Source organism: Erpetoichthys calabaricus, chromosome 6, assembly GCF_900747795.2.
Source record: "Erpetoichthys calabaricus chromosome 6, fErpCal1.3, whole genome shotgun sequence".
In the NCBI taxonomy this organism is placed as follows: domain Eukaryota; kingdom Metazoa; phylum Chordata; class Cladistia; order Polypteriformes; family Polypteridae; genus Erpetoichthys; species Erpetoichthys calabaricus.
Window position 1 is genome coordinate 45889892 of NC_041399.2, and position 72089 is coordinate 45961980.

Below are 72089 nucleotides of genomic sequence, written 5' to 3' on the forward strand. Positions count from 1 at the left end.
ATGAATTTTGATAAATCAAAGAGCCTCCATGTCCGGTGGGTGTAAAGGTGGTACACTCCTACAAATACTTGGGGGTCGACATCACTGGTATCCAAACACAGAGAAACTATGTAAGAATGGGCAAATCAGGCTCTTCTTCCTTTGGAGACTGTGATCCTTTAATGTGAAAACTGACATTCTTCACACCTTTTACAACTCTGTGATGGCCAGTGCAGTTTTCTATGCTGTGTTGTGCTAGGCAGATAACATCTCTTCAAGACAGGCCCACCGAATTAACAAGCTAATTAAAATGGCCAGCTCAGTTACAGAATACATTCAGGACCCACTGGAGGTAGAAGCAAAGGAGAGAATTAAAACAAAATTGAGTGCCATTATGAACAATGCTGCATATCTTCTCTCTGACACACTAACACTGAGAACTTTCAGCCAATGAATTGTGTCAAGAAACGCTACTGATGGGTTCCTTTATACTGTACTAACAGCAATATATCTACATAATGCCTCAATGTGATTGTAACAGCCAGGTTAGACGTTTTCTTTCATTTTAAATTTTTCTTCCTTTTAAGTCATGTGTGTATGTTCAGACCATAGTGTGTATGTTGTAAGAAACAACACAAAAATCATAAATATTTGGGGATTGTGGCCCCATATACTGTAAAGTAAAAGGTTCAAGGTCAGTGATCCTTCAAATACAACAGACAAAATAATGATGGCCGGACAATTTATAAGGGAGGACTGGAAGTGAAGTAATGCGATGCTAGGAAAGTCGTGGTGATGGATGGGAAGATGACGTCATCATGAAGGGACAAGAGGGTAGAAAGGGACCCGGAAATGGTTGGTTTCCCTAGGCGTCCGGGTGAAGGTACAGCGGCGGTGCTTCGTTCTTTCTGCGGAAATAAAGAAAGAGAGGTTAGTACCCTGCCGTTGTCCCATGGCACGACTTGTCACGGTGTGCGTCGGGTCCTTAAGCTGCTTCCAATGCGCTCGTGCGTGACAGTGTGTATATGTATTTATTTTTTTATAGAGCTTCTGTAAAAAGCCAAATTTCCCATGGGAACAAATAAAATTATCTAACTGTCTAACTATAAAATGTACAAAGCACTTTTTGCACTAATCTTGCTTGGTTGTGTCCTCATTGCACTAGTTCATCTCAGTTTTATGAATAATGCTGTCCTGGGAAATGGGTAATGCCAAGGCTGTGGGCACCCAAGGGAGCATGGACATCCCTGAATCAAATTTACCAAGAAGTATGGAAGAAAATTTAGGTTATTATAAGTAGAAAGAAAGGAGTAGAGATATTGAAAAAAGGAGAGAAAATACTGGTTACAGAGGCTAAGTAGTCTTTTTTCCAAGGTGAAGCATCTGGCTAACACAAGATAAGGCACTTATACAAGACTCAGCTTATATTACCCTTGTAACAAATATCTGTGATAAGTTTCCAATTATAACCAGGAAAGAGTTGTAGAGAACAGGATCAGGGATCAGTAAGGACCACAAGCAGAGTTTCTTCAACACTGCCAGCTTGGTGGTATGCCTTATTAATCCAGCAGATATTCAAGAAGGAACCCAGGAAAGAAGTGCGAAAGAAGGGTCATGCTCCCTAAGGGTTGGTAGAGGAAGGGAAACCTGTCAGATTCAAAGAAAGCTTGAGGCTTTTTCCTTACAATAATAATAATTCATTACATTTATATAGCGCTTTTCTCAGTACTCAAAGCGCTATCCACACAGGGAGGAACCGGGAAGTGAACCCACAACCCTCCACAGTCTCCTTACTGCAAAGCAGCAGCACTACCACTGCGCCACCTGTGAGGACAAGGAAAAATGAGGCCACAGGGTACTGGAAGATCTGTTATTATTATTTGAAATTATTTGGAAACTTAAGACTTTAAATTTTATGAGGTTAGGGTTAAGGTTGTTTACATCTTGCCTGAAGAAGGGGCATGAGTTGCCTCAAAAGCTTGCATATTGTAATATTTTTAGTTAGCCAATAAAAGGTGTCATTTTGCTTAACTTTTCACTACATTCATAATGGCTAACATGGTACAACACCCTAGTACTACAGTTTTATGAGGTTTAAAGCATAACTGCGTCTAGAAATTGGAGGTAAACTGGGGCACTGTTACAAAACGTACAGGCCAGATAACAAAAGGAGAGAAGAGAGAAGTAGGAGGTAGCCATCTGTAGGGCTTTATGCTACTTTAGGGATAAGTGGATTAGGTATCCTACATGTTATGGTTCAAACCAGTATTGACATGCCTAGATAGGCTGCAGGTTTTGTGAATTTGCTCCATTCAATTGCTAATTTGATTTCTCCCTCTGTTAGTCATTAGACTCTCTACAATCTCAGAAATTTGCTTATTTATTTAAGTTGAGGAGTAACTAGATGTTATAGTACATTTTTAAACGTGTACAGTATAGTTCTTGCTTGCATGTCCCACCATCTTTCCCTCTATCCTAGCAACCCTTTGCCAACCTGAGACACCCTATTAATTCATTTTTTATATACAACAAAAATATGCAATAAAATGAATAATGACAATTCCACGAAAAGTTGTGAACATATTTAGTAAAACAACCATTAAACTAACATAGGAAGTGAAATCAATAAGATGAAATTTCACACTGAGGAATAAGGGAGGAACATTGTAAAGTCAATTTCATTCAGCTCAATATCAAAATGTCTCTCAAGTGGGCAATTGGATTTAAACATGAATAAGGGTTTAGAATCTTCAGTCCAATAACTCAGATGCCCACATTTAAACATAAATGTAATGTAAGAGCATGAAAAATAATTATCATTATTGAATAAAGTATCCACTGTCTGAATAAAGAGAGTAGCTCATCATTAATTCATAAATTAAGTATTTTCTTGTTGCTTTTTTCCCATTGTGGTGTTGTTAGATTTGTATTTTACCACTGTTGATGCTTATATACTTTTACATTTTTGCTAAATACACTTTCATAAATGTAATACAATTAACAACATGTAATGACAGTACATAGGTTATATAAAGAAATGACCTAACTTGACATTTACGGTATAAATATGTCTGGAGTTTATTTTTCTAAAATTCCTGGTTATTGGTCACATAGTTTATTGTCCATGTGAGGTTAAGTGATGTGGAAAATTGTGGAGTGTATCACTGTTTTTTCAAAACCTCTCAAGATATTTGTTCGAAATTGATCCCATCTGTTGATCAATATGTGTGAAACAAAATTTGATAGGGCAATAAAAAATGTGTCTGTTTTGGGAAATATGAAAATGGTTTCACTGTCTTCTCCTTTGATTTATTTGGTACAATCAATCTGTTATTTTTTGGCACCTACTGTATGTAGTATGTACCACTTCAGAAGGCTTCTTCCATGTTGGTTTCTTTATGTACTGAATAAGGTGGCCACTTTCTGTTTTGTATATAACTTACTATGCAGGTTTCCTTAATAACAGAATGAATCATAGCAACAGCATTGCATACAAGTACAAAACAGAACACTCACATAATCAGACAAAATAAACTAGACGTATTTTTTACATTGCATAGTACCATATTAAACATTTGTAAGTAATCATAACTTTTTAACCCAGCCACAGGGGATGCACAAACCAGTGTGTTTCTTTGTGCTGGTCCCAAGCCCGGATAAATGGGGAGGGTTACGTCAGGAAGGGCATCCGGTGTAAAATTTTGCCAAATCAATATGCGGACAGCAATACAAATTTCCATACCGGATCGGTCGAGCCCCGGGTTAACAATGACCGCCACCAGTACTGTTAGCCAACAGGGTGCTGGTGGAAATTGGGCTACTGTTGGCTGAAGAAGAAGAAGGAGAAGAAGAGGGAGGAGATGTGTCCGGAGGCAGGAGGAGAAGAGGAAAGTAAAGAGAGTGGAACTGAGGGCAGGAACTTTGAATATTGGCAGTATGACTGGTAAGGGGAGAGAGTTAGCAGATATGATGGTGAGAAGGAAGGTTGATATATTGTGCGTGCAAGAGACTAAATGGAAGGGGAGTAATGCCAGGTGGATCAGAGGTGGATTCAAATTGTTCTATCACAGTGTGGATGGGAGGAGAAATGGGGTAGGAGTTATTCTAAAGGAAAAATATGTCAAGAGTGTTTTGGAGGTGAAAAGAGTGTCAGGCAGAGTAATGTTTATGAAGCTGGAAATTGGAGATGTGATGATGAATGTTGTTAGTACATATGCACTGCAAGTTGGGTGTGCAATGGGTGAGAAACAAGATTTTTGGAGTGAGTTGGATGAAGTGTTGAACAGTGTACCCAAGGGACAGAAAGTGGTGATTGGAGTGGATTTAAATGGGCATGTTGGTGAAGGGAACAGTTGAGATAAGAGGTGATGGGTAGGTATGGTGTCAAGGAGAGGAATGAAGAAGTTCAGAGGATAGTGGATTTTGCCAAAAGGATGGACATGGCTGTGGTGAATACGTATTTTAAGAAGAGGTAGGAACATAGGGTTACGTACAAGAGTGGGGAAGATGCACACAGGTAGATTAAATTTTATGCAGAAGAGTTGATCTGAAGGAGATTGAAGACTGCAAAGTGATGGCAGGGGAAAGTGTAGTTAAACAGCATAGGATGGTGGTCTGTAGGAAGACGTTGGAGATCAAGATTAGGAAGAGAGTGAGGGCAGAGTCAAGGATCAAATAGTGGAAGTTGAAAAAGGAAGACTGCAAGGTTGAGTTTAGAGAGGAGGTGAGACAGGCACTGGGTGGTAGTGAAGATTTACCAGACAGCTGGGAAACTACAGGAGATGCAGCAAGAAGGGTGCTTGGCATGACATCTGGAAAGAGGAAGGAGGAAAAGGAAACCTGGTGGTGGAATGAGGAAATACAGGAGAGTATACAGAGGAAGAGGATGGAAAAGAAGAAGTGGGATAGTCAGAGAGATGCAGAAAGTAGACAAGAGTACAAGGAGATAAGGCGCAAGGTGAAGAGAGAGGTGGCGAAGGCTAAAGAAAAGGCGTATGATGAGTTGTATGAGAGGTTGGACACAAAGGAGGGAGAAAAGGACCTGTACCGATTGGCTAGACAGAGGGTCCAAGCTGGGAAAGATGTGCAGCAGGTGTTATATGAATGTTGTTACAATATTGAGATTAATTGTCACTTTATCTGTTTAAACTGTATAAATTCATTTCTTTTCTGTAAGCATGCAGAGCTGAGCCAGATTTAGCATTGAGTGTCAGTATTCAGAATTGGTGGGCCAAGCATTAGGATAAGACAAACAGGGACAGCTGGAGGACTGTCGTCAGCCTGAAGGAGAACTGTGTGTTATAAAAAATTACTGTCTGATGTCAGCTAAAAGTTTGTACCCTTGTTTGGAAATGGGCTCTGTGCCATCTGGGGGCTTGCACGTGGAGAAATACTATAAAGCATCTTGGAGGACTGCCAGCCATTGGGAGACTTGACGCCCAGACTACAGGAGACTATGTCGACTTGGTTCGAGAAATCCTTCCAAACGCTGTAACGATGACTGCAAACTCCATACGCAAGGTCCCCACCCTTGGACTGAGTACTGCGGTGTGTCTTCCCCGTTAATTGTGCAGCGTAAGCCGTTATTAAAGAGCTAGAATTATCCTAAACTTGTTGTGTAAGCTTGTAACCGCCATTGCATGCTGAGTGGGGTAATACCATTTTAATTTATAATAATTTATAATTCAGGTTAATTAAAACGCCGCAATATAAAAGAACACATTTCCAGAGAGCTAATACCTCTCTTCAGGAAACAGCAGGTTAGGGTGATAAAGGATAAAGATGGAAACGTACTCACAAGCGAGGAGAGTGTGTTGAGCAGATGGAAAGAGTGCTTTGAGAGGATGATGAATGAAGAGAACGAGAGAGAGAAAAGGTTGGATGTTGTGGAGATAGTGAATCAGGAATTGCAACGGATTAGCAAGGAGGAAGTAAGGACAGCTATGAAGAGGATGAAAAATGGAAAGGCCGTTGGTCCAGATGACATACCTCTGGAAGCATGGAGGTGTTTAGGAGAGATGGCAGTGAAGTTTTTAACCAGATTGTTTAATGGAATCTTGGAAAGTGAGAGGATGCCTGAGGAGTGGAGAAGAAGTGTACTGGTGCAGATATTCAAGAATAAGGGGGATGTGCAGGACTGCAGTAACTACAGGGGAATAAAATTGATGAGCCAGAGCATGAAGTTATGGGAAAGAGTACTGGAAGCTAGGTTAAGAAGTGAGGTGATTATTAGTGGGCAGCAGTATGGTTTCATGCCAAGAAAGAGCACGACAGATGCAATGTTTGCTCTGAGGATGTTGATGGAGAAGTTTAGAGAAGACCAGAAGGAGTTGCATTGCGTCTTTGTGGACCTGGAGAAAGCATATGACAGGGTGCCTCGAAAGGAGCTGTGGTATTGTATGAGGAAGTCTGGAGTGGCAGAAAAGTACGTAAGAGTTGTACAGGATATATATAAGGGAAGTGTGGCAGTGGTGAGGTCTGTGGTAGGAGTGACGGATGCATTCAAGTTGGAGGTGGGATTACATCAGGCATCAGGGATCGGCTCTGAGCCCTTTCTTATTTGCAGTGGTGATGGACAGGTTGACAGATGAGATTAGATAGGAGTCCCCGTGGACTATAATGTTTGCTGATGACATTGTGACCTGTAGTGATAGTAGGGAGCAGGTTGAGGAGACCCTGGAGATATGGAGATATGCTCTAGAGAGGAGAGGAATGAACGTCAGTAGGAACAAGACAGAATACATGTGTGTAAATGAGAGGGAGGTCAGTGGAATGGTGAGGATGCAAGGAGTAGAGTTGGCGAAGGTGGATGAGTTTAAATACTTGGGCTCAACAGTACAGAGAAATGGGGATTGTGGAAGAGAGGTGAAAAAGAGAGTGCAGGCAGGGTGGAATGGGTGGAGAAGAGTGTTAGGAGTAATTTGTGACAGACGGGTATCAGCAAGAGTGAAAGGGAAGGTCTACAGGACCAGCTCTGTTATATGGGTGAGTGAGTGAGACCAGCTATGTTATACGGGTTGGAGATGGTGGCACTGACCAGAAAGCAGGAAACAGAGCTGGAGGTAGCAGAGTTTAAGATGCTAAGATTTGCATTGGGTGTGACAAGGAGAGATAGGATTAGAAATGAGTACAGTAGAGGGTCAGCTCAAGTTGGACGGTTGGGAGACAAAGTCAGAGAGGTGAGATTGCGTTGGTTTGGACATGTGCAGAGGTATATTGGGAGAAGGATGCTAAGGATAGAGCTGCCAGGGAAGTGGAAAAGAGGAAGGCTTAAACAAAGGTTTATGGATGTGGTGAGAGAGGACATGCAGGTGATGGGTGTAACAGAACAAGATGCAGAGGACAGAAAGATATGGAAGAAGATGATCCGCTCTGGCAACTCCTAACGGGAGCAGCCAAAAGAAGAAGAAGTAAAAGTAATCATAACTTTTTCTTTGCAGTCAGTCACTTAACCAGAGCTGAGAGCTGCCAAGTGAGTGTCTTGAACTTAAGAGAGAATCTTGGCCAAAAAGAGTCCTAAAAATACCTCCAAATGCCCACTAGAGGGGGGAACCATCAAATCCCATCCAGTAAGGAAAGGGCATACACCGGGGGGTCTCAAGTATAACTTCATACGTTGAATTCACACTAAACATGGCATATGTATAAAAATGGAAATGTTGTTCATGCACAAAAAAATTCAGATGCATAAAACTGTGTGCAAGCAAAGTTCCATGCACTTCCCCTTTATAAATCCCAATTAAAGTGAAGTTTAATGCACACATATGCGCATACAGCCCCAGCCCAACTCCTCCCAGAATTACACTAATTTGAATATGTAAATCAATAGAAATAGCCCCTTCCATTCAGAATTTTGTTAAAAGACAATGGCAAAATCATGAGGAAAAAAAAAGAATTTCAGTAAATGTGAAGTGGAGGTCCTGCTCAGTGAAGTGGAGGCAAGGAGAAATGTACAATTTGGTGATATAAGAAGTGGTATAAACAACGAAAGGAAATTGATGTTGTAGTACAGCGTGGAGGAGGGACACAAAAGTTCAAGTTCAGAAAGGCACACAGTGCCGAAAATAAAAAAGAAGTGGTCACATATTATAGTCACCGTGAAAAAAAAAAATCCCACCATCTGAAAAAAAGGTCTATGTCAAGATTAAAGTTGAAATGTCAACTTCAATCTCGAAATTTCCACTTTAATTTCGTCATTTATTTTGTCATTAAAGTAGACAAAATATCATAGAATCGATGTTTAATTTATTAGAGTTTCTCAGATCCCATCGTAAACTAAAGTATCACGTTAAATTTTTTTCTAAGTGTTCTCCCAACTTGTTAATTGATATGTGCTTTTTAAATAGGCTTTCTCTTAAGCTGACAGGAGCACAAAGGCAGTGATTGCCACACAGAATACATTATATTCATGATATTAAAGCTCTCTGAACATTTTAGAATACTAGGATGTATACCTGATATCATTTTCATGATGAAATGCACTGAAGAATGTATTAAACACTTGGGGGCATGTGGCGCAGCAGTAGCAATGAGCTGGTGCCCCATCCAGGGATTGTTCCTGCTTCATACATGATGCTTGCTGGCACAAGTGTGACTCTGGATGGAATAATTTATTGCAACAGTAATGTGTCTGTCAAACATACCAACCCCCAATTTCCTGGCCTTCCATTTTCTTTCTCCATGTAACCAATTGGCACACAAGAACCGTCTATAATAAACGTAAAATCAGCTGTAGGCTTAGAATTCAGATTCTTTAAAAACTTTTAATTAAGGAACATTGAAAAATATTCATTATACATGTTAAATTATTCCATCCATCCATCCGGGGTCACGCCGTCCCAATAAGCATGGGGCACCAGTGCATTGCTAATTATTAACAGTATATATTATTTAAATGAAATTAACAATTTATCTGTAAAATGTAATGAATATACTTTATTGTATTTCATCATAGAAATGATATCAAGTATACATCCTAGTATTCTAACAGCACACAATTCCAAAAGGATAGCTCTTGGAAATCTAAATCGACTTAGAAGCCAGTCATCATCATCTATAAATAAGTACTCTGAACAAAACAGACAAAAATTAGGAATTTAAACCCTAGCTGGGGTGGAAGCATGGCTGAACGATAACAATGAGCTCAAAGGCTTTGTGAATTCTATGATCTTGTATCACACGTTTCCCCAATCATCTTGATTCAATCTATATTCTTAAACTCTGTGTATGAGAAATCATTTACCTTAAATGATCTTGTAAAGATATAGAGTATTATGATATATTGCATGTGCAGTATTTTAAACTTTGTACCTTTTTATTATTTTAGTATACTGATATATATTTATCAAACTATGTAAACATATATTAAATTGTTAATACTGCATAATTAAATATAGTTTTTTTAGGTAGAGTTTGGACCCAAAGGCCAACACTTCTGTCTTTTAAAGCAATATGACTTGCTCCTTTCATGGTAATAAAATGACAAGACTATTTTTTTTGGGGTGCAACTGTAGCTGTATTGTATTTAAAGTTGTTCTTCCGCAATTGTATCTTCCTGCCTGTGGGTAGAAAAAGGAAAGAGTTAAATACAGCAACAAGCAAATGATTTACTGTGAGTTTTCTGACACTACTCAGGATAGCAGTTTCTTTCAACAACTATTTTCTCTGCCAGACTATCATCGACAAACCATAAGCAGTCCGAATAATCCTGACTAACAGATAATTTTAGGTTGGGGTTACCTGTAAATGGGAAATGAGGAGGTGCAGCATTGTCAGTAGTAGTGTGAAGGTAACACCAAACACAAACATCACTGAAACTTGAGAGATCGAAATCTACTGAACAGAATTCAGTTTCACTGTCCATGTAGTTAGGATATAGCGGGTTGGATAATGGATGGATGGATGGATGAATGTCCATGTCAATGTCTAATGACCAATTTCACATTATCACTATTGCTTGAGTCGAGCAATGGTTCAGTTTCAGCTTTACCACTTTTAGTCTGCCATTGTGTTTTAGGTTGAGTGTTTTGGTTCCGTCCCACTCATGAATATTGATGAGTTACCATAGAGTCACCATACCAAACTGATAGAATGTATAGAAATATTCATGATTTTTTTAGAATGATGTTATTTCATCTACTAGATGGCAGAAGAACACTGTCCAAAGTGTTATTTGAACTAAATACTGTAAAATGGATCATTACCTGTCACCCAATATTTACATAGAATTGCAAGCCAGAGTCATAGAGGTTAATAAGTGCAGATGAAGTAAATTGTGTGAAATGTGAAAACTGTATCATTTCAGTATCTCCTCACAAGATTTTCACATTCAGTAACAAAAATTTACATTTCTTTCATAAACATACACTGTGGTGGAGTGGCATCTCGTCCATTTTTTTTTCTTCTGCTTGATGCTTATAACAAACTAAAACTGAACCATTATTTGAATCAAGTAATTCTGATGACAATGTGAATCGCTGATCAGACACTGCTATATAAATGCAAAGAATTATTATTATTATTATTGACAAGAACAGCAAAACTGATGCATACAGAACTGTATGACCGAACTGCTGTGATACGCCGGGGGCCTCATGTATAACGCCATAAGTAGAACTCACACTATAACATGGTGTAAGCACAAAAGCGGGAATGCGTGTACGCACAGAAAAATCCAGATGCAGGAATCTGTACGTACGCAAACTTCCACGTTCTTCCGCTACATAAATCCAGATCAGTGTGAAAAGTAACACACGTGCACGTGCCTTCTGTCCCGCCCCAACTCCTCACAGAATTATGCCTCTTTGAATATGCAAATCAATATAAATAGCCTTCTGTGAAAAGACAATGGGAAAAGCACGGAGGAAAATATAAGAATTTCAGCGAATACCAAGTGGAGGCAAAGGAAAAATGTACTATTTATTGGTTTAAACAGTGGTATAATCAACAAAAGGAAGTTGATCGAGTGACAGAGTGTCGGAGAAACTCGAAAGCTCAAGTTCACAAAGTCGCACAGTGCCCGAAATAAAAAAGAAGTCACATATCAAAGTCGCCATGAAAAGGCAAGTCGTAGCCCACCGTCTGAGTGTCATATGAAAGCTTATTAGGGTACAGAGAAAAAAAATAGGCACACAGTGGGAAAAAAGCATGAAATGTCAACTTTAATCTCGAAATTTCCACGTAGTTTATTTTGCCATTAAAGTAGAACATTATAAACTTCATCTTAAAATCGTTTAATTTACTAGTTTCTCAAATCCCATTGTAACTAATGTAGCACGTTAAATGCTTTGTTCTGTATTTGATCTTATATGTGCTCTGTGTGTGTGAATCACTACCTGCTTCTTAAACGGGCTTTCTCTTTCACCGACAGGGCATATAATCCATTACATTCGTGATATTACAGCTCTCTGAATAATTGAAATACTGAGATGTATACGTGATATCTTTTTCATGATGATAGGAATGAAAGCATGTTATTAAACATGGTAACATGGTGGCACAGTGCTTGTTCATGTCTCACACAAGAGGCTTGCTGCGCCATGCGCGACCTTCAATGAAATAATTTATTACAGAAGTACTGTCTCTTTCAAACGTACTAACCTCCAATTCCTGTCCTTACTTTTCTTTCTCCAAATACCCAATCGCCACACAATCAGCTCTGTAATAGACGTGAAGCCATTTGTAAGCTTAGAATGCCAATTCTTCAAAACTTTTAAGGAACATTGAAATATCTTCATAGTACATGTTTATAATTCTATCCGTCTATCTTTCCAGTGTCGCGTCAGCACCAGCAAGAATACAACGCAATGCAGGAACAATCCCTGAACTAGCTAGTGCTGCGGCACCGTGTCCTTACATGTTTAATTATTAACAATACAGATTATTTAAATGAAGTTAAAGTTTTATCTGTATACTATAATCAACATATTTTGCTGCATTTCATCTTAAAAATGATATCGTCATCATATGTAAATACGTGCTTTATAAAGTGGCGCAGGTTGTGCAATATTATAACTGTAGTGCAAGTTTACAGTGAGGTAATTGTACTTATAAGTACAAACAGTTCTACAAGGAGCACTTGATGGACTGATTGAGTGCGTTTATAGTTCGTGGGATGAAACTTTTTCTAAACTGCGAAGTCCATACAGGAAAGTCTCTGAAGAGTTTTGCTGTGGCTGAGGCAGCGTCTGCTTCATGCTGTATACCGATAATTCTCTTTCCAATCAGCTGCTGCTGTGATTCCCCACTCAGATACAGTGATATAAATACTCAGTGAGAGTGATATGGAAAAAGATGATCTGCTGTGGCAACCCTTAACGGGAGCAGCTGAAAGAAGAAGAAGATGCAGTGAGAGTAGCAACGCTAAAGCAGTTATGGTATTTGGAATACTATGGCTATTCCCTGGACCATTATATTGCTGCAGGTTAATTACAATCAGATGCATTACACTAATAAACAATATGCAGTTAGTTTCAGTGTATTTATAAAACCGCGTCAGGAATGTGGATCTAGGAAAGAAAGGGTGACCACACAGGAACAGTAGCACTGCTTTGACGCTGGGTGCCGCCAGTCTGCAAAACTGAGCAGAGAAATTGCGTACACCATGGTATGAGGTACCGTGGAAATGTGCGTGGCTTTACGCCAAGTTTAGGTTTTATACATCGCGATTTGAGCGTGGAAACGTTCGTACGCAACATTTCTGTATTATACAAGAGGCCCCTGGTGATCTGAGTCACCCTGGTGAAAATAAGTACGTGGCAAAAAGGAAAATGATTGAAATCAAGTGGAACGACAAGAAAGGTAGTAGTTGCATGAGCACTGTTCACAATGTAGCAACTATCAATGTTCATGTCAGGGAAAACGTGTAAAGCACTAAGCCTTGTGCTGTGGTAGCTTAAATAACTCAATGGGCATCTCAAATGTGAAGATCACACACACTGACATTCTCCCCTCTTATGACCAAGCAACAGAAAAATATTACAAAAAATCTTTCAACATTTGCTCAAACTGCGCCATTGTGCATTGATGACAGTTTCAAAATATACCATACAAGGGATATGTACTAAATCACAATCAGTACAGTTAATTTTCTTATGTATAAGACACCAAAGTAATGAAAACTGCTTGTCATTCTATGTTTACAAAAGGATTCACGTACTCAAACATGAAATAAAAGCCATCTAGCCACCTGTGGGTTACACCATATCCTCAGAACATTACAGTTAATCCATGACAGCCAGGATGTTATCCTTGTAACCACCTTCAACATGGTTTCATTAGCACAGAACTGTGATACAATATGGAAAATAGCTCATATAATGTAATGCAGGGAAAAAGGTTACTGGGGAAGAAAAGCATTTGAAGGTATGCACTAGAATCTGTGTAGCGTTGGAGTGGAAAATAAAATTACTTTAAAAGTAATAGGCTTAACCACAGTGAAATCCCTAATTTTTCCCACTGTCTTTTGTTACTTCCTCAGTTCCTCCACTATGTTTATACTAATGGCCCATGATTCATTTAAAATAAACATTTATTGTTCAGATAGCTTCAACATCAATGAGCAACTTCACTGACTACAACATTCATCTCATTTAAAATCTAAAATCCCTAGGCATAGAAAATGGAAATAGTTCTATACAACAATAGCATCCTCCTCAATGCTTACAAGAATGTAAAAAATAAAATTAAACAGGATCAGATTTGTTCTAAACACAAACACAAAACTTTTACTAAGGTCTCACAACTCCAGAAAGTGAATAGCTTAATTTCTTTTGGAACATTTCAGATATAGAAGCTGCCAATTTGGCTCTGTTTCATCGTTGAATCTGGCATGGCTTCAGATGATCAAATGTTCCCAGGATCCTTAAAACTTCCCATTCATAACCTTGTTTTGTGAGAATTCGAGTCTTCTGTAACAGTAGGTCGTTTGTTATTTTGTGGCAAACACACACACATAGACATACACACAAAGTTTCTGTAACTCTTCATTTACTTTGCTACCTTCTCACGTTTGTACATGAGACAGATCAATAATAATAAGATATATTTAATTTATCCATCTTTCCATTTTCTGAATTTTCAAATACAGTGCTATGGAGAACCAGATTGAATGCCAGCAGCACTGGACATAATACAGAATTAATCTTGGATGCTATGCCAGTTATTTTATTTCTACTATGAGTTATACTTAAATTTTGCACCTTACAGTAAGGTTACATTTTGTATTATATGTCTAATACATCTTATTTTTGCAATGTAAAGAACATAATGACAGATCATCTATTGGTGCTAGATCCAGAGTCCTGGCTTTAAATCCCACAACCTGTCGAGTTCTCTCTGGAGTTTGCACACTCTTCCTCATGCCTGTGTCAGTTTTTCTTCAAGTTCTCCAGTTTTCCTGTGCCGTCCAAAAGCCCTGCATGTTAGATTTATTAGGTATTAGTATGGGTATGTGCTTCAAGAGGCACTGTGATGGAATTTACCTGCTTTGTGTACAATGCTGCTTGAATAGGCAACACCAGATTGCATTAAGTGAGTGTGAAAATGTTATGTAAAAGTCACAGTATGTTTTTTAGTAAAGGTTATAAATCATTTTATGCTAACCGTATGACTATATCCATTTTCTAAATTAATTCATTTCAGATTTTTTGCTGAATCAAGCACAAAACAGTCTATTGTGGTTAAGAAGCAATATCTTTAACCAGTATACCACATAGGCCACATTTTAGAGTTTGCCAATCAACTAGAGTACCCAGAGATAAACACCCATGTACAAGTTAACCACTATAAGACCCTGCTGCTCAAATTATACAGTGAATTCAGAAAGTATTCAGTCCCCCTCACGTTCTGCACACTTTATTGTGTTGTGGATTTAATATTAAATGGATAAATGTGTCACTTTTGCCAATCAATCTCCACTCAATAACCAATTATGACAAAGTGAAAGCAAGTTTTCAGAAAGGTTTGCAAATTTATTAAAAACCAAAAATTGAAGTTTCTCATTTATGTAAGTATTCAGCCCCTTTGCTGTGGCATTCCAAATTGTGGTCAGGAGTATACTACTTATAATAATAATAATAATAATAATAATAATAAGTTTTATTTATGTAGCACCTTTCATACACTCAAGGACACTTTACAATTCAATACACACATTAACAAAACAGTAGATATTACATACACAAAAAAGAATAAATCTCATTGAAAAGATGTTTTTAACAGAAGTTTAAAATTAATAATAGATTCTTCCTCACGAATTCCAAATTTTAGGGGCTATCACTCTTAAAGCTCTGCTACCCATAGTTACTAACCTGTATTTAGGTACAATGTGTAACTTAGCGTCCGATGATCGTAATGCATGGGCAGGAGTGTAAAGAAGCAGCAGCTCTGACAGATAATGAGGGGCTAAACCATGAAGGGCTTTAAAGGTGAGCAGAATAATTTTAAATTTGATTCTTGAAGAAACTGGTAGCCAATGTAAATCATAGAAGACAGGAGTGATGTGAGCAGATTTTTTAGTGTGTGTAAGTAAATGAGCAGCAGAATTCTGAACATATTGTAATCTATTAATATATTTAGTCGGGAGGCCATAAAACAAAGCATTGCAATAGTCCAGACAGGTAGTGATGAAAGCGTGAATGAGTGTTTCAGTATCTTTCACACTTAGGAAAGAATGCAGATGAGCAATGTTGCGAAGATGAAAAAAGGCTGTCTGTACTATTGAGCTAATGTGTGATTGAAAAGTAAGAAGCTGATCAAAGATGACACCTAAATTACGGACTGATGCTGAGGGTTGAACCAGGATCCCATTAATGTCAATGTTTAGCCCACGAAGGGTAGAGAGGACAGATTTGGTACCAACTAATAAGATTTCTGTTTTATCAGTATTGAGTTGTGAAAAATGATCTGTCATTCAATGATTGATTTCCCGAATGCAGTCAGTCAGTGCAACAGGCGAAGATGTTGCATTTGCATTAACACTTATATAAAGTTGTGTGTCATCGGCATAGCAGTGGAAGCTCAGACCATACCGACGAAAATTCTCACCTAATGGGAGCATATAGATGTTGAAGAGGACTGGGCCGAGAACTGACCCTTGAGGGATACCTTGTGTTAATGAAGTACTGGCAGATTTGTATTCCCTAACGAAGACATAATACTGGCGATCACTGAGGTAAAATGTGAACCAAGAAAGAGCGACACCAGAGATACCAATAGCTGAAAGTCGGAACAGTAAAATGTTATGGTTAACTGTATCAAACGCTCAAGTCAAGAAGAACTAGAATAGCGGCCATCCCAGAATCTGCAGTTATAAGTAAGATCATTGGCTACCTTAAGTAAAGTAGTTTCAGTGCTATGTAGGGCTCTAAATCCAGATTGAAATGGCTCAAGCAGGTTATGCAAATTTAAATAATCATTGAGTTGAGCAGCAACAACCTTTTCTAAGATCTTAGTCATAAATGGAAGATTAGAAATTGGGTGATAAAATTTTAGCTGTAAGGGAACTGAGCCAGGTTTTTTTTAAAACAGGGGTTACAACAGCAGTTTTTAAATCATTTGGAACAACACAGGTGCGGAAACTACAGTTGATAAAGTGAGAAATGGGGGCAGAAAGTTTCTCAGTGCAAGCCTTAATCAATAATGTAGGGGCAGGATCTAGGTGGCTGGTAGATTGATTTAATTTAGATATTACTTCAGCAATATAAGTTGGTATAGTGGGGTTAAATTTAGATAAACAAACTGTAGATTTAGAAGTACAATCAATCGACAGACATGAGGAATGGTTAGTAGAGAAACTTTGATATATGGTCATAATTTTTGACTAAAAATAGTCCAAAAATAGATTACAGTGCTCAACAGAGAAATAAGGATTTTTTAACAGCAGGTTGACAAAGTCTGTTAACTGTATTAAAAAGAGATCTCGGGCGACAAGTACCAAAGTCAATAAGAGTGAAATAGTACTTTTAACGTGCCGCCGATAAGGCACATCTGTATTCCTTCAGATGTTCGGTGTAAGCCACGGCGTGAACAGCCAGACCAGTCTTCTTCCAGAGCCATTCTAAGCGGCGACCAGTTTGTTTCATGGAACGCAATTCTGCTGTAAACCATGGAGATGACCGGATAGTAGGAACAACCAAGGATTTAATAGGTGCATAATGACTCAAAATTTGTAACAATGTGGAATTATATAGAGATAAAATCTGCATAGGGCAAGACAACCAAGAAACATCATGGAGACAGGAATATACTTGTTTAAATTATCATTGAGATGTGTTTAGAACTTGGTCGGAGTCCACCTGTGGTAAACTGAATTGATTGGACCCCATTTAGAAAGGCATACACCTGAGTATAAGAGGTCCAACATTTCAATTTCGAGCCAAAAAGCCATGAAGTCCAAGGAACACTCTGTAGACTTCTGAGATCAAATTGTGAAAACGCTTAGATCAGTTCAAGGGTATAAAACCATTTCTATAGCTTTGAGTGTTGCCAGGGGCACAGTAACCCCAATAATTGTGAAAAGGATGACATTTGGAACCATCAGCAGTCTTCCTAGAGTTGTCCATCCAGCTAAACCGAGCAACCAGGCAAGAAAGACCTCGGTCAGGGGGGTGACCAAGAGCCCAGTGGTCACTCTGACAGAGCTTCAGAAGTCTTCTGCTGAGACAGGAAAACCTGTCAGTAGTACAATCTTCTCATCAGCCCTTGCATCAACCAGGCATTTATGATAGAGTGATTAGACAGAAGCCAATCTTCTCTAAAAGGAATATGACAGTTTAAAAGACTCTGAGAGCATAACAAAAAAGATTCTCTGGTGTAATGGGACAAAAATTTAACCCTTTGGACAGAACTCCAAGCATGATGTCTGCCAAAAACCTGGAACTGCTCATCACCTGCCTAATACCATCCCTAGGTTGAAGCATGGTAATGAGAGAAACCTGCTACGGGGGTGTTCTCAGCAGCAAGGACAGGGAGGCCAGTCAGAAGTGAGAGAAGGATGAATGCAAATTCAGAAAGGTCCTTGAAGAAAACCTGCTCCAGAGTGCATGTTATCTCAAACTGGGGTGACAGTTCACTTTTCACCATGGCAATAACGTGAAGTATACAGCCAAGTCAATGTCGGAGTGGCTTCAGGACAAGTCTCTGACCTTCCTTGAATGGCCCAGCCAGAGTTCACACTTAAAGGAAGGCATGTAAAAATAATGTTTTATTGATATGTTTCTTACCCCACGTAATTTGTAGTGATGGTGGAGAACATTTTTTAATATCATGTTTTAATGCAGAATGACAGAAAAAAGTTTATGATGTAATAGACTATAATGGTGACCTGTGCTTCACAATGGCAAACAATGTGAAAATGTTACTCGTGTCATATAATTTCCATGTCTGTTATTCAGTTGTATGCTCAAAATGTGCACAAAGCATGCATTTTTTGCTATAATATTATTATCAGTTACTTCCAGGAAAGGAAGCATTCATCGTAAACAGGAAAACACATTCCCATAATTCTTCACCTTTGAATTATAGACAGGACACTTGACCAATGTATGAGAGAGAGGACCTTACAAAAAGAGTGGTTACAGATGCAGAGGGGGAACCAACTCCATATTAATGCCAATGGTTTTGGAATGAGATGTCCAACACATCCTTACACAGTTGGTGTAATGGTCAGGTGTCCACATACTTTTGGCCATATAGTGTAAATGGAAACCCAGAATTATTTGTCTATTAATTGTTGAACTAGAGTTAACACTCCGTTGGGCCCTTGAGCAAGACCCTTAACCTGAAAATTGCTCCAGGAGTGCTGTATAATGGCTGACCCTGCACTATGACTTCCAAAGGTCATGCACAAAATCAGTTTCCCCACAGGGATTAATAAAGTTTATCAAATCAAAATCAAATCAAACTATGGCCAGTTGGCAAGGGAGGAGAGGAATACAAAAACACCATGGACTTTACCATGGACTAACTATGCTCTTATCAACAGTATTGTTTCCATACTGTATACATTTTAACCCCCACTGAATGTTTGTTACTAATTACTTCTGCTTCACAGGAAATTCATTAACAGTCTGTTATTAAAAATGCACATCACAGAACAATGCTATTTTGAGAGCAAATATATGGGCACTGCATAATAGAACATTCCACGGCACTGCAGAAAGAAGCAGGACATTTCAAATTAAGCATGGATTAAGTTGCAGAAAATTCCTCTTAATTTTGCCTGAAGTATACAACATCAAGCAAAATCTTTAGACAACCTTCACACCCACCCTGAAATAAGTGCATACATAAATTAATAAAGCAATCTCCAACAGAATTTTAGTTGTCATTTGTGTAGCAATAAATTTTAGCTAAGGTCCAAATTGAAAGCATACTATTACTCCTATAGATGGCAGCAAATAATTGTAAACAACAAATCATTTTTTTTTTTGAATGTGTAGTGTGTAAATACTTTTAAAAAATTAAGTGATAAATTTACTTTACAAAGTAAGTTTGGAGTTATAATAATGCAATCTTGTTATTCAAATTATTCAGCACAATTCTTAATATGACATATACATTTAATAGCACATTATTGTGTATTGAAATAATGTCACATGCTGAATGCTACTGTATATTTCCAGACCTGTAAGATGCAGTATATACTGTACATAATAGTATGCACATGCTATTGAAATGATCAGATGCCCGCATAGCAATATGGCAACCTATGCACAATAAAGTTAGTCAAAGGCAGGCAGTGTGGTGCAGTGGTTAAAGCTTCGGACTTCAAATCCCGACTTTCAAATCCTGCTACTGACACTGTGTGACCATGTCACATGTCACCTCACCTGCCTGTGCTAAAACTGTAAAAAGAAATGTAACTTGCCTTGGATGAAGGTGTCAGCCTAATAATAAAATAATAGTAAATAAATATTGGTCACACTTAGACAAAACAGAAGTAGGAAAGTTAATTTGGCTAAACAGCATTCAAATAAATGGCAAATGAAATCCAGTCTAAAATATTCCTAATTTGGATTTTGACTTGATTTACTTTCTTAATCCCCAAGGGGAAACTGTTTTCTCGCATGACCTTTGGGGATCAGAGCACAGGGTCTGCCATCGTACAGAGCAATCCTCAAATTATGAAGCAAAATTTAAAATGGAAAAAGTGGGTGATAGATAAAAATTAAAATACTGCAGAGGCGACCTTAGGGGTGCGGGGCCTATAGGGCTGACCAACCCCACACGGGGCCAATTATGTCAAACGCTGTTACCGGTATGTGTGGACTGTAAAAACTTGTGCGCAAATTTTGTACGGAATGTTTTCAAAGACGTACATATACGGTAATTCACGTTGAAGAGGGATTTTAAATGGGTTCCTCTTAGAAGCATCTCAAATATATATATATACTGGAGAATATAACTTGACAAATCTGCTCGAACGGAACACGCGGACCTCAGAAGCCCTTAGGCCTTGAACCCCTTAGGGGCAGGGCCTGGGACAGTTGCCCCTCTTGCCACTCCCAAACGCCGCTCTTGAAATACTGCATATAGGCTAATGCATAATATTTAATTGAAAATTCAACTGCATTATTATCTAGTTTTATGTGATGATTAAATCAAACAGTTTAAAATAAATTAATATGCAGATGTGTCATTTTGTTTCAAACAAAAAGTGCATTTGTGTCATACGGACACTGATTAAACACTGTCATTTAACATAAGTGAACGTCAATGCCCCTTTTCTTAATTAAAGTAACACACAGAATCAAAACTAATCATGCGAAAAAAGTGTTTGGAAGCATTAAACGCGGTAAACACCAGTCAAACTTTTATTCATTACATGTTTGTATTAACATACTGTATTTGCATAATGAAGATGGCAAATTTTAATGCAAACAAAAAATTGTTTAAAACAATTTTAGGTTTTTCCTCTTCTTGTATTGTGATCTGCTACTTGCGCTCTTTTAGTGAAACTGTCAAAATATTTTGCAATTCCAGAATTATGTATTATTTGTAACATAACAGTTCTTGAGAATTATATTAATCATTTTTACAAATTAATACACTTTGAGGTAAATGAAAGAAAATCTAATATTTGGCTTATGATTACTAAACTCATACATCCAGAACTTATAAAACTTGCCTACTCCATTTTTAGGGCTTCGGAGAGCTGGAACCTACCCCAGCCGTATCAAGCACAAGGCTGGAACTAACACAAGGGACACAGCCATTGGGCTATTCGTATATATCCATTTCTTAACCACCATAATGTGATTGTAGAGTCATGGGAGCCGAAGCCTATCCTGACATCAGTAGACACTAGGCAGGCCCTGCCCCTGAAGGACACCCGAAGACACACACACACACACACACGCACACACACACACACATTTATAATAGCCAACCAACATAACATACATATCTTTTGGATATGGAAGGGACTGAGAGTACTTGTAGAAAACTTGAGCAGACACAGAACAAATATGCAACACCCACCCAGACTGTGACTAAAATGCGAATGAATCAAAGCTGGACCCCTTAAGCTGTGAGGCCACAGTGCTAACCACTGCAACCACGATGCCTCCTAATTTTTGATGTTTCAGTGTGTAACTTGGTATTTTTTAACAGAAATACTCTGATAAAATAAGTTTCAAGGAGTGCTGTATTAACTAAATATCTAAATATAATATATAGGATCTTACCATTAAAGTGAAACACATATGTTGTTGTTATTCTTTGAGGATCTTCACTCCTCAAATGCATGTATCTGGCTTAGAGTAGTCTTACTGCAGAGTTCTCCCAAAAAATATTTATTACCTGCAGATTGGATTACTGCAGTATCCTTCTGGCTGACCTTCCTTTGAACACTTTAGTTACATTCAGGCTGATCTGGAGACTGCTGTTTATGCTGTTGCTTTGAAGCATTTGCATTTGAGGAAGAGGATATTATCTATGGAAAGACTGGCTGCTAACTAAATGATTATTTGTATAAATGAGTCCAAATAGAACATCTTATATTTCAGTATGAATAGATGAGTCACCCAATAAAATATTTTTCTTTACATCCAAATAATCTCAGGACATTTTCTGAATCAGTTTATCCCAGTCAGGGTTACCTTTTTTATTTTCATTTGATATTGTTAATTTAATACTAGGGGGCCCTGCCCCCTGCTCACTTTGCTCGCCAACCCCCGTGTTTGGTTTATCGGATATACAATTTTAAAAGCTTTTTTTTTTTCTTTGGAATTGTTTCAATTTCATTATTTGCATTTTTACTTTAAAGCTTCAGTAAAAACACTATTTGGAATTACCTTTTCTTCAAGATCGCATTGAATTTTGATTCCATTTTTGGAGAAATATTGTGACAATGCAACGTATAACTGCCCAAGAGTGAATATCGTTTCTTTTTCTCTAATAAATAATCCAACTTTTTCTAATGTTTGTACCTGTGATTTGTTAATTATTATAGCAAAAACTATTCTCATGGGAAACTGTAAACATTTTAATACAAATGGCATATCAAGATCTCCTTTGGTGTCTAATGTTATTTGAGGAATATGTACTACATTACCTTTCTTGTTGCCTGTTAACATTTGCATCACTTCTCCGTGATCATAAATATACACCTGACCGAATTTTGTTTTCTTCAAAATTAAAGTTGTCGTTGCTTTAACTGTTGTGGGACCACGGATTCTCATAGCGTATAGTCCATTGTTGTATAAATCTACTTTTTGAGCATTGAATGATGCAAAGGCGAAAAGATTATTGTTGACTCCTATATTTTACCTGTAGTGTTTGTGGATTCTGCGATGGGCTGGCTCCCTGCCCAGGGTTTGTTCCTGCTTTGCACCATGTGCTGGCTGAGATAGGTTCCAGGAGACCACCATGACCCTGTTTTCGGATATAGCGGGTTGGAAAATGACTGACCGACTGATTGTGGATTTCACTTTCTCCAAACATCAAATCTTTGAATTCTCTTGGATACGCCTCCTCATTGTGTAGAAACACTACTTTTCCCTACAGGACAGGAATACATAGACAGAGTCGCAATTCATAATGAAATGTACATACGCTTTTCATTTGTCACTACACGTGCTAGACATGGGTTTGTTAGAACAATATGTACTATAATTTATAATAACTATAACATAACTATAAATATTGACTAAAATGCAGTAAAAAATCAATATCTATATAAAGTAATGAACATTTAAGCAATACAGTACAGTAAATCAGTAAATATACATACAATGTACACTACGGTAGAAAAAGAGTTTCACGTTACAGTACCCAGATGATTTCTTACCAGGCCCATTATTGGCTGAAAGGGGAGACTCAACCAATCAGAGTAGGATTTTCATTCTCTTGGGCTCTGATTGGCTGCTGCTAACGTAGTGTATTCTCAAAAGAACAGCAAGCGTGGGTACCTGACGATCTCAGTTCTCTGCGTATTGCGTACCTTGCTTGTGGTCCGATTGTTGTCAGTAAACTTTTTGTGAACTTTCGCTTTGTTTTAAGCCCTACGATGGCTCCCAAACATCCTGCATCTTCTGGTAGTAGTGAGCCTAAGTGCCAGAGGAAGACCTTGACCATTCAGGGGAAGGTAAAACTCCTGGATATGCTTCGGGAAGGAAAGCGTTATGCGGACGTCACTCGCTATTACAAGTTTACATGTGTTTAAAGCGTGTGGGAGGGGTATTTTAAGGCTAAAACTATAAAACAAATGTTTATTTATATGGTTTTTCTATATCACGGATTTTCACCTATTGCTGATGGGTCTGGAACGTAACTTCCGCGATAGGCGGGGGATCACTGTATATTGCAGAGAATTATTAAACGTGTGTGTTTTTGGACATTTGCCGTCTGTCTGTCTGTGTACAGGGGCTGAATTACCACAAGCCATCACATCAATTCACTAACACCGCTGCACCTTAAAATGGTGCTTGGCAATCCACAGTTATGAATCTGCTCTATAGCTGCTATTTGCTTCTAAACCTCTGCCATTATTAGTATTAAAGCCATTCTTCTGCAGCACTGTTTATGCCTTCTGCACATCTTGTGATTCAAGTAGATTGCACAAATAAGACAGAAATTGATAAAGTTATGTAAATATTGATCAATGTTTTCTCCAGGAGCTGCAGATTAACCTTGTAAATGATGTCATTTTAATACCTGGAAATACAGTAAGAGACATTTTCTCATGTGTGCCTATATATGTACAGTGTACATTAGAAGTAAAGCAAGGTACATTTAATGTACAATTGTTGGAGAACATTCCATTAGAATGCGTTGTAAAGTGGGGCTTGTGTTAAGGGAGGCAATGTTGGGATGTTCTAAAAAATGTGAAGTGAAGCAGTACTAATACAGGTAGTGCTGATTTAAAAAGGCATAAAACAACAAAAATAGCTTCAGCTTATTTTGATAAGCAAGTTTTCCTTAGCCCATTTTCAGGCTGTGGTACCCGGCGGGGGTTCATGCCCGGCCGGGATGCCCAGGAGGACCGGAGTAGGGCTTGTGCCTCCTCCAGAACACGAGGGGGTGTCCTCCCTGGTTGCTGTGGGGGCCACGGGTACAGAGCTTGGAAGCTCAACCCTGAAGGGGCCTGTGGTCACCGCCAGGGGGCGCCCCGATGCCTTGGGAGCCCTGGACCTCAGTACTTCCGCCACACCCGGAAGTGCTGAGGGGAAGAGTATTGGGGACAACCAGAGGACTTCCGGATACACCGACAGAGCTTCCACCACACAGGGGTGTGGCTACAGAAGCCCTTAGGATGCACCTGGAGTCCATCTGGGGTGTATAAAAGGAGCTGCCTCCCTCCAGTCAGGGGCAAGAGTCGGGTGGAAGAGGACGAAGCTTGGTGGAGAGGAGTGGAGGCGGACCAGAGACTGTAGAAGACATTGTGTTGTGGCCAAGGACTTGAGGGGTGATTGGTGCAGCGGCACTGGGTTTGTGCACTTATACTGTAAATATTATGTATAATAAACGTGTGTGTGGTGAAACCAACATGTCTACCTGTCTGTGTCCGGACTGTTCCCCACAAGGCATACCACTTGCAATACTTACGTATTATTCCCCCAGGCTGTTGTCACAATTCACATTTTACTCAACTTTGCCTTGCATTTTATTCATCACGTCAATTCACTAACACCGCTGCACCTTAAAATGGTGCTTGGCAATCCACGGTTATGAATCTGCTCTGTAGCTGCTATTTGCTTCTAAACCTCTGCCATTATTAGTATTGCCTACGCTGAACTACAAAATCTAATCTTTACTACCGAGTTAGATATTTAACTAGTTCAGTGATATAACTATGTGGCTGGATAATGCAGTTGATCACAAAATGTCTATTACTTGTGCACTAAACAGAAATACAACACTGCAGGTTGAAATAGGGTTCAGGCCTTTGATTACTTTATGTTCTGTTGAAACTTTTGGAATGTGCATACTGGCAGAGTCAAATGCTCTACACACAACCACTAAGCACTCAGTTTATTATTAACATCCTTGCCTACTTGATGTTGGAATAAAAAAGTTAATGGTGATGTCATTCCCACAACCCCATAAAGCTTAATAATGACTTTGACCTTTTATGTACCTTATATCCTTGACATATCTCATTAATTTGTTTACTTAGATGTAAATTCATTTCACATGGGTGGGCTTAACTTAATTGTCTCCACTAGGGCCCATCAAATTCTAGTTACGCCAATGCTGCTAATATGCTAGCTTTTGGAAAAGCATTAGTCAATTTCTAACCACAGGAACTTTGTTTCAGGAACCAGGGACTTTTAGAAACTCTGGAACTTTTGTGGCATTCCAAGCACATGAACGTAGGCCATTTTTAAATCCTGACAGGTAGTCTCAGGTACTTTTTTTAGCTCCTACTACAGGGTATGTACTTTTCATTTAATAAGGTGGAGCTCAGATGATGAATTGTGCAGATTGGTTGACCACAAGCACTGGTGCTATCTTACAAATTTGATAGTAGTTTGCATTTTGGAGAATTATGAGTGGAGATGTAACACTGCGTTACACAATGTATCACTCTTCATAGCGGCCTACCTGGTGCGCTGTGCCAAGCACGGCATCAAAGCAATAATCTCCCCTGTAAAGTTATGATTGATTTGAAGCAATGAGATGGGAAGAGTCCCTGTGAACCCACGATTGCATCAAATTATGCACTGCATCAGGCTTCATAGCTGCTTCACAGGTGCTCGGCGTCTTGCACTGCATAGAAGCAATAATCTCCACCGTGTAGTCATGGTCACTGAAAAGCTATAAGGTGTTTTCATGTTAACTCCTAATTGTGTCTCAATGCAACAATCTTCATAATCACCTCCTTGCTACACCATCGAAGCAATGATCTCCTCTTAGAAGCAGCAATCACTTCACGGCAATAATATGGGGGTTCGCATGTGAACTCCTGAACGTGTCACACTTTGCAGCGCATCACTCTTCTTTGCATGACACATTTTTTTGCATAAAAGTTGGAGTTGTGCAATGGGAACACAACACATGAAAGTGGCCCAGGGCCTGCATCGTACAGAAAGTCACTAGTTGCTGAAAATAACGCTCCTGTGGTGTGAAAAGGACTATAGCTACCAAATGTTAGAACAAACATAAGTAGTGTTGTTTGGCAAAATTTGCCAAAACATGTTCACTGGGTACTTTGTTCACCAAAAATTTCTCCATGCTGCCTGCTCAGCAAACTTTTTTTCCCAGCCTCACATGGTGCTTAGCGAACCCAGCATGACATCACAAAGCTATACAGACATGCCTGACGGGGATGTTGCTACCAGACTAAGCATGCGCAGAACTTTCAGGCATGCGCACTGTAAACATACTCCATCTTACACTTTACTGTGCTGCCTTATTCGCTTTGGGTATGCATGATGTCACCACCCAATACTATATTCCGACCAGATCTGCACCCCAAGTATGTGTTTAAAAACAACACTGCAGTATTTCATTTGAGGGGTATATTAGATATTAATATTATTAAAATAATTTATTATTCTGCATAGATTCACTCTACTGTTGGACTAAGGATATTATAGTTCTTGCTATTGTCACGCATGCACGATTAGGGAGCCACAGAACGACCCGAAACGTGACGCGACATTGTATGTCAGACGGGAATGGCGGGGTACTAACCTCTCTCTCTTTGTTTCTACAGAAAGAAAGACGCACCGCCGCCATGAAACCACCTGAACACATCAAAACAATACGCCACTTCCGCCTTCCCTCTGTCTCACCCCAATGACGTCAGCAATCCCAGCATCCATCACGGTTCCTTCCCATCAGTCTATTCATCCATTTCCAGTCCCTCAAGATAAATGTTCCCCAATCCGCCATGATGGCGGGCTGTGTTATGAATGCCTGTTGTATAATAACTTGTACAATATTTTATTGTTTTTTTCAGTATACGGGGCCGGAAACTCCAAACCTTTATGAGCGTATTGTGTTTCTTTACAGTAGTCGGCAGGATTGAAAAAGTGTCCGAAAATGTCTGAAGGACAGGACCTGAATGAAGTTTTGACCGGGATGGCCTCCCAGATCCAGAATTTACAGATAGCGCATGTCGCGACACAACGGGAGTTGGAGGAGACCAAGGCAAGGCTAACCGCTGCAGAATTGGTAAGACCAGAGCCCGCTCGACCTCCGCCTCCCCCAATGGTTCCGCTGACGGAGGCGGACGATATCGAATCTTATTTGGGCATATTTGAGAGGACAGCCTCTCGAAACCAGTGGCCGCGGGCGGAATGGGTGTCCATCTTGGCTCCGTACCTCAAAGGTGCTGCGCAGTGGGCCTATTACAACCTCCCCGAGGAGGAGGCTGCGAATTATGACCTCCTCAAACCGGAGATCCTAAGCTGCTACGGCATTACAACGGACCAGCAGGCGAGTGAGTGGTGAACCTGGCAGTTCGACCCAGAACAACCTGCCCGAGCCCAGACTTTCGATTTCTGGGGCAAAATGGGTCGCTGGCTAAGGCCAGAAGGACCACAGGCACGCCAAGTAGTGGAGCAGGTGGTGTGTGAGGGGTTAGTGAACGCTATGCCAGGATACCTCGCCCAGCAGGTCCGTAGACATCCTTACAAGGATATGAAAGGACTCCTGGAAGTCCTGGAGCGTCAGCTCGCAGTCCACCGAACCGGGGGGTCGGAAATGCCGGCTCGTGGTGCCCGACAGGGACGGACCAGCCACCCCGAGCCCACCCGTCGCGCGACAGAAGCTCCAGCGAAGCCCCGAGAAAGACCGGGTCCGCCACACTGTTTCAAGTGTGGGGACCTTGGTCACCTGCTGCCTGCCTGCCTGCCCTCTCTATCAACCGCAACAGGAGCCGATGGACTGCACTTGGGCCACTTCGGAGAGGTATTGTGCTCTGTCAAACCCTCTGGCTATACCTAATACGGGAGTGGTTCTAATCAATGGGCATTCTGTTCTTGCATTGTTTGACTCCGGCAGTAACATAACCATTGTTGCTCGCCGCTACGTTTTACCGCAACAGTGGCTAAATCAGCATGTAAGTGTAACTTGTGTACACGGGGAGACCAAGTCTTATAGGTCCGCGAAATGTTTTATATCCTGGAAAGGTGGCTTGACTCAACTGACGGTCGCAGTGTTGCCCGAGCCTCCTTTTCCAGTCATTTTGGGACATGACTGGTCAAATAATAATAGCGTTAGACGGAAAACCACTCCTGGGGCTAAGTTGTGGGTGGGCAAGCGCCATCCCCGCGGCTCCCACGCCGTTCACGCAGGCGAACAATGATGACGATAGTGACCGGGGAGAAGATTCTCTGGCGTTGGACCCTGACCCAGAAGAGGATCCGGGCAAGGGCCCGAGCCAGAGAACCAGTAGCGCTCCTACACATGAGGACCCTATAGACTCTATGACTAATCAGTTCCGGTCTACCCCTGCGTCATTTAAAAGAGAACAGTGGAATGATGATTCCCTGAAGTTTGCCCGGAATGCAATTGTTTCAGTAGATGGCCAGTTGTCAGACAGTTCCTTGTCACCGGAGCCCTACTTTGTTTTGGAAAATGATCTGTTATATTGGGTCGCGAATCACGAAGTTGGAGTACGGAAGTTGTTGTTAGTACCGCGAACTTTCCCGCGGGAGGTCTGCGAACTAGCACACTCCCATCTCCTGGGTGCCCATCTGGGAACCAAAAAGACGCTGGAGAGAATCAAATTGCAGTTTTATTGGCCAGGAATAAACGAGGAGGTCCGACGCTTCTGTCAGTCCTGCCCGGAGTGTCAGACCCGTCAGATACCTAGGAAGGACCAAGCTCCTCTGGTTCCTATTCCCCTCATTGACATTCCCTTTGAAAGGATCAGTATTGATCTTGTTGGACCCCTTGAGCCTTCGAACCGTGGCCAGAAATATATATTAGTCATGGTGGATTACGTGACTCAGTATCCAGTGGCGGTGCCCTTACGCTCCGCTAATTCGAAGAATATCGCACGGGAATTAGTCAAGCTTTTTTCGAGAGTGGGAATACCTAAAGAAGTCCTCACGGACCAAGGTACTCCCTTTACTTCGGAAACGTTCAGGTAGGTGGCTAAGTTAATCCGTATTAAACATCTGAAAACATCTGTCTACCACCCGCAAACTGACGGTTTGGTAGAGCGCTTCAATCAGACGCTTAAGCAGATGTTACGCAAGGTAGTCAGCGCGGACGGTAGAAACTGGGACGAGCTTTTACCTTTCATGCTCTTTGCTTACCGGGAGGTGCCACAAGCCTCCACGGGTTTTTCCCCTTTTGAACTCCTATATGGACGCCAACCCCGGGGACTTTTAGATATTCTAAAGGAAGGCTGGGAAGAGGAAGCTCGGCCCAGCAATAATATTTTGGAGTACATCGCGCAAATGCGTGATAGAATGAACAAGATTTTGCCTATTCTAAAAGAGCACATGATTCGTGCTCAAACAGCGCAAGCCCGGTGTTATAATAGGAATGCTGTCCTCAGGGAATTCCACCCCAGGGACCGTGTGATGGTGCTCGTGCCCACGTCCCACTCCAAATTACTGGCCCATTGGCAGGGCCCTTATGAGGTAAAGGAGCGAAAGGGGCTGGTGGATTATTTGGTGAAACAACCGAATCGTTGACCAAGCGAGAGGGTGTACCACGTGAACTTATTAAAGCCGTGGAGAGATCAGGACGAGGCTCCGCCCTCCGGTACAGCCCTCTCCCTTTTCGCAGAAAAACCTGCCCTTAACCTTGGTCCAGACCTAACACCATTCCAACGGCAGGAGCTGAAACAAGTGGTCTGAGCTGTCCCCGAAGTGGTCAGCGAGTCACCTGGCCGTACTTCAGATTGAGCACTTTGTACTCTGTACCGGCACTTCACAGCATCTGCCTAGCATGTAACACTGAACCCTAAACCTCACATATCAACATGCCCGAATTACATACACAGAATTCCAATTTTCAGGACACTGATCGACTGGGCCACACAGTATTTGAAGTCGTGCTTCCGGCGACATGTGCAAATAGCAGTGGTGAGTCAAAACAATCTTTAAAGGAGTCCAGCTCCCAGGGTCAGAAAAGACATAGGAAAACTATGCAATAGTGATAATAATGAAATAGCTATTACTGTTAACAAGGTGTTTCAATCTTTTTGATGTAAGAAAGTTGTGCAAAGCATCTACACATAGATCTGAAATAAAAAGTTGTGTGGATGCTGGTGTGCCATATGGCTTATTACACATGCCATCTAAAATGTGACTTCAAAAAATGCTGTGTGGCATGGCCAATCATTGTCTCAGAAGACTGGAGCTCTGTGGATGCAATGATATATAAATACTGTGATAGACAGCCGGTGGCCTTACCCAGTCAGGACACCATTCTGATGGAAGGACTGGGGAGAGGATATGTCCACAGTAATTCCTCCCCAGCAACACAAGATGGTAACCCCCCTGCATTGCATCAGGGCCATGGGCTTGGAGCTTGGAAGCTCATCCCTGCTGGGGACCATGGCCACCACCAGGGGGCGCCTGGACAGTTCTGGAGGCCAGGTCTGCAACACTTCCACAACACTCAGAAGTGCTGCCAGAAGAGGATCTTGGTCCACTGGGAGTACTTCCGGGTGCCTATGCAGCACTTCCGCCACACTCAGAAGTGTTGCCGGATGAGGACTGAAGAGTACCTGGAGCACTTCCGGGTGCACTATAAAGGAGGCTGACTCACTCCATTCAAAGAGCCAGAGTCGGGTGGAAGGTGGACAACACTTGCGGGAGAGGAGTCGAGATGGCAGAAGAGAAAGAAAGGAGGAGAAAAAGAGAAGGACTGAGCTGCATTATTGTGGTGTTTTGTGCACTCTGCCCTGGAAAGAAAAGAAAGAAAATAAATTATGTGTTGTTGGCACTTGTGTGTGTCTCTGTGCCTGTCTGCGTTGGGATTGACTTTCAAAATACATACAGATATAAGCAATGATGCATATATATTTATCAATGTTATTGGAATTAGCCTTTAATTTAAATAACTAAAATGTAAATAAATCTATTAGCCAATCATTTTAGCAACTGAGTGTGGTTTCATTGGTAGGTGTATTGTTAAACCTTATAAATAAGTCACAAGGATCTCCTCTGAAAGTGAATTATTTTGATTTTCCTGGGTTCATATCTATACCGTAATGCTGTCTGTATCAGTGCTCCACGCATTTCAAAATGTCCACTAACAGTCTTTGGGTGATGCTATCAGCCGCATTGTTTAAATCAGATTAAGCTGGTGGTTCGCCTAGCTGCACATTCCTTCCTGTCTAATATTATGCCAAATAAACCTAATAACCTCAAGAAGGTCTTTTGATTTAAGGGCAATCAGAACATGAGTCTGTCTTTTCCACTGGATCTACTGAAGTTTTATAACATGAAATATATATCATCTGGTCTTAATTTAAGTGTAAGTCACCGTCTTTCAATCTGGTACATCTTAGTAGTATTTCCTTGCTTTAACTTTCAGAATATTTATTTTTATAATTCCAAACTGCACCATAAAATTCACTTTAATAAAATGTAAGGCACTCTATCAAGAACACTTGAACTATAAATTATGGAAAAGATTCTTTTAAAAGGGATCATGAATACAGCAAGTCTGAAAAAGACTGAGGATCTGTGTTTTTAAAAAGTACATGAATAAAAAAATGGATTAGAGGAGTGAGGTTAAGCAGACAGAGGGATGGATGTTATAGCTTGTCAAATAACATTTTTTTATTGAGTGTAAATGAGTTTTCAGAATTAAGCACTGTACACTACTAAATTACATCAAAATGATGTCATGTAGTCCAAGGTAGAATTTTATTTCATTTACATATACTTAATTAATAAACTAAAAGTTAGGAAGCAAAGTTTAGAAGAAAACATCTAAGATCAAGGATTGATCTGGGAATGGGCAGTGTTCAAGAAAGACTGTCATGTTTTCGAGAATAGATAACTAGGTAACAATTTGTTTTGCCTGCCTAAGGTAAAGTCATCCCTGATGGAGGATCGCAGGAATCGTCGGGTAGAGGGGTCCTTTCATTGGATTGGCTGGCCCAGCGCTGTTTCAGCTGTGGAATGGCCAAATGGGGGAGGCAGCTTGATGGCTGAGGTCTCCAGGACTCTAAACAAATCCAAATCATATTATGTGATATCATCTACTGTTCAATTCTGCTCCATACTTGTAATATTTTTTATTTTTATCCTGTATTGAGGTTTAGTTGTGTTCTGTTCTGTGTATTGTATTGTATTGACCCCCCTTCTTTTTGACACCCACTGCACGCCCAACCTACCTGGAAAGGGGTCTCTCTTTGAACTGCCTTTCCTAAGGTTTCTTCCATTATTTTCCCTACTAGGGTTTTTCCTTGTCTTCTTAGAGAGTCAAGGCTGGGGAGCTGTCAAGAGGCAGGGCCTGTTAAAGCCCATTGCGGCACTTCTTGTGTGATTTTGGGCTATAAAAAAATGAATTGTATTGTATTGTATTTAATAAATGTTACTTTTTACTGTTATGAAGGCAACTTCATTATGCTAATCACTGAGACGCATCGTTTCATTTTCGATAACCCCAAAGGGAGTGTGAGACTTTCCCGGACACCACCAGTCGGAGACCACATCTTTATAAAAAGCACACGTTTATTAAACATTAGATAAACACAGTTCCACAAAGCACACAATGCACAAAGCAGTAATCACCCCAAAATCAAGTCTTTCTCAGTCCTTGGCCGCCTCTATCCTCCTCCAGGGAGCTTTGTCCTTCTCCCACTCCCGACTCTGGCTCACTGACTGTAAGGAGGCGGCCCCTTTTATTCCTGCCCGGATGTGCTCCAGGTGGCTGATGACGTCCATCCGGCAGCACTTCCTGGTGTGGCGGAAATGCTGCCCTTTGAACCGGAAGCACTCCGGGCGTCCCAGGCCGATCCCTCCGCCATCTTGCTAAGTGTGGCGGAAGTAATCACATCCGGGTCTCCTGAGGCTTAAAGCACCCCCTGGCAGTGGCCACGGTTCCCAATGGGTCAAATCCTCTTTGTCCCTTTCCCGTGGTCCTCTTTTTATCCATGGCGGCGGCCCCCTTGTGCCCCGGAAGCTATTAATGTCTCTTTCCGGTCCCTCCAGGCATCCCGGCCAGGTAATGACCGCAGTCGTCTGTGACAGGAGCGATAACTTGATGAGGGTCTATTGGAACACCAACACAAAGATAAAAATAGATATTCAGTTGACCCTGAATTGAAAGCAAAGCCAAAATGTGTGGTCAAGGGTGTTATGAATGGTTTGCACTCATAACTTTTTACTCATGTTTGGAGAAGGGTTTTTGGAATTCAGAATCCATTTTTGATATTCATTTATAATTTTTTTTTCTAGAAACTAACCCCAGTTGGTTTTCACATGCCCTGCCATTTTGTGGAATAATTGCCACTGAGCTGTCATGAACATTGTCAGGAAGTGTGCCAGTGTGACAACTGTGCACATCCTAATTTATTCACAACTGTGGATTGACAAAGAGTTTCTGGGTTCCTCTGGTGGTAAAGTTCTCCTTATTAAAGATTCTACGGTCTGCTTTATAGACTGTGGAATTGGTTTAGTGTTTTGAATTTGTTTAGTGCTATTGATTTTCTGGTTATGAACAGTAGCATGTTATTTATTCATTTATTTATTTTTATTACATTTTTATTTTATTTTCAAAAAACAGAATATTAAAATGGCATTCTATTCAAAATCATTACAGAGAAAACAAAAGAAAAGTAGAAATAGAAAAGTGGGATAATAGGCAAGATTCAACTCCCAACCAAGAGAATCTGAAAAAGAAGCACAAGAAAAAAAATCAAACTTTATAAATATAATAGAAAAATTAGTAGCATTAGAGAATCAACCATAGGCCCAGCATGCCTATTCTAAAATAATAATAATAATATTGATGAATTCCTGCTATGTTTTTAAAAAGTTTGGGACCTATCCTCTAAGAGAGTATTTGATTTTCTTTAATTTGAAAATTTTTGTGAATTTCCCATCGGGATTAATAAAGTATCTATCTATCTATCTATCTATCTATCTATCTATCTATCTATCTATCTATCTATCTATCTATCTATCTATCTATCTATCTATCTATCTATCTATCTATCTATCTATCTATCTATCTATCTATCTATAGAGCATCACTTCCCACTGAATTATAGAAGGTGGGTTGGAATTCTTCCAGTTAAGGAAGATAAATCTGCAGGCTAGTAGTGTGGTATAGGCTGTTACAATCGATTTGCTATGCACTTTAATGCTGTCCGGAGTACATTTTGTAATGCTGTTAATGGATTTGGAGTGACTATCTGAGAAGTATGTAAAGATTTTTTCCCAAAACGACGTTAAATTAGTACATTCTGAAAACTGGTGGCCCAGTAATGCTTGAGCTAGATGTCAACACTCGCAGGCTGGGTCTTGCCCTTGGTTACATTTTAGACGAGATAAATGTGATTAATAAAAAAAATGTAGTTGAATTATGAATGCTTTGACATATAGAGATAATGTGTATTCTTTTTTCTGAGATGCTAATTAAAAGGTCCCTTTTCTGCCATTCATTAGGATGATTGAAGGGTACAATCATTTAAATATTTTTATATATCTGAGATTTCATCAAGACTAAACTGTACAGTTTCTGGGATAAATACGAGATGAGATGTGAAATGTTGGGTAGATTTCTTTCTAACAAAATTTCTAATTTGTATATAGGAATAAAGTGGGTATCTAGAACATTAAATGTGGAGTGCAATTATTCATACCATGCAAATACTTGTCTAAATAAAAGGTCCCTAATTATCTTAATCCCTAGTGTTTTCCATAAGTTAAACAATGAGTAGGTCTGAAGAGGTGGTAAAAGGTGATTGTTACCTTGGCTCTGCAGAACACAAATAGCTAATTTTTGAATTGAACTGGCAGATGCATGCAAAAGGCAAAATAAAACAAAGGAACCGAAACCCAGACGAGAGTCAAAAATCACAGGCAGAAATCAGGCAGTAAGTCAAAACCAGGCCAAACACAAATATCACTAACAAAGAGAGACTTTGTTTTAAAGTTATAAAGGAGTTACCTGCAAATCGGATAAAGCTTGGTGCAGATGCTGGCCTTTTATCCCATCATGACCCCAGAGACCACGCTACTAGAAACACGGGATGTGACCTTAACAATGGTTACGCAAAATGGCGTCTAATAGAGAAAAAGGCCATAAACTCTAAAATTCAGCCCTGATCGTGACAATTATTATTTATAGGTGAAGCAGATAAGAGCTTTTCTACCTTGAAATGTGTCCTGCATTGGTTCCATGTTTTAATCGGTTTTACGCTAGCATTGCTAGTAAATTAACTATAGTTAGTATTGATTGGCGCATATAGCAGTGAGCACAAAACATTTAGAATAAGATTTGTTTTCCATTGCAAGTCAGGCCAGTGTAAATGTATCAATTTCTGCCAGTTTCCAAGATTTTATTGTGCATAAGCATTTATAATTTTGTAATGAATATATCAGATTAAGTTAAACAATAGTTTAAGTAAGAATACAGCATCAACCGATAATGCTAATGATCTCCTTCACCTTCATCTACTGTATAGTACTGTCAGGAATACAATTAAAACTTTGTGTACAATTGATAAAGTTTATTGCAACTGCATGTATCCTCCTAATTGTAACAAATACACATTAAACCAGTTGGGAAGTTCCTACATGATGGTCATCAAAAAGGGAATAACATTTCTTTCTAAAGAGGTTTTTGAAGATTTATTCAATTTTGAAACCTCAAAATGTAAATTTGCTTGACCCAATGAAATGACCCTATACTAACTATGCTAACTAGATAATGGATTAAGGCATTCATTTGAGTAACATACATTGCAGACATCCTATTTTTATGTCAAATACTGATATAGGCAAAAGGAGAAGCACCTAAAAATCCCTAAATTTGTTGTTGGCTTGTCTACACGAAAAAAAGATCTTTGTAGGTGAGAGAATTAGTATTTGAAGTTGCTGTCTGAAACATATCTGTTACTTAGTTTTGTTTCATGGATAATGCAAATATCTTTTTAATTGTTTTTTTAAGGAAAGGGATACTATTAAGTGTAAATACTAAATAAAACAAGAAACAAACATCAGTTTTAAATTATGCTTCAAAAACATAAATTCTGTTCATTGTAGGGGGAAAAATTCAATTAGGGTTAGATTTAAAGTTTCATATTTGCAGTACATTCAAAACAAGGCAGTAACAGTAATATGAAGAGAGCAAACAAAGATTTATTTTCATAATAACAAAAGAAAACACTTATGTGCACAATACCTGCTTTTCACTGGACTGTCATGTTTAAAGATTTACAGAATGGTGGCATTAACACACAGCTAGAAGAGATCAGGTATTATTAAAGCTATCCTGAAAATTAGTATTTAACTCGTGAAGTCTTTTTGTTTATTTTTCTGAGTTATTATGCATCTATTTTTCCTAATTGTAAACTTCAGTTTTTAATAAATTGTGGCAAACATGACTCATAAAAAAATAGAGTAGACCATTCTGATCATTTAAAGGCCTGGAAATTAGAATAGCAACCAGACAATCCTATGTCACCCCTAATTAAGATATACTGCACATGTTATGGAGCACATGGTCAGCATCAGCAGTTTTGCATTTGTGGATTATCATTTGGTAATATACACAATATAACACATTAACAGAAACAAAAATGATCAAGAGAGTTTCTTCGTTAAATCAAATTTTGCACATAGTTTACCGTACATTGGGACTTGCTTTTGGGATGTATTATGGCTTTAATGTAATCCTCTATAAGGGCAAAAAAGTGGGAAGCCCTTGGATGAAGTTCACATATTTTACTGTAGCAAATCAATTAGCAAAGTTCTTCCAGTGTTTGTATTCTATCAGGTGTAAAAGCAAGGCAAGTGCTTGTGATTAACCACACAGGACCTTACATTTTGACAGTTTATTTAAATGCTCATCCCTACATACCTCAATTCTGATGGGAAAAAAGTTCATTTCTTTTATTTACTTAGCAAAGTTCATACACTCCAGTCTAACAGAATACTATCATATGGTTACAAACTAACTGCTACACTCATTTTGAAACAAATGATCAATAGTGGTTTATGCAGCCATTTTGCAGATAGTCATTCTTTATCCTGTATACTTGTGAAATATACAATAATTAAAATAAGCAGTGGCCAGTAAGACTGTCCGTCTGCATCTGTCTATCCTTTTTGATTTAAATGAAGATGTCTTGTGATGATAGAGCAGAAACCTGCTGTAGTGACATGAGAAAAACAACTGGAACTATTTGAAAAAGTGAAACACTTGTGTAATCAGATCCTAGTAGGTTGTGACATTATTACTGTATTCATAATCCAGACCAGGGCCCCCTTTTGGATGAACAGGTGCTGGAGCCTGTCCCAACTAGAATAGTGTGCAAGGCAGGAACAAACCCTAGACAGGGCAAACACACACACACTAATACCAGACACACACTAGGGACAATTTAGCCTCACCAATTTACCTAACCTGCATATCTTTAGACAGTGGTAGAAAATTTGAGCATCCGTAGAAAACCCACACATGGGGAGAACATGCAAGCTCCATGCAGGGAGGGCCTGGGACGTGAGCACAGGTTTCTAACCATTTTATGTGCTGTTGTCTCCTCAGCCTAAGGAAAAGCTCATTCTGGGGATAGGGTAACTGTAAAGGACAAGTAAGACAATGGCAGGTGCTTATTAACACTGGCAAGATGGCAGTTGTCTGATGCTAATACAAATATTTTATCTTCCATAGAAACTGTGTACTTATTATATTCTACATATCCATTTATAGTCATTTATTTGGCCACACTTATGAATTGAATTAAATGTTTATTAGCAGGTGTTGAGATTCGTGGACAAATAAGTATCGAGACATCTGTTAGGTGATCATGGGACTAGAGAGAGCAGGTGTGTATGCTCCAGGAGACCCCCAGGTTAGTGTTTTTGTGTGTGCTGTTCTTTGATGATTTCAGAAGGCCAAAACAGGGAGTTGTTCAGTTGCTCAACTGCTGTCTGCAGAGGCACATGCAAGAAAGCATTTCATTGTACATGGTACCTGTACCTGTACATATGACAATAAAGAATTTAATTTTTAATTGAATCTTCTGAAAATAGCTGCAAGCACAGAAAGACCCAAAGTAGGTGCAGCATGAAAAGATCGGGTGAACGATTGCAGAGGGGGATGATGGGAGTGGGGTGGGGATAAAAGGGTGCAAAGGTGTCAAGTAAAGCCTAGAAGAGGTTGCACGCACATTACACCCCATGGCTCTAACAACAGGAGTAATAAGTACTAAGACATAGCTGCTGAAGAAAATAAAAGCTCTTCTTGCTGTTACCCACCAGTATACAGTATTTGTCATGTCCTTCATTTGTGAAGCTGTTATAACAAATGTTTATATTATTTAACTTCGTATTTGCAATGTTCAACAGATCCAGGTTCTTATAAAAGATCAATGATTATAAGTGAATGCATTTAATATATGATTTGCACTTTTAGGTTTGCAAGATAAATTAATTCTGAGGTAAAAAATTACAAAGAATGAAGTGAAAGAATAAATGGAAAGATTAACTTGAACTTGCCTTGTAAGACTATGCAAACATGTTAAAGGTCTCTAGTCTAAAGAAAAATGTCTGCAGATATTAAACAATGCTTAGTGAAAGACATTAATACTAAAGCAAAGAAAGGTTTGAAGTCTCTATTGTGAGTAAGCACAGCAGTCAAACAATTACAGCCGACAATTACAGCCGACATGACATTCAGGTGAGATTGAACATACGTAAAAGCTAAAGCACCAAGCTGAATGTACATTGCATGTCTCTTGGTTTTGATACTGGCTAAGCTCTTAATCTTTGGCCAACTCCCAGCATTAACTATTGGCTTTATATGGATTTTGGAATTGCTTTTATTCATTTTTATGGCTTCTGATGATATCATGGCCTGGGCGTGTCAAAATCAGGATATAAATACACATGTGAATGTAGCCCCTGTAACAATGCAACTAGAAGTAATAGGGATTAGTAATATAATACAATAGGATAAACACAATTCAGAATTGTCAGTCCTAAAAGGAATTGCATCTAGCTCAAGAGTTTTCCCATATTTTTAGTGAAATGACAAGGCAAAATATTTAGAGAGAATTATAATGCATTTAAAATCACATGCAATGAATTACATGCCTGAAAAATCTAATAATATATTTTAATTATGCAGTGAGTGATATGTTTAAAGCCACACCATTTAACATATCACTAAACTTTTCCACATTAATAAGACTGATGGATAAAATTTATAGCAATAAATAGACATTAATTTTTGTAGTACACTGTTAAATTACTGGTTCTTTAATGGCACTGGGTTGTGTGGTTAATCATAGAACCATTCCTTGGCAAAGAGCCATTTAATTCTAAGAAGGGTTCCTTGCATGTGAAATATGTACTTTGGGTTTTCAAAAGGCTACTAATATGTGGACAAAACAGAACTCTTTAATGTACAGTAGGCTACGTAGCAGGATGCTAAATGATAAAGAAAAGCTGAACTTGGTTTCTGCTATTCTACGCAGCAAGAGTCCATTGGAAATTATGATTTGTTATCACAGATTTACAGATATTTATCAAACTTTTTACAGTTCCAAATAAACAAAGGCTAATATTGGAACCTTCATGTGAATAGTTCTTTTGGGAACCAAAAATAACCTCCAATGGCATTACACTGAAGAACCACTTTAGCACCTTTATTTTTAAGAGTGTAGGTTGGCATGGTGGTGCAATGCAGTGATTAGCGCTGTAGTCTTACAGCTCCAGGGACCTGCCTTATTTCACAACCCAGTCACTACAAGTAAGAAGTTTTCATAACGTTTCTCATTTGGGTACTTTTGACTTCTGCACATCCTGAAACCACCTATGTTATGTTAATTGCTGACCTGGTGGTTAATATGATTAGATGGATTTTCCCAATGATGGATACAGTGCTGATTTGTTTCCTGAAAATTGTGTATCTTGTAAGACTTGCCATGAATTTCTTCTAAGGTACAATCAATAGTGTATGTTCCCTTCCATCCCACTTTCTGATCCATCTTAATTGTCTTCCTAAGTTTACTTTGATTCAATTTAATTTTTTGTCATTATCTTTGGGCACAGTGCAATGAAATGATTCTAGTCCAATGTTGAAACATCATGTGTGTAGTGACTGTACAGTCCTTAAAGGAATACTCCACCCAAAAATATTTTTTTTTATATTACTTACCCTATGTACTTTGTTGTGGTGGCCAAAAAATGTTTAACCTTTTGTTTTCACAAAGAACAACAGAAAACAGTTTATGACACAGTAATGGCAACCACTTCTGTCCAATGAAAAACAATGTCAAAATATCCATGGAAGAAAAAAATCCTCACATAATCACAAGTTCATATGTATGGTCCAAATGTTAGCATTTTGTGCTAAATATTATTAATACCCACTTCAGTGTTGGAGATCAATAGAAAAAACATAATTTCCACAATACTGTGTGTTTAAATTGGAGATCGCCACTCCCAATCACTTATTGGTCAAGAGTACTGTCTTAAATTCAACAATACTCTGAATCCTTTATCTCTCTCTGTGTAACCTACGCTCCTCTCACTATGACTAACTAACACACAGTGCCATACGATGCAAGGGATCAGCATTAAATATTTGGGGTTGTCCCTGTCACTACCTGATCTGCGCTACATAGCAAAGAGCTTAAGATGCTTCATCCAGCAGTGAAGACAAAATTTACAATGAATTTATGAAGTATTTTTATAATATTCTCATTACTCCTCAAATGAAAATTTTGACAGTATTGTTTTCTTTTGAAACACATGCTGGGTGCATGTCCAATCAGATAGTGACATCATGCATGCATGTATATGTTGTAAATTATTCACACATACATAAAGCAGATTAGGCAACGTCATAAAGTGTGAGATGGAATATGATTACACTACACATGTGTGAAAGTTCTGTGCGTGTGCAGTGCAAATTGGGCGAGTAGCAAGGATTGCCTCATCCCCATCTAACATGGCTGCTACAGTTTGGTGATATCACTTAGGCCTCACAAAGCATCATGGGGAGCTGGGAAAAAAAGTTTGTCACCGCTTTCCTTGCAGTGAATTTTTAGAGAAAAATTTGGCAAACAAGGTCACTGACGAATCCAGAAAATTTGCTGTGAAAAAAGCTTTGATTGATATTGTCAATCAACACTAATCTGCACTAGAGTTCTTCAAAGTCAGCTGGACTTCTTAGAACAAGCTACTCCTAACTCTCTGGACTCATGCAATATGTTGTGTTTGGTGATGAATTGTACACTCTGCAGCCTCCTTCCTATGATGTGCCTCAAATTTCAGTTCCTGGCACATGTCTCTATCTACAGATTACTACTGCAACATTTTATTTGCCACTACAACCTTGTATTCCATCAATAGGTGGATACCTAGATTCGCACACAGATAACTCATGGCTGAATGTTATATTATCAATAACCTCACTGCCTGCCAAAATGACATCAGGGTGTGGATGTGTTTTAATTCATATACCACAACCTAAATAAAATAAACTTTTTCTTGTTAAGGGTTCAACTCAGAAAACGTAATGACTTGTTTCTAGATGTTGGCTCCTCATAGACTTTTCCCATCATCCATAGTCAAATCCATAGAAACTACTGGCTCTCTTGCCATAAACTTCAAGATGGGTGCTAATTAGTGTTGCTAAGTGCCACCATCTTGGCACACATGGGCTATATTAGGCTAAGTAATGTAAACGTTGCTTTATCTCACACTCCCCTCTGAATGTCTTGGCTAACGTAGATAAACCATATTGTTTCTTAATGCCTCCTCCCTTTTGGATTAGTGGAAATCTATGTCCTACTTTTGCTGCTTTAAAAAAAGTATTAAAACATACAAAACATTCTGACAAGTCCAGGCCGTTCAGCCCAACTAAGCATGACAACCCTACCCCCTAATTTCTCCATTATAACCTCAAATGATGTTTTGAAAGTCCCTAAAGTCTTACTTTCTACCAGTCTACTTGGTAATTTATTCAAAGTGTCTATGGTCCTCTGTGTGAAGAAAAAACTTTAATGTTTATGAAATTTAACATTAACAAACTGTTTCCCTGCATTCTTGATGTACTCATTTTAAAATAACAGCCTAGATCCACTGTAATAATTCTTTTCATAATTTAAAAAAACTTTCCTCTTGATTCCTTTTACTCTTTGTTTCCTTAAACTGAAAAGGTTCAACTCCTTTAATCTTTCCTCAAAGCCTATACCCTCTCAGTCCCGGAATCAGCTTAGTCGCTTTTCTCTGGACTTGTTAGCACTTGTTAGACTGGCCGTGTCTTTTTTGTAGCCCAGAGACCAAAACTATAGACAGTAGTGCAGGTGCAGCCTCACCACTGCATTATAAAAGTTAAGTATGATCTCATAAAGTTCACATTCTAGTTCCCTGCCCTGTTTTAATAGGGATTGGCAGCACCATTTCATCACCATGAGCAGTGAAGGTGAGGTGAGGTTTTAGTGTACATTTTTAATGTGGATGTTGTCCCTTAGTAGTCTTTGTGGGAAGCATGATGTCATTAACAAGATTTCCAAAGTGAATGACTTTGCCATTTAGAACACTCTTACCAACATTGATAGGTGAGGAACCTGATGTAGGACAATGTACACTGGGGGTCATGACCTACCATTCACATATCTCTATGTCATTTTCTACTTAAAATTTCCAGTCACTTTTTTATTTTTTGTGTTGTTGGGGTGGTAATGGAACATTTCGTGCCATGTTCCCAGTGTTTCCATATTTAGAATTTGTCTCAGAGATGTTTTCTGATATACCATCATATGCAAAAATAACTTTTCTTTCTTTATATCAAGGAAGTTTTTATATGTAACTCTTTGCTCATGGTCAAAACTCAAAAGAAAAACAAACAAAAAAACTTAACTCTGAACAGCTGTTCTGTCTTAAAGTAAGGTCTTAAAGGTCAGCAGATGGGTGTAGATCCTACCAGCTATTCAAGCATAACAGGACAGAATGTTCTTATGGGTTTACCATGCCTAGAATGATACCATAGTTACCAGAATATCAAAAATGGTGCATGGATTTTACCGATTTAATATGATTCATTTGTGAAGTTGAGAGCTAGTTTTCTTTGCTTCAGTTGACGTTGTTATCTGTTTCATCCTCAAGATGTAGTACGAAATTGAAATCCTGCCCATGTGTACCTACTGTACAGCTCAGCAGACTCACACAGGAGTACACAACCCCACAATGCCAGTATCACACAGACAAACTTAATCATTTTTTCATGCACATGATAAATTTTTTATGGAATGTTCTTTAGCATTTTTGGAGGTTTTGAGTGTTGTAGATTATTTCTGTATAATTATTTTTCAATGGCACCATTTTGTTTGTGATGTAGGCATCACCAATTTGTATATTCTGTTTGGCCTGGTTGTGAAGCAATTGTTAGGCAAAGTCAATGTGTATGGCACATGACTTCATTAGCTCAAGTGTTTAAAGGTTAGTATCATGCACTTTCTGGTTTGTCCAAATTTGTGGATACAACAAAGATTGTGGATAGTGTTCAGGTAGTTTGTTTCAGGTTGACTATTTGTTTCTAGCTTAAACTCCAATTTTTATAGTGATTTTGTTTTGACAAAGACCAAACGGACCACGTATTTTTGGAGTTGTGTACTAAAGTTTCTTCTCCTGGACACCTCTGTTCCTTCTCTGTGCTTTACCTCATGTTCAACATAACATCTGTCAGTTGTAACACAATTTCCGCTATCATTACTCTACTATCGGATAGAAAGATGGCCACAGCTATTCTCTGCGTCCAATCAGTGGTTGATGTTGATGGCTTTCCAGATGTTCTGTATGTGACACTTCCTTGGAGAGATTAAACATTACCTTTATATTGAGCATGCACTTTACATGATTGTTAATTTTAGCTCTTTTAACAGCTTTCACCCACACAAATCATATAACAATTCGCTATTCTTCCATAAAGTAAATTCATAAATGTGCCGCCATGTTCACTACTTATTAGCGTCTTGATGACTGAAGGCAAGGTCAATGGAAACAGGATACCAAACAAATGTGAAAATGCTTTCAACAAGCTATCTTAAAACATTAAAAAAATTCTTGGAAAACAATAATGAGGTAGCCTTTGACAACTGTACATGGTAGAAGTTTTGAGTCTTTGATCACATACTGTACATTGATACAGATATGCCCCTTGTACTGGGCACATTTTTTTTCTGTGTAGTAACTTGTTACTGTGTAAAACATTATAATGGCCTGGATATTTCAAGAACATCTAAAAATTAGGCATTCATAGGAAAAAAAAAGTTTTGGTTTTTTTTAAATTTCACACTTTTTCTGTTAATTAGTTAAAACATTGAAGGTGTAGTATGTTTAATACATATATTTTTGATAGTTTGTTTCAGGAATGCAGTACATTTACAGACTAAGTGGATAATTGTTTCATTATGAATTTCTGCCAGTTTTAGGTTTAGTCATCATGTTGTATTAATTAATCATTTTATCAGCCAATTTACACTTATTAAATACACCCACCTAAAAGAGAGCTGGCACCCCTTCACCCTCAGAGTAGCTTGAATTCATCAAAGTGTCAAAAACGTGGCACAGGAATGTTGGCCCATATCTGCTTTCATGTTTCCAATATACGTTCCAAGTAATCTGGTAGTGGATCTCTGCTGCAAACAGCTCATGCTATCTTATCCATTAGATGCTTTATTGAGCGAAGATTTGGTGATTAGAGAATCCTCTGCAACATGTGGAACCACTCCATGTCTTTCGTAGTCAAAGTCCTAAAATAGACAAGTTATAAACTAAATGGGGAAATGTTGATGCAAGTTGTATATTTTTAAACACAGATTATTTTATATCCCTTGTTAATTTTTCAATTTCTAAGAAGTCTTTTTACTTTGTAACTGCATATTCCATTCAAATAGTTTAAAGGACAGACTTTAATGGAAAAACCATATTATATAAGGTATGTGTTTACTAGTATAACAATAGTACTAGGGTGTTGTACCGTGTTAGTCATTATGAATTATAGTGAAAAGTCAAGCAAAATGACACCTTTTATTGGCTAGGGCCTGAGTTGCCTCGAAAGCTTGCATATTGTAATCTTTTTAGTTAGACAATAAAAGGAGTCATTTTGCTTGACTTTTCACTAGTATAACAATTAACCTAGTAATATGCTTCTCTAAGATTTTTGGTTTCTTTTGTTTAGGATGTCTTCTTTCTCTTTCACAATTTATTTTGGCCAAAAGTAATTTTGGCAATATATTAGTGTGAGCACAAATGAAAGAACATTCTGTATCTCAGCTGGATTCATATTACCAATATAATGTCTTGTTTATTCATGAATTTTCATATTTAGTATCTATCATGAATACTCACTATGATAGCATTAATTGCAAATAACAATTATGTCTCAAAAGCACTGTGATGATTTTAGTCAACACCTTGACTAAAATGATCACGCATGATCACAGTCACAAACTAGATCTAATTGTATGGAAGGTACTTAATACTAATGTGACACCGATTTGAGATATAAGAGTGTCACATCATTGTTGTGTTGTTATGAAATGTAGTCTTAAACAGACAATAAGAGTGTGAGGACTCCAAACACTTCACAAAAGCATATACTGGCCAGACCAGACCTTCTTTGCCTGCCTGGTAAAGGCCTCACCCCAGTGGGCTTAACCCCAGCTCCAGTGGCCTGCCACAGGCCCTAATGGGATTTTAGCCTTAACAAATAAACTTAAAATGTCTTATAATATCTAACCAAAATCCCCAAAAGAACAGAGGAACCCAGTGGCTTGTACAGAAAAGGGCAAATAAGATTTTTTATAAATCATGAATATATTTACAAACTGGAAACAATGCATATGCAAAAACTATACAAACAAAACTGAAATGTCTCTATAGCTCAAGGATCTACTCAGGAAGTTATTTCAAACTTGAGAGTGGAGGCTGTTGAAGAAATTTCCTAGAGATGGTAACTATGAGAATGCTAGAATTCTAGAACCATATGGACTTGGACATGCTCTTTGCTAGCCGAGATGAGACTTGTGAAGTAGTCAATGCTCACTTTTGTACATATACTGTAGCTCTGACTTATCTTCCAAGTTAATTTCATTATCAGACCACGTCTTTAACTCACTAGAGAAATTGAACAAACTTCTATTGTTTGATAGTGAAGATAATGATTTCTGTCTCTTCAGCTTGATGAAGTTTGGTTGAATGGTTGAAAGGACTTTTTTATGATTATTGCCATAAGGACTGTAATAATAATAGTTCTCCTATTTAAATCCTACCTTGCCATGTACCGAAGGGCTGTTGTAAAGAGTCTGGAAATTATATAGACCACCTCCTCACCAGGTGGGGATAGAAAATATAAAGAACTTTAAGTCTCATTGCTTATTATGCCAAAGAAGTCAACAGCTTTTATGATTAGAACATTTTAATCACACTTGTTGTTCCGAAGAGCAAAATGGAAGGAACTGTGGAGTGATGTATTATTTAGTATTAGTTTAAGCTTACAAGTAACTGCAAATAGAATGGCCTTGCAGTTATGTCAAGAGGTAAAATAATAATAGAAAACAATGGTATAGTTTTCATTTGTAAGTGTCATCTGTTTGTCCATTTGTAAGATCAATATGTACTTGTCTTCCAGAATATTTATCAGACAGGAACAAGAAATGTCTTTGCATGTCATATGTTTAGATCGTGTATTTACTTGAAGGTTAAATCCTTGTAACTGTATTTTGGTATTGCCTCTTTCTGCTATAAAAAAAACTTGTGCAAATGCTATCAATGGGGCATACATTTTGCTATATTGGCTACATTTGAAATAATAAGTGCCCTTGAGAACTGCTAGTTCACCCCAACAGTTCCAATACACGATCCAAGATAATAATAATAAGAAGAAGAAGAAGGAAAAGTCTAGAAATATTAGGTGAAAAAATTCTACAAATGAAATACAAAACTCACTTTCTAAATTCACTATTAAGGAATGATTCTCAAATCTTGAACCTTCTCAGCTTACTTATATAGCTAGAAAGGGGGCTCACTTGTGGTTAAATCAGGGTAGTCATATCTCCTGGGACTCCACCCACAAAGAACATGAAATAAAAATAAATGTAAAGAGATAATACACAATTCACAAAACAACAAAAACAATAAGGTAAACACGTAATTCGATAACGTGTTTTCTTTAATGTAGCAGTATTGATGAATAAAATTAAGAAGGAATGATTTATTAAGGCAAGCTATTTTCACAATCAGCTAGGAATCACTACTCTGGTTCATACTACCAGCACATTACACACCAAAGCTAACAATGTTTTTACTAGGTTGAACACTGCTGATATTGTAACTGGAAACAGACTTGAGAAAGAAATCATAAAATACTGTTTTGCCATGGAATATTCAAGCATGTTGTATTTTCGAAAGAACTGCCACAAGGCAGGCTTGTAGAGCTAAAAGCAACAGTATGCTCCAATCCAAAAGACCATCAAACTTTTACAGAAATGTAAGTGGCAATAATATTTTTTTCAGCCATGTGTCATCTAGTAAGCCCAACTCCACCTACAGAGTGGAGTAGTTAGGCGTTTGTGGCTAACTATGAAACATGAGCAAAGTTTTTACACCAAAAATGAATAATATACAGTCATGTATAGAACTGACCTCACAAACAGTAGCATATCATATTCCTATTATCTGTCAAACTAATCCTAACTCATTTAAGAAACCCTAATTTTCAAAAAGATGCCTCTGGTTGCTTAATCAACATCATACCAGACATAGTATACTACTCAATAAAAGCAAAAATTTTTCAAAATGTTTTATAAACTTGGGTTGTTGTAATGTGTACTTAAGAAAAATACTTCCAATCATAGCAGTGAAACAGATTTCTTTAAAATAGTGAATGACTTAAAACTTAAAAATTAAAAATAATGTGTCTAAACATATTCTTCTAGATCTGAGGGCTGCATTTGACACCATAGATCACATCATTTCTGTTCACTATTTAGCACTGCCTTAAGCTACTTTCTGTCATATATAACTTGGAGAAAATTCATTTTATGTTTAGGTGACTATTAGTGAGAAATATATGATACATGGTATGGTGTGCCACAAGGATCAGTCCTTGGTTCATTATTCTTCCTTGAACACAGGCTCCCCTTGGGTAGAATCATCAAATAAACATAAGGTGCATTTTCATCGCTATGCAGCTCTCAACCACATGAATGAATATCTGCCTAATTTTACAGAGTGGATGAACATTCAGTTTTGTTAAACTTAATAAGAGATAACCAAGATTCTATTTATACAGTAAAGAAGGAATCGTATGGCAAAATGTAATCATCTTCTGTTACAGATAAAGTCAAAGGAAAATAATTCGGGCATTATCCTTTATTCATAGCTAAACTTCAGATCCTACATTAATTTAATAGAATTTAATAGATCTGGCATCTTTGTATATTTTGAAATGGCCGTCTTTTCGTGCCCCCAAATCACTCCTTCTGATCTTCAAGTGTGGGGCTTTTCAATATGCTTAAAATGAAGCATATAAAGACTAGAAAGGCAGCTTTTTTGCTTTTATGCACCAAAAATTATGAATGTTTCATTAGCTATACAGCTATATCAAGCAAGCATAAGCAGAAAAGGATGCTGAAACAGATTTTATCAGTTTGGTATTTTCATAGAGTAAGAGATTATTAGCCCTTTATTAAAAATGCTAGACTGTAATGCTGCTGTTTCTGTATTTAGAGTTTCTTCAGCATATCTGGGTTGGCTGTTCATATTTGTACAATAGATATTTTTCTGTAGTAATACAATATGTGTGGTGGTTAGCATGATGGCAGTTAACCCCTTCACTTTCTCTTCTTGTTACCACATATCCTAAAGTGATGCTATAATAGAATGGCCACCAATCTATATCAGTCAATTTTTACTGCAAAAAACTCATTGGGTGAAAATTGGACATTCTCATTTTCAATATCTGCAGTTCTGAACATTACAATAAATTAGTTTCTAGTGTTCCTTGGGGCAGAGTATTATTCTTGTGAACAGGAGTGTCAAACATGAAAAAGTGGGTGTGAGTTCTCAAAATTAGCCACAAAAGCAGACCAGGGGCCTCATGTATAACGCTGTGTGTTCACACTAAAACATGGTGCACGGGAAAAAATAGAAATGTGCATACATAGAAAAAAATTAAGATGCATAAAACTGTGCATAAGCAAAGTTTCTCACATTTTCCTTTTATAAATCCCAATTTAATATACAAGCAAATGCCTATAAAGACAGACCTCAGTATGTGCATCTTGGGAACTGCACATCTGACATTGTGGTCAGCAACACAGGAGCGCCACAGGGGACTGTACTTTCTCTGGTCCTGTTCAGCCTATATACATCGGACTTCCAATACAACTCGGAGTCCTGCCATGTGCAAAAGTTCGCTGATGACACTGCTATCGTGGGCTGCATCAGGAATGGGCTGGAGGAGGAGTATAGGGACCTAATCAATGACTTTGTTAAATGGTGCGACTCAAACCACCTACACCTGAACACCAGCAAAACCAAAGAGCTGGTGGTGGATTTTAGGAGGCCCAGACCCCTCATAGACCCAGTGATCATCAAAGGTGACTGTGTGCAGATGGTGCAGACCTATAAATATCTGGGAGTGCAGCTGGATGATAAATTAGACTGGACTGCCAATACTGATGCGCTGTGCAAGAAAGGACAGAGCCGGTTATACTACCTTAGAAGGCTGGCGTCCTTCAACATCTGCAATAAGATGCTGCAGATGTTCTATCAGACAGTTGTGGCGAGCGCCCTCTTCTACGCAGTGGTGTGCTGGGGAGGCAGCATTAAGAGGAAAGACGCCTCACGTCTGGACAAACTGGTGAGGAAGGCAAGCTGTATTGTTGGCATGGAGCTGGACAGTTTAACATCTGTGGCAGAGCGAAGGGCGCTCAGCAGGCTCCTATCAATTATGGAGAATCCACTGCATCCACTTAATAGTATCATCTCCAGACAGAAGAGCAGCTTCAGCGACATACTGCTGTCACTGTCCTGCTCCACTGACAGATTGAGGAGATCGTTCCTCCCCCAAACTATACGACTCTTTAATTCCATCCGGGGGGGGGGTAAACGTTAACATTTAACATTATACATAGTTATTGTCTGTTTTTTCACCTGCATTATTATCATTCTTTAATTTAATATTATTTATTGTATCAGTATGCTGCTGCTGAAGAATGTGAATTTCCCATTGGGATTAATAAAGTATCTATCTATCTATCTATCTATCTATCTATCTATCTATCTATCTATCTATCTATCTATCTATCTATCTATCTATCTATCTATCTATCTATCTATCTATCTGTCTATCTATCTATTGCAAATCATTGTAAATAGCCCCTTCTGTTTAGTGTTTTGTTAAAAGACAATAGCAAAATCATTTGTAGAAAAGAAGAATTTCAGCAAATGTGAAATTGAGGTCCTGCTCAGTGAAGTGCACGCAAGTATTTGGTGGCTTAAGCAGTGGTATAAGCAACAATAGGAAATTGATGCAGTGGTGCAGCATGGCAGAGGCACGCAAAGTTAAAGTTCAGATAGTCACCTGAAAAGTATGTCAAATAAAAAAGAAGTGGCCAGATATTAAAGTCGCCAGGAAAAGGTGAGTCACACCCTACCATCTGAGTGGAAGCATAGTAGGGCCACAGAGAAGAAAAAAAGGTCTATGTTGAGATTAAAGCCAAAATGTTGACTTTAATCTCGAAATTTCCACTTTAATCTCGTAGTTTAGTTTAGTTATTAAAGTAGAACATTGTAAACTTCATCTTAAATTTGATGTTTAATTTACTAGAGTTTCTCAAACCCCATCATATCTAAAGTAGCACATTAAATGCTTCCTATTCTAAGTGTTCCCTGACCCAGTCACTAATCACTACATGCTTCTTAAAGAGACTTTCTCTTATGCCAAGAGGAGCACACAGGCAGTGATCACCACACAGAATACATTACATTCAAGGTATTCCAGCTCTCTGAACATTTTAGAATACCAAGATGTATACTTGATATCATTTTCATGATGAAATGCATTAAAAAAATGTATTAAACATGTGGGGGCACAGTGGTGCAACGGTAGTGTTGCTGCTTTGCAGTAAGGGGGTAATGTACCTGGTGTTAATTGTCTGAAGTTTGTATGTCTTCCTGGTGGATTTCCTCCACTTGCTTAGGTTTCCTTCCAAAGGCATGCATATTAGGGAATTTGGTCATGCTAAATTGACAATGCTAGTGTAGGTATGTGCTCGTATTCACCCTGCGATGAGCTGACGCCCATCCAGGGATTATTCTTGTCTCTTGCTGGGACAGGCGCGATAATGGATTGATGGAACAATTAAACTTGTTAATGATATGTATAGCTTATTGCAGGGTGAATACAAGCACTGCTTTCACGCTGGGTGCCACCCATTTGCAAAACTGAGCAGAAACATGCGTATGCATAGTCTCAGGTCTGACCCATGAAAATGTGTGTGGCTTTATGTCAAGTTTAGTTTTTATACAGTACATCTCAAAATGATTGTGGAAACAGGCATATACAACATTTTGGTGCATACACACCATTTATATATGAGGCCAAAGGACCTTCACTGAGCAAAGAGCTTCACCCTTATCCAGCTAATCTCGCAACTACTACCTGCTGGTTTCAGCCAATACAGGGCAAAAATGGGGTAGCTGGCTATAAAAGGGAGTAAACGTCCCAAAAATACAGTATAACAAAATGCCCTATAAGAGAGAAGGGAGTTGCAAACGTCTGGCTTGCAGACAAAAAGGGCAATGAAAAATATGTATTTATAAAGGGTTTACTAACAAACATCAAGAAAAGTGCAAAATGAACAAAAAGGACAAAAAATGACTTGCTTAAAATGCATACTGTAGTGATAAAGTCTTAAACCACACATCCAAAAGCCAATCCGCAGAACAAAACAATAAAGAGTTCAAATAAACGAGAAAAAATACAATATTTGCAGTCAACACTATTACACTCAATGCACTGCTGCTAAGTCCCACTTCAAGGGGGACTTGGCAGCAGTGGTGTCAGGGCAGCTTCACCTCCTGGGGCTCCACCCAATAATGAACATGAAATGAAATGTGTTTATCACATAAATAACAACACAAAAAATATGAAAATGGTAGTTTAAAATGAACAAAAGCAACAATATAACACTTGCAGCTAGCATAAATATAGTACACTGTAAACTCTCATGTCTCTGTGACCAGTGGCATAGCTAGGGGGGGACATCTGTCCCCGGGTGCAGCATCCAGGGGGCACCATTTTAAAATTTTCTTTCCCTTCCCCATTGCATTTTGGCAAACAGGAGGGGGCACAAAATATTCAGTTGTCCCCGGGCGCTGAAAACCCTAGCTACGCCTCTATCTGTGACATGACATATAGTACTTTGAATCATAGATGACATGAGTGCAAATGATCCTGCTACACGCATCAACATCCCATGGCACACACAACCCATTAACAAGCGTTCAGGCTAAATGAACATTCATGAAGCTCAGAAACCTTGGATTTTCATCAATGAGAGGGCTTGAGCTTCACAAAAACTCTTGAGTATGAAGCCACCTGTGGACATTCGTTTCAACTGTTAAATATGATAAAGTAAAAGCATAACAAAAAGAAACAAATGGCTCATTTGATGTTTGGTCATTGAGTTTCTAAACACTAATGCAGGGATTTATAGTACACTGTGCTTATTATTCATTATTTGTCCACAATGCATATATTATAAAAGAAATACAACAGACAACATGACCATTTCTGTTCTATAGCTCTGTGTTTCTTTTTATTTGCAGAGATAATCAATGTTCTATTTTCTATTGATCCATCAAAAAATAACAAATATTTTGAAAAAAAAACAAACAAAAAACTTCAATAAATGCCCAAATGCATGCACTCTGATACTGGAAAAAAATGTCAGTCTGACAAATGTGACAAAGCTCTTCTCAGTAATAATCAATCGTGATGCTCAAAATCCTTCTTCACTTCAGTGGAAAAAGCAATGCAGCAAGCAGGTTGTCTTGAAGCACCAGGAGATGATTTGACAAATAGCATGTCTACTACAAAATCTGTTTCTTGTTGTGCTGTTCCTTAGGTAAGCAGACAAAAAAGAGAAGCATTAAAAGCCAGTACTGTTCTGATTTGAAGTATAAATAATTAAACATATGAAAAAAAATAAAAAAAAACAAGTAAAGAAAAGAAAAAGAAAGCAAATAGAGAAGATATGAATGTGGTACTTAAGAAGGAATCTTTGCAAAGGCTCATTGTAGAAAGCATTAGCAAAAAAGAAATGGCCCCAGCTACAATAGGAATGTTTGGTTCTGTATCTTTGGTAGTTGCTGCATCACCTAAATGCTTCTCCCTCCCAACCCTTATGGAGGCCTTGATGAGCAGAGATTATATCAATTATTTGCTTTGCATTTAGTTTAGTGAATGCAATTCAGCAATATGCAGTAGTAAGGAAACTTAAAAGGGAATATCTGCAGTTTATTATTAGTAAACTTACGAAATTCAGTGATAACTGTAAAACTGGAGCGATAAGCAATTTAAAAAAAGATCTGCATGATTACCTGCAATATGCAGTTTAAAGTCTTACTGAAGATCTAAATCAGTTTTCAAAATGTTTAAAAGCATTAATAGAGTTGACCCACTACAGATCTTCCAGTTTAACAATGAATTAGGCATTCAAAGACACCAGTGGAACTTAAGGTGGCAGAAGGTAGCACTGCGATCACTGCCGCCTAAAGAATTCAATTACATCTTATTGCAGGAGCAGCTTGTCAGAAGATGGAAACGGCAAAGATCTGGAAAGAGGCTAAAAGTTACAAGCTCATCTGAGGATGGAATAGGTTTACCCAGGACTGAACTGCTTATATAATGAGGAGTGTTCTGTCAGTTTTATACGTTGAACAAATTGTTATATCTCATGGCAAGTCATGGCAAGTTCAGGTACTGAGATATTTTGGATTCTATGGACTCAAATACTATTTTAATGCTGGATGGATTACAATACGATCAGATAGAGCAGAAAAAGCAGGAGGAGGACTGGAGATTTATGTGAATGAGCAATGGTAAAGAAAAAAAGGAGCACATTATAAGTAAAAACTACAACCTCAAATCAGAAAAAGTTGGGACAGCATGTAAAAAAAAATGCAGTGATTCTTAAATTTACTTTGACTTTTATTTAATTTCAGACAGTATGAACCCAAGATATTTCACGTTTTGTCTGGTCAACTTCATTTCATTTGTTAATATACCTCTTTTCCTGCATTTCAGGCCTGCAGCATATTCCAAAAAAGTTGGGACAGTAAATCATGTAATGTCGCCACTCCTTCTCACAACACATAGAAGAAGTTTTGGCACTGATGACAGAGAGCGATGAAGCATTTCAGGTGTTATTTTGTACCATTTTTCCTCCCAACATGTCTTAAGGTGTGCAACAGTCCAGGGTCGTTGTGGTAACATTTTTTGTTTCAAAACTCTCCACACATTCTGTATTGGAGACAGGTCAGGACTGCAGGCAGGCCAGTCCAGTATCTCTACCCTCTTCTTCTGCAGCCACGCTTTGTAATGTGTACACAATGTGGTTTTCAAAAATGCACAGACGTGGAAAAGATTTCATTTTGAAGGCAGCATATGTTGCTCAAAATCTCAATTTACTTTTCTGCATTAATGCTGCCATCACAGAAGTATCAATTACTTTTGCCAAAGGCACTGACATAACCCCATACCATGACAGGCTCTGCAGGCTTTTGGACTTGTTGCTGATAAAAGTCTGGATGGTCCTTTTCATCTTTGGTCTGGAGCACACGGCGTCCATTTCTTCCAAAAAAGATCTGGAATACTAATTCGTCTGACCACTATGCACATTTCCATAGTTTGACGGTCCATCCCAGATGCTTCAGAGCTCAAAGAAGTCGACGGCTCTTCTGGACATGGTTAACGTAAAGCTTTTTCTTTTTGCACAGTAAAGTTTTAAGTGGCATTTGTGCATGTAACTCCGTATTGTAGTGCTTGGCAAAGATTTGCCAAAGTAATCCCTTGCCTATGTGGTTACTGTATATCAGCTATTGATGGGAGACAGTTATTGATGCAGTGCCATCTGAGGGATCGATGATCACAGGTGGTCAGCTTAGGCTTACACTCATGCCCTTTACGCACTGAAATGATAATATGCACTGTTTCTTCCAATCTTTCTATGAGGAACTTTGTTTTTAACTCTTTCAGGGCTGATGTTGACTTTTGTTGAAATTCAGGGGTTTAAGAAAATAATGAGCTGTAAACTATGACAAAACTCGCCTTTATGTTTTAATTCGACTCTCTTTGGTTGAAGGAAAGTTGCATAGCTTTGTTGATTTGATGTCGAATCCCTGGGCATGCATGAGTAGTGAATAGCAAACAGCTTCTAAAATGGCATTGACATCTGGCGAGACTAAAGCAAATGTGCAAAGCAAAATACTCCGTGCACGTTTTATGTATTATCACTCAATCAGACTCTGAGTTTGATGCAAGTAATCTGGAGATGGAAATCGAAAACGAAAGTGAGGTCCCAGCATCGGCCAATCGGTCCCCAGGTTCGTGTAGCTGATATGCCTACAGCAGTGTTCGCCTAGGAGGACCATCACTTATGATGACAAGAGTTACAAACAATATTGCATCACAAGGCGATTGCCACTGTCGCTCACATGCTGTGCGAAGACAAAGAGGTAGCCAGCCCGCCATGCATTCCTGCAGGCCATCGAGCTGCCCCTGCACATCCACTGCTTCCAGGGATGCCAACCAGGTGCCAATAGCAGTCTTGATTTATGTGTGAAACCAGCGCATTGTGTGCTTTTCATAAAAAACTGAGTTTTCTGGAAAAAAATATTCAGTCATCAAAGAGTTAAACATTTCAATCATTTTCTCACGCATTCGTTAACAAACTGGAGATCCTCTGTCCATCTTTGCTCCTCAAAGACTCGGCCTTTTCGTGGATACTGCTTTTGTACCAAATCAGGATTACAATCATCTGTTGACATCACCTGTTTGAAAGCACATCATTATTTTAATTATTTTACTTCATTACTGGCCAATGATTTGCACCCCTTCCAACTTTTTTTTTGGAAATGTGTTTCAGGCCTGAAAAGAAGGAGTGGATGTATATTAACAAATGAAATTAAGTTGACCAGACAAAATGTGAAATATCTTGGGTTCATACTGTCTGCAATGAAATAACATCCATCCATCCATTTTCCAACTCGCTGAATCCGAACACAGGGTCACGGGGGTCTGCTGGAGCCAATCCCAGCCAACACAGGGCACAAGGCAGGAACCAATCCTGGGCAGGGTGCCAACCCACCGCAGGCAATGAAATAACATTCAAAGTAATTTTAAGAATCACTGCTTTTTTATTTGTATTTTCCATACCATCCCAAATTTTGTTTTTGATTTAAGGTTATACATGTGTGAAAAAGATATTGAAATGCTGACTGAATCTGCCCACATTACTGCCCAGTGAAATAAGTTACATCATCCTGGCTAATTCTGCCACTGAAATGATTCAGTCTGTTAGTAATATTTTAATGATGAATCATTCTGAGTGTAGAATGTTGAGACTTCAAACAAAGACACAAACATCTATCAACATGTTCCACAACAGATGTTCGAATGCTAAATGTCTTTAAATATAATCCTGTGGCCAATCTGAGCAGGTTTGCCCTCATCTTACTGCCACCTACAAGACTGTCAATGACGGCAGCAGCTCTATTATTATTCAAACCAGTAGTTCATATGTGTGTTTGGAGCATCATGGTTTATTATAACATTTATATTTTTCTTGAACTTCTGTAAAGTTTTAATTTCCCCTTGAAGATAAATAAAGTTTTAAACAAATCTATCAATTTAATGTAGCAGTCAAGAAGTACTTTTTCAAAGACCAGTTTGTCATGCAGTTGAAGTGCAGACCCTGATGAGTTTTTAAGAAAACAGGCAGTGTGGCACAGTGGTAAGGCTTTGGACTTCAAACTCTTTGGTTGTGGGTTCAAATCCCGCCACTGACACTGTGAGACACTGAGCAGGTCACTTCACTTGACTGTGATCTGATTTGAAAAAGAAATGTAACCAATTGTATTTCAAATGTTGTAAATAGCTAGATAGATACTTTATTAATCCCAAGGGGAAATTCACATACTCCTGCAGCAGTAAATTGATAAAAAACAATATTAATTAAAGAGTGATAGAAATGAACGTATAACAGACAATAACTTTGTATAATGTTAACGTTTACCTCGCCGAGTGGAACTGAAAAGTCGCATAGTGTGGAGGAGGAACGATCTCCTCAGTCTGTCAGTGGACAATGACAGCGACAGCAGTCTGTCGCTGAAGCTGCTCCTCTGTCTAGAGATGATACTGTTTAGTGGATGCAGTGGATTCTCCATGATTGACAGGAGCCTGCTGAGCGTCCGTCGCTCTGCCACGGATGTCAAACTGTCCAGCTCCGTGCCTACAATAGAGCCTGCCTTCCTCACCAGTTTGTCCAGGCTTTAAATCGCTTTGGGTAAAGGATTTGGCCAAATGAATAAATGTGGATGAGACTCTGGCACAACTTAACTATTAGATATTCAGATGATCTTGTTGGACTGAATTGCCTGCTTATGTCAGTCAAGTGTATTATATTCAAAAATTAAATAGAATGTGATGTGAGGAAGATTGCACTTGAATGTGTGTTCAGTTATCCATCTTGTCATTCACAACCCAAATAATTATGGGTCATCCAGAACCTATTTCAATAATCATTGACTGCAAGGATAACTCAGTCCTCTCTCTCGAACCAGTTGTTCTTTCCTTTCTGAACTCTCTTACTTGACGTTGGACTTATTAGGAATTATCAGAAGGCTGTCCTGGCAACTTTAGGTACAGTATAACACAACTCTGGATGGGAAATGAGCCTCACTTACTCATACAGGCACTAATCATCCTATTATGTGTCAGCCAGCATTTATTCCTTTGCTAATGTTTATTTTTCAATCTATGGTTATTTTTTTTTTGTTTTCAAATTATTATTTTTCATGTGCTTTTTCTTATTATGTACATTTTGGTAATTTGTTTATGTGTTTATTATTTACTGTAGCATTTATGTATTTTTATTTTCTTATGTTTTTTTTGTGTTTTGTAGATGGTACCACATTAGGACAAGCCACCCTGACGTCACTGCTGAGGGACACCCCTTAGGCCATATATATTTTGAGTTTGGGGAGTAGGTGCTTTAGAGGTTTATTGATTACTGTGGCATGGTTTTTGTTCATGAGTATTGTTCTTTTTTTTTTGTTTTTGAATATTTTGCTTCTGATTCCTGGATTTTGATTATTGGATTTCAATTTGAACTTTAATGGTCTTTTCAGGCACATACCTTTGCCATAAGTTTTCTTTTTTATATAAATAAACTCTTCATTTTATAAAGATTTTTGGTTGCCTTTGTCTTTTCAAGCCAAAGATTTTACATTTCCATTTTCCTCAAAGTGCGTTTTTGTGCATTTTGTACATTAAAGGTATTTTTGGAGCTTTAAAAACCTGTTCTTCATTTTGGGCCTTTGCAAGCTGAAGCCTGCCTGTTGAGTTTAGGGTCAAGCTGCCTGGAGTAAGGCCTCTCTCTAGTTAAGGTTCTGGCCTGGTTTCTGTGTGTTTTATTAGACCTATCACTCTCTTTACTGTGTGGCTAAACCACAACACAATTCAAGTAAAGTATTGGAATATGGGAGTAACCATGAATACCCGAAGAGAGCCTACATGGACATAGCAAATAAATACAACCTTAGACTCTACAACAGTGAGGTTTTAGACAAAATAGCTGTACCTTCCTTCACCTATTTTTTCTTAAAAACAAAACATCACCATACTGTGAATGACCTTAAATATAACCACACTCATAAGACTTATCATCTTGTCATCCATATTGGCTCGGGGGATAAAACTTATTTGGCAGGAAGACATTCCTGGCCCACTTCTGTAAAACAGTCAATGGTAATGTTCTGCCTTTTAGAAACTATTGGTTTAAGCAGAAAAATGATTAAATTAAATTTTAATTTGGCTCATTGTAGTAAGCCTTTGGGAAGTATTTGTTAACTCACTCAGGAATTTTTTAAAAACTATTTAGTTATATCCTGTTACCCTTACAGCTACTCGTCTCCTTCCTGGAAATGAAGAGATTAATTCAGCAAAATGAATTGCCTTGCCTTTTGTATTTTCAAAAGGACAGTGTTGTGTGGGCAACAGCTCATTACTAACCTCATTTTTGCTTCAAAACACCACAAGGCCAAATCTAACCAATGTTCTGCTCACGAATCACAGTTGAATTCAGCCCATGGATGTTGCTGTAGTTATGGAAATTTTTTCTTACAATCCCTGTTATAGTCACAAGTGTGGAAATTTCTTTTTTCAAAACTAAACTAACTTTATAAATAGCTAACAAGCATAGGACAGAATCACTGAGAGCCAAAGGATACACAAGTTAGGTTTAAAACCAATTATGAGGGAATTTGCCAAAAGACATGCCAAGAGAAAATGGTTTCCAGAAGTTAAATGTTGGCTTAATGTAGTATTAAAGTGGTTTAACTTCTTCCTAAAAAAGGGAGGTTAGCTGTTAGATTGAATCGGTTCAAGATTGTGCCTGCCTGCCATTAAAATGCTAACTTTTAATTTTTTGTCTTGATGTACAACAGGCAATCAATTTTTTTCACAATTCATCAAAACAATTGGTTTCATTTACATTAAATCAAAATTTCAACAGCAGCACGAAAATAAAAAAAAAGTTCCTGATCAAGACTAACTTTATTGTAGTGAGGCTCTCCAAGCATTTATTACATAGCTGTAGACTACAACTTATTTCTTTACTTGTCTTTAAACTTGATCGATTCTTGTTGGTTTTAATACAACTCTTAAAAGATAGTAGTAAGGCTTTGGAGTAAAGCTGCCCTGCATATAGAGGTGGTAATTATGTGGGACTCATGCGTGTGCATTTTGACCTTATCCTTTAGCTGAAAGACTGCTTAGTTTTGAAAACCACTACTATAAATCTCAACATGTTCTAGATAGCAATGAACATACAATACAAGGTTTTATGGAACTGACACTAAAATTTGTTTTGCATTTGTTTGCAATCTTGCAATCATAAAACATGAAACTCACTGAAAAGTTTTTAATAAGGTTTTTGGTTTGGAAATGATAAAAAATATTAAAGCCCTGTTCGCACTTCTGTATTTACCTCCGAGAATAATTTAAACACACCAGTTACACTAACTTCACAGCTTGTGAATGGGGGAAAGAAAATCAGCAAAAAACACGAAGTGAACATGCAACCCAGTAGAATCATTGTACATAGCACCCAACTAAGAAAGGAGTTGATACAGATTGTGGAAAAGGGTATGTGGATTGACAGCCCTAACCTTCAAGTTCTTAGTCGATGCTTCTCTGCCGCTAAAATCTATTGGCATGGGTGTGTAGCCACCACTGGTTTCTTTAAAGATCCTGGGTTGAATCTGCTCATGGAGCTTGATATAGTGAGGTAAATGGTGGTACCTCAGACCCCAGGTAAATGGTGCAAGGCCAGTAATATGAATATACAGGCAGTAGATCAGGCAGATGAGGGTGCTTAGACCCACCTAGAAGGGGACATGAAGGATTAGGGAGACAGCAATGCCTTTGGAGGGCAGCTGAAGAAGAAGATGACAGTTTTGCCCATGATATAAACAAAACACCCCCGAATACCCCCCAGTTGTTGTTAAATAAATATCTTTATTTGTGCTATAGCTCATCTACCTTCTTATAATAAAGTCCTGGAACACATCTACCTTTGTTAACTGAGGCTTTACTGTGTTTTAAATAATAATCTGGCTCATAGTCTGTACTAACCACCAGGATGCCATGTTTCTTGTGAATCTGGCAACCAAGACGGCTTGCAGGGATCAATCTCTGGACAGTCTTTCAAAGCAAAAGCTGCAGACATTTGTGTAGTGACATCTATCTCTCTCTATAGTAGCCAGTGTGATTCTGTATGCTGTGATCTTCTGGGGAAGCAACTTGAGCTCAAAGGAGCACAATGCCTGAATAAACTTATCAGAAAAGCCTGCACCATCATGGGACGAACCCTGGACACACTAGAAGCTGTTGTAGAAAAGAGGATGGTGGCAAAATTTGATGTCGTCATGAAAAATCCCCTCCATCCCCACCAGGAGGCACTTTTAGCCACAGGTTTATTCCACCACGCTGTGCTAAGAAGCACCTCTGGTGGTCTTTTCTGCACACTGTTCTCAGGCATTTCAATGCTTCCTTGTTAAGTTTGCACTTGTTGAGTTTATTTTGAAATATCTGAAAACTATTTATTTATTTATTTACATATCAATTGATTGATTGGCAGTATTATTTGTTCTGTGAGTCTGTATCCTTGTTTTTGTGTTTCTGCTACTGTATGCATGTGAATTTCCCCAATGAATTAATAAAGTTTATCTAATTTAATCTAAACTCACACACTTATTCCTGAGGATACTTCAGTAGCACCCTCATTGTCAATCTTTGTGACAGCACTTCTAACTATATTGGATGCATGTCATCAAGAGTATGCAAAACATTCTGGGTATTTCTGTTAATCAGTACTGGATGCTGTACTATAGGGGAAATCAATGCTTGAAGTGTGTAGGACTCAATTTATCTTGTAGCTTTTTCTCCAGTCTAGTGGATACAACTAAACAATACAGTCTAGGTGTCTTTTCTTGATGTCTGGCCTTCAACTCCTTGATGCAGACTTTTGTTTATACTCACTTAGAAAGATTTAAAGTTCTGCAACTATTTATTCTCCAGCTAATAACAAGTGTGGTGGACTGATCAACATAGACACCAGCTTCTGATGACCACATATTAATGTAATTTGTTTTTAAATTAAAAGGACAAATAACTAATAAAAATAGTTGGATGTATAGATGGAATTGATTCTCGTTAAGTTAATTTTAGTAATTTCCATACAGTTACAGAGAAAATGTGTGTTGTACAGATTTATGAAGAGTATAACTATAAGAATTTTCTATGGAATTGAAACATTATTTAGGGAACGCTTTATTATTATTTAAAAGATGTAGTAGAACATGACTGTAAGAAATTTAATAAATGAGCAGAGACAATTGAGCCCATCAGCCTTGTTACTTTAAGAGACTGTTGCTAAATTTGTAAATTATTATGTACAAAATAAAACATGCAGAAAGCATGTTAATCACTGAGTCAGGAAACTCCAAATGAGTATCCTATGATCTGATTTTTTTGTTTCTGTTGATTTTCATTTTTGTCACATCTGACAAATTACCACTTGAAAGCTTAGTGTCTTTATCATTCATTAAACTATCTCACAGCCTAATGAGACTGTTATCTTCCACATTTTACACATGAAACTTGATGTTTCTCAGCTCTACTAAGACTTTATGGCCACCTCAAAGATGGTTGCCACTAGCAACTGAAGCACATTTGCTCTGGCCCAGGTATTTTTTGCCCTGAAGAACGATTGGAAAAGCTGGTATGTGTTAATTCTTTTGGGAGAAATAATGTATCTGCATAGGGTGCTTTTACTCACTGGCAAGTACTTTTTTAAGGGTTAGGGTTCAGTTTTGTTTTTAACAAAGTGAATGATCTTTAGAGTTACTTTTTGAAATGAAGACAGGACTCTTGACCAACGAATGATTGATAACTGCTTTTCATTGACCTTTTCACAAAGTTGCTTGGTGGGTTCTTTTATTTTCATTGTGCAGGTTGATCAGTTGGTTCTGTTGATCAGTGTCAGAAAAGACAAATTAAATCCACTGTGATTCAATAGTGTGTAATAATAAAATATAAAACTTCCTAGGGTAAATACTTTTCGTAGGCATTACATATATACAGTATGTAATATTTATTTATTATTTATGTATGTATATTTAAAGACGGTGATCAGCATGAGCTCAAGCGCGTGCAGAAGGAACTCCGAGTCCAGCTCAGGGCGGCGAAGGAGCAGTACAGGAGAAAGCTGGAGCAGAAGTTGCAGAATAACAGCATGAAGGAAGTGTGGGATGGGATGAAGATCATCACTGGCTGCAGCTCAAAGCGGGGTACCACCATTGAGAGAGACGTGAAGAGAGCAAACCAAATGAACAACTTCTTTAACAGGTTTGACCACCCTAACCCACTCTCACTCTCACCTCGGAGTATTGCAACCTCCACACATCCTTCTGCTGATACCAGCATAGGAAAGACATCCCCACCCATAATTACAACAGCGCAAGTGAGCAGAGAGCTGAGGAGACTTCGTGCCAGCAAAGCAGCGGGTCCAGATGGAGTATCGCCATGACTGCTGAAGATCTGTGCATCGGAGCTGGGGGGTCCTCTACAGCGCATCTTCAACCTGAGCCTGGAACAGGGGAGAGTCCCGAGGCTTTGGAAAACATCTTGTATCACCCCAGTCCCAAAGGTATCACGTCCTAGTGAGCTGAATGACTTTCGGCCTGTTGCTCTGGCATCACATGTGATGAAGACCACGGAGAGGCTGCTGCTTCACCACCTTAGGCCACAGGTTCAACACGCCCTTGACCCTCTGCAGTTTGCATATCAGGAGAAGGTGGGAGCAGAGGATGCCATCATCTATATGCTACACCGATCCCTCTGTCACTTGGACAGAGGCAGTGGTGCTGTAAGAATTACGTTTCTAGACTTCTCTAGCGCCTTCAACACAATCCAACCTTTGCTCCTTAGGGACAAGCTGACAGAGATGGGATTAGATTCATACCTAGTGGCATGGATCGTGGACTATCTTAAAGACAGACCTCAGTATGTGCGTCTTGGGAACTGCACGTCTGACATTGTGGTCTGCAACACAGGAGCGCCACAGGGGACTGTACTTTCTCCGGTCCTGTTCAGCCTATATACATCGGACTTCCAATACAACTCGGAGTCCTGCCATGTGCAAAAGTTCGCTGATGACACTGCTATCGTGGGCTGCATCAGGAATGACTTTGTTAAATGGTGCGACTCAAACCACCTACACGTGAACACCAGCAAAACTAAAGAGCTGGTGGTGGATTTTAGGAGGCCCAGACCCCTCATAGACCCCGTGATCATCAAAGGTGACTGTGTGCAGAAGGTGCAGACCTATAAATATCTGGGAGTGCAGCTGGATGATAAATGAGACTGGACTGCCAATACTGATGCGCTGTGCAAGAAAGGACAGAGCCGGTTATACTACCTTAGAAGGCTGGCGTCCTTCAACATCTGCAATAAGATGCTGCAGATGTTCTATCAGACAGTTGTGGCGAGCGCCCTCTTCTACGCAGTGGTGTGCTGGGGAGGCAGCATTAAGAGGAAAGACGCCTCACGTCTGGACAAACTGGTGAGGAAGGCAAGCTATATTGTTGGCATGGAGCTGGACAGTTTAACATCTGTGGCAGAGCGAAGGGCGCTCAGCAGGCTCTTATCAATTATGGAGAATCCACTGCATCCACTTAATAGTTTCATCTCCAGACAGAAGAGCAGCTTCAGCGACAGACTGCTGTCACTGTCCTGCTCCACTGACAGATTGAGGAGATCGTTCCTCCCCCAAACTATGTGACTCTTTAATTCCATCCGGGGGGGGTAAATGTTAACATTTAACATTATACATAGTTATTGTCTGTTTTTCACCTGCATTATTATCATTCTTTAATTTAATATTAATTATTGTATCAGTATGCTGCTGCTGAAGAATGTGAATTTCCCATTGAGATTAATAAAGTATCTATATATCTATCTATCTATCTATCTATGTGTCTGTGTCTGTGTCTCTGTGTGTGTATGTGTTTGTTTATATATATATATCATGTCTTGGGTCTCAGAGTTACACAGGAGACTGGAAAAGGGATCAGGTTTCCAAGGAACAAAATCTTTATTGCTGAACTGGCACAGAGAGACAGCTCGCAGTTAAGAGTGTAAGAGCTAACCAGCGACAACTCCGGTCACAATCTATTTATATATATATATATATATATATATATATATATATATATATATATATATATATATATATATATCTTAAAGGATTTTTTTATCATAGTAATTTGGCTATAATTTATGGGTAATCAGTTAAAAAGACATTTGTTCATCAATGCAGGATGTAGTGAAGAAATGAAAAATAAACAGCATGTGAGGATACTGTAAATGAGAGATATAAATTAAGTGCTTCTCAGTTGTTGTATGTCTCAATAATTACTCCTTCCCTCTGGAGGTATTAAAGGGCTGGTTCAGAGAAGGGGCGAGTCTTGGTGGCGAAGACCCAAAAGTGTCGTCACTTCTCTTCCATCTGATGTCCTTATGAACTGTGGATAGAAACAGAGCAGACACTCTCTCATCCCAGGGTTTTATTAGTTACCTGACCAGAGCCCTGAAGATGTCTCCTACTCAATATATCTTATCAAGCAGAAAAGGCTCAAGCATACATTCAGATATCCCATAAATGACAAGACATATAGTGCAACAGTTGTTATCTGCCTCTGTTTTTGCAAGGTTTGCTGTTTGTCATTGTTTGTTGTCTCTGTTTGTTGAGAAGTCCTGCATTAAAATAGGCATGTTTTCAATAAAACTACTCAACAACAATTCTATTTCCAACATTTACAACAAGAAGAATGTGGGAGTCTGCTCATGTTCATTGACCTATGAATTCATTTATTCATCACACTAAAAAGGACAAACCCCTCCTTTACTAAAAAATGAAAGTGTATACCACAATTTTCTTGGATATCCAAAGGCAGAACTTGTTTTTAAAAGTCCATTTCCCACAACCTTATTTGGATTTTTTATGGCCAGTGCGATTTTCTATGCTGTGGTGTGCTGGGCCTTAACATCACTTCAAGAGAGGCCCACTGAATCAACAAGCTGATGAAGAAGGCAGGCTTAATTACAGGGCACACACTTTTGACCCGCTGGAGGTGGCAGCAGAGGAGCGAAAGAAGACAATACAGTACAGATATCCATTATGGTAAATACTGCATATCCTTTCCTTGACAAAATTTCAGCAGAACTGTGTGAAGAAACGTTACTGGGGACCCTTCATACCAACAGGAATAAATAAACAAAGAAAATGTATTATTATTATTAGGAATAAGTCTTAATAATACCATACCGTGACTGCTGGCTTATCTCGACCCAAGTCAGAAGTTTTTATTGCTTTTTAGTAATTTTGGGTTGTATTTGAGTACCCTGTTGCCGTTTGTTATAATATTTATTTATTTAGCTTCTGTAAATAACTGAATTTCCCCATTGGGACAAATAAAGTACTATCAGTTACATCCAGTCTATTGTGAGCACTAAATGAAAGAATTAAATAGAAAGAACATTGTAGAATCATTACTTTATTTGAAAGAATTTCTGAAAATGCTAAAATGTATAAAATATTCCACAATATACAACACAACTGAGCCATTCTAAAATTTTCCTGACAGTACGCTTTTGCTAAAGTTAGTTTTACAGGAATGAATGCTATGCCAAGTGGAATTCTTCTAAGACTTAAGATTCATGCATTCAGACAGGGTGTGTCAATGAGTCCTCTGTGGTGAATCAGGAAGAAGAACTTACCTCAAGTGTCACTATGTGTTTCTGGTTACATTCTGATGTGAAGAACAAAGATTTAAGTCATGGAAAAATATTCATGAAATCAAGATGGAAAGTGTTGGTAAAATGTTTTGATTAATAACTGAGTTTATTTCACTTATAAATACTTTTATCTAAATATATAAATCTTCATCCACATTGTTTATATTTTAAGCACCTTTGGAACAAGGATTGATAGAAGACAGTGGTAAAATCACGCTGTTATGAGCCATTCCAGACCACAACTGTTTCTAATTATGCATGCGCACTAAACTGTTCCCTTAAAAACAGTTTCTGCTTCAACCTTCCTGAAGAGTGTTTTTTTCCATGGTGGAGATATGGAATAATTCACTGACCATTATGGAATCTGCAGACATGTTCCTCTCTCTTTGTAAGGCATAGCTACTCCCATAAGAAATACTGTATATATATATCATTCGTTCTACATACAACATTATATTCAGGTGTATTATCCACACTCTGTGAAATCTTAAAAATAAAAATAAATAAATAATAGATAAAATAAAGCCAGAGTGGTTTTTCAGAGCGATGCCACAGGAGCAACCATTTAAGGTGCATAAAAGAGAAATCCAAATGAAGGTTCCAGAAAGAACCTTTATATATTTAGATCTATAACAAGCTCTGTACATAACCATTGTCACGCACATGCCCATGATAAGCTGCTAAAAGGATAAATTAAGGTAATTTAATGCCAGGCCAGGGGGTGGTGGGGTGCGCTAACTCTTTCTCTGTTATCCCTACAGGCCAAACATGGGAAATTATGCCTGATTTCAGCCACAATGACTTCACTTCCAGGTCTGGCCAGGCTGACTTCACTTTTCTGGGTCCGGCCATGGTGACGTCACGTCCTGTTCCCTGACTTAAAACCCAGACCACTTCCTATGTTTCTTTAGTTCTATGTTGGACTCAATCCTGTACACGTCTGTGCAACCTATTTTGTCTTTTTGTAGCCAGGGCTCAAGTATACGGGTGGCTGCCCCAAACCTTTTTTCTGTGTGTCAAGGTTATTTATTTCACACCATAAATAGAAGATAACAGAATTTTGAAGAAACAGTGAGTTCCTGATTATAAAAGATCTCTTGCTGCATACAATAACACAGGCCAAGTTCAGGTTTTCTCAATCTGTTTGTATCCTGCTAGGTAGCCCACTATATATTAAAGATTTCTATTTTGACCACATATTAGAAACCTTTTCAAAGCACACTGAACCCATTTCATATGCAAAGAACCCGAATGAAATGGATCTATGAGGAACCACACAACTTATTTATTTTTAAGAGTGTAGTGTTGCTTTATTCTCTTGAGCTTTAAGTGCTGACGACCTAGCTTCTAAACCAGTCTGCTTCTTTATGCTATCACATCCTGAACCTACTCCACTCCTTTATCACACTTAAGTGTGTCCTCCAGCAGATGGCTAGTGAAACTTTGCCTTCATGTCCAGCATTTTCTGGATGTCTAGTATCTAGTCATTTCCATTGTCTTTTCAAGCTCCTGGAGCTGCACCCCTAGCACTTTGGTTACTTGTAGCAGTTGGCTGTCATATGTTAATAGTAGGAGCATCTCTATCTGTAAATCATCCCCACATTAGCTCAATGAAGCAGACCTACTGTGGTTTGCAGCTTACTGTCATATTTCATCCGCTGTGAATTCCACGGAGGCAATGACCATTATTAGCTCCCTTTGTGTTGGTGTAAGCACTCTGGCTCCCTGACACACTTTTCTGTCTTTTTCTGGGATCATAGACCTTGTTTACAATTTGTGTAATGGACCAGTGAAAGGTCTATCTCTGTGTTATATTGAAAATATGATGTAAGAGGGACTGTAAATGACCAAATGAAGGAGACACAACACACTTAATGGACTCAGGCATACATAAAGGTTTCTCCTCTTGTGGATGATCTGTTTTCATTCTTTATTATTATTAATATTATTATTATTATTTGGTATTCAACTGGTATATTCAGCAATTTGGAAAATTATTAATGTTTGACATGATATAAATTATTTTATATAAGCCTAAGGATTCTTGTTTCTTTTCTAATTAAATTTTACCTCCAGGGTGGGTTGACAGAGACCATTATATTCAAACCAAACACTTGCAGGTGACGCCAACAGTAACAGAACAGAATAGCAAGTGTTTATTTGTTGCTATGCTACGTGCAATCGGTAATGAAAAAAGCTTCAGTAAGTGGTGAGACTGTGAAAAGAAAAGCAACATTGGAGTCGCAAGGATGGGACTTTTCATAGTGTGATGCAAGTTAATTTAATCCTCTTACAACTCCTTAGTGAAGTCGTTGAGTAGTGCATTCAAAATATCAGCATAAACCAATCGATGAAAGCTTTTGTGGTCGGTTATTTTATTATCTCACACTTTTTCAGTACTTTGTGCATAACCATTGTGTTTACTGTGCATTTAGATGCACCTATATTTAACTTTAAATGTCTTGGACTTGATGTCATCAACAGGTTTTATGAGTCACGCGCATTTTTGTGGTGTGCGTTTTGTTGGTGGATTTTGTGCTTTCAGTGATTTATGACGTACATCATAGACAGCTATTCACAAGAAGCATAGTGGTAAGAGTACCCTGAGTCACAGCTTAGGTGCTGTTTACATATCAGCTAGAAATCCATTGTATTCTCATATTTCAATTGTACAAAGTAAAATAAGTTCAGTTAACTAATATCACTAAAAAGCCAGGAGCTAGCACAGCAGTTACTTAATGTTGTGTGTAGCACATAGAATCAATGATTAGTACCTCACAGTGAATTATTCTTTAAGTGGTTATAAAGATACAGTATTTGTAATTTTTTGCTAAATTTCCATTTGATTTCACTCACATATACAACTATATCTGCAAGTATTTTAGCTTGTGCTGGGAATATGACACACTAAGCATCCAGAGAGAAGCTAGAATGCAAGAATACAGCAGCAGATCTAGAAACTGCCATAACAGAAAAAGATGTGTACATGGCATTGTATCGTTTATTCAGAAAATGTTGTAATTAATCTTTGAAGAGATGATAAAAGGAAGAGCAGCTGCCACACCTGGCTACTGCAGGCCATTTTGTCTCTCTCTTGTTGATGTTATTTTGGTGAATGGCAAGTGTACTTGGGCTAAATGGCCTGTTGTCCAAATCCCAGGGACACTGCCCTCTAGCCTATCGGGTGAGATAGTACCTGGATGCTGGTGTCTCTCTTGGTCTTACCACAGCCAGGGAAAGGATTCTTGTTTCCATCTAATGAGAGAGCCTGTCCTTCCACTTTCTTTTATCATGGCATCCCATCCAGACAAGGAATCCCCCTTTGAGACGCCCATTCATCTCTTGCGGCACTCATAACTTCTTCAACAATATTACTTGCAACATTGTCAAATAAATAGCCTGCAATTTTATACACTGTTTTAACTATTTGAGGGCTGAATATTTTTCCAAAAAACATTGTTTTCTGAAACGCAATGGCTTCACACAGAAATCAACATAAAACGTCTGTTGCTGCATGCTGTGGCTGCCAGTTTGCCAAGAATGTGCGGCAGGCAAGCTGCCAGGCTGTGTTCACATGGCTGCACGGGGCAGCAGCAGCAGTCACGGTCACAGTGCATTGCAATCTGGTTTCTACCTCTTATCATTGTTAAGTGGCAGTCCTCCCAGGTGAACTGTGCCAGCCACATGAATCTGTTTAGCACCACGATTAGCTGGGGACCAATCAGCTGAAGCTGCAAAACCTCATATTCATTTTTGATCGCTTGTATCAAACTCAGAGTCCGACAAGTCTTAGTCCAATTCAGAGAGAATTACTCGTCCATGGAGTATTTTGCTTTACGCATTCGCTTTGATCTCTCACCAGATGTCAGTACCATTTTTTCCATTGTCTGCACCTTGCTACTCACGGGAGTGCAGGAAATCTCGGTTAAAACCAATGAAGCTAACTAAAATGTAACGATTGGTTTTATCACAGTTTACAGCTGATTACCGATTATCATCAGGTCCTCCTTATGACAAAAGTCGACATCAGCCCTGAAAGAGTTAATTCTGTAAGATAAATGTTTGTGTAAGACTAGCTAAAAATAAATTGAAGAGCATTAGTCCATAAATGACAGAGTCATATTCAAACTGACGTATTTTCATATATTTTTATAATGCAATTAACATTTAATAATGGTCATGTTCCATTTAATGCGAACCAAATTACAAATGCCTCCACAATTTCTCTATATTTCAGCTTCACCCGCTTCTGTCTGATATAGCAAAACCACAGCTGGCAGTTTTCTCCCAAGCCAGCTTACCCTTATGAAGGCATCGTAACCCCTGTCACTGAGAAAAAAGGTGCGCTTCAGGGAAGAAAAGAGACGAAGAAGAAGGAGAAGACAGAATTAGATTTGCTACAGTGCAATCTAATCACAGAGGAAATCACAGAGGAAAGTAAAAGGCTTAAGGAGGAATCAATAAAAGTGAAACTAGAACAATGCAAACCCAGAATTAGACCATTTTAAAAAGTGAAAATGGCATCTGCTTTCATGTACTGTATGTACAGTATGTGTCAAGGGAAAACACAATTTCTCATATTCTATTAAAATATATGTATAGAAAACAAAGTTTGGTTTTGTTTGGTTTTTAATGTAATGGATAGTTATATTGTGGTGTGATTTCTGTATGGGAAAAGAAGGAAGTCCACCTGTAGGCCATTGAAAGAGAGCAAGACCCGCGTTTTAGTAAGGAAACATTCCTGTGCTCCACCTTGAAAGAGAGAATCTGCAAGGCTTCAGTCGACTGTCATTCAATGTGCCTAGGACTGTGCATCCTCATCAAGCACCAGACCAGGAGAGAGATAATGA